This window comes from Bombina bombina, chromosome 6, assembly GCF_027579735.1.
Source record: "Bombina bombina isolate aBomBom1 chromosome 6, aBomBom1.pri, whole genome shotgun sequence".
Lineage (NCBI taxonomy): Eukaryota > Metazoa > Chordata > Amphibia > Anura > Bombinatoridae > Bombina > Bombina bombina.
Genome location: NC_069504.1, coordinates 989,155,266 through 989,221,998, shown reverse-complemented (window position 1 = coordinate 989,221,998; position 66,733 = coordinate 989,155,266). Strand labels below are relative to the sequence as shown.

Sequence of the window (66,733 nt, the reverse complement as noted above, 5' to 3'; positions counted from 1 at the left end):
AGGAACCACTGCCCACTAAATCTGGTTAAATATAATATAAAGGAATAATTTGGATAGGCATGGGGAACTGTATGAGAAATCTGCTCACTTAAAAGGACACTCAAGTCAAAATTCAACTTTTAAGATTCAGATAGAGAATGCAGTTTAAAATTACTTTCCAATTTACTTCCATTAACAAAATGTGGACAGTCTTTTTATATTTACACTTTTTGAGCCATCAACCATTACTGAGCATGTGCAAGAATTCACAGACTATACATATATGCATTTATTTAGTTATTGGCTAATGGCTGTCACATGATACAGGAAGAGTGGAAAAATAGATAACTTTAACATTTGTCAGATTAAGTGCTATTGCATTGTCTTTTTATCATGCATTTGTTGATTCTGCAAATCTACTGTATTTACTGGTCCCTTAAAGGGAAATTAAATGTCTTGCTTTTGTGTAAAAATTATGCTTGTCTCTCACTACCTAAAAAGGTTAAAAAGCTAATTTTATAACCTAGGTTTTAATCATAATGCTGCAGACTGTTTAAACCAACTATAGTGACCAGACCTATTTTTAATTAGATTGTCCCTTTTTTTCACAGAAATATTTAATGGGACATCAAAACAGCCTATGTCTGCTTTACATTGATAATTTATTTATTTATTTTTTATTGTCTACGGCTGCTTTTATTAACACAAATTTGAACTATAGTTCCTTGCATGCTGATCTGGGAGAGCATCCTGTGCAAGTGTAATAAAGTAGGTGATAACTGTGAGCAAGTGAATAACACATAGAGGGATATCTATAAAGTCGTCAAATGTGCTGCATTCGCCGGCATCAATACGCTCACCTAACATCGCCAGCCGCATATCTCAATACTCTCTCCTTAGTTATGAAAAAATCCGTCAAAAAGACTCGCACCAAGTACGGGGCGATGAGAATTGGACTGCTGTTAACTAGCAGTCATCGATCTCGCGTCTATTCAGCTTTTTCCAAACTTTATTTATACCCTGTCACTAAATGCTGCCACTATACTAAAATGTTTAACCCCTATCCCGCCACCTAAACATATTAACCCCTAAACCTCTTGCCTCCCACATTACAACCACTAACTAAACCTATTAACCCCTAAACCGTCAGCCCACCACATCACCAAAAAATAAATTAAGCTATTAACCCCTAAACCTAACAACGAAATAAATTTACAACAACCAAATAAATTTAAACTTACCTGTAGAATTAAAATAAACTATTTTAAACTATGAATTAATCTACCCTAACTATCATACTACAAATACATTAAACTACCAACTAAATTAACTAAATTTCATATTAAAAAACCCTAACCCTACTCAAATTATTTAAATATACTATTAAACCTTATTACAATTTACTAAATTACAGAGAAAACCCCCCACTAAGTTACAAAAAACCATACAAACACTAAATTACGAAAAATAAAAAAAACACATTATCAAAAATAAAAAAATTTACACCTAATCTAATAGACCTATCAAAATAAAAAAAGCCCCCCCTCCCCCCAAAATAAAAAAAACCCCTAGACTACAATAAACTACCAATGGCCCTGAAAAGGGCTTTTTGTGGGGCATTGCCCCAAAGAAATCAGCTCTTTTACCTGTAAAAAAAAAAAATACAAACACCCCCAACAGTAAAACCCACCACCCAACCCCCTAAATAAAAAAAAATGATCTAAAATAACGCCCTGAAAAGGGCATTTGTATGGGCATCTTTTACATGCCCAGACCCTAATCTAAAAATAAAACCCACCCAAAAAAACTTTAAATAAACCTAACACTAACCCCGACAATGCACTTACAGTTATTGAAGTCCCGCTTGAAGGATCCATCCAGCCGGCAAGAAGTCTTCATCCAGACGGCCTCTTCGATCTTCATCCAGTTGGTGAAGTCCTCATCCAGGCGGCAAGAAGTCTTCATCCATATGGCATCTTCTATCTTCATCCATCCGGTGTGGAGCGGGTCCATCCTGAAGACATCTGTCGCAGAGCATCCTCTTCATATGGTCGCCGGCGTAAACTGGAACTTCAATGCAAGTGACATCATCCAAGATGGCATCCCTTGCATTCCTATTGGCTGAAAGATTTCAATCAGCCAATAGGATTAGAGCTGCTAAAATCCTATTGGCTGTTCCAATCAGCCAATAGGATTTGAGCAGCTCTCATTCTATTGGTTGTTCCAATCAGCCAATAGGATGAAAGCTCAATCCTATTGGCTGATTAGGGTCTGGGCATGTAAAAGAGCTAAATGCCCTTTTAAGGGCAATACCCATACAAATGCCCTTGTCGGGGCAATGGGGAGCTTAGGTTATTTTAGATAGTTTTTTTTATTTGGGGGGGTTGGTTGGTTGGTTGGGTGGTGGGGTGGTGGGTTTTACTGTTGGGGGGTGTTTGTATTTTTTTTTTACAGGTAAAAGAGCTGATTCCTTTGGGGCAATGCCCCACAAAAGGCCCTTTTAAGGGCCATTGGTAGTTTATTGTAGGCTAGGGTTTTTTAATTGGGGGGCCTTTTTTATTTTGATAGGGCGATTAGGTGTAATTTAGTCATTTGTAATAAGGATTAATAGTATATTTAAATAATTTGAGTATTGTTAGGTTTTTATTTTTGTAATTTAGTTAATTTAATTGGTAGATTAATTTAATTGTAGTCTAATAGTTAGGGTAGGTTAATTAATATTTTAAAATAGTTTATTTTAATTCTTCAGGTAAGTCTAAATTTATTTGAAGATATGGATGTTGTAATTTTAATTTAAAGTTAGGGGGTTGTTAGGTTTAGGGGTTAATAGCTTAATTTAGTTTATGATGATGTGGGGGGCTGACGGTTTAGGGGTTAATAGGTTTAGTTAGTTGTGGTGATGTGGAAGGCCAGAGGTTTAGGGGTTAATATGTTTATTTAGTGACGGCGGTGGCAGGGAGTGGCCTAATAGGGGTTAATACTTTTATTTAGGTTGCGGCGATGTCGGGGGCGGCAGATTAGGGGTGTTTAGACTCTGGGTTTATGTTCGGGTGTTAGGTGTAAACGTAACTTGTGGCTAAGGAGGGCTTTGGGGTGGAGCTAGCGGTTGTGTGGAGTGCTTGCACAAGGCTCTACACTGAAGGGCAATATTGATCTCCCCAAGCTGCCCTGTTTCCTTGGCTGGTATATATAGTACCTGGCCTGGATCATTTACTGGCAGCCCTATACTGCAGAAAGACTAATTTGCAGAGTCATAACGCCTACGGGCGTTCTGCTATCTACCAAGCCCTATTACCTGCTTCATTTGCCTGCTAAAGAAAAGCTTTTGACCAGCTGCAGCCATGGATCGGCTGATGGACCTAACTGGAGTCGCTGACTGCATGGTGGTGGTGAGACTGGGGGAAGCAGAGGGATCTGAGCTCGGCAAACACCATACATAAGAGCTAAAGTACTTCCGGCAGCCGGACAAGATCGTGGCTTCAAGTCTTAAGCACCCAGTCCGTACAAACACTTGTCTCGGCAGCAGAGCTTTGAGGAAGGAGGGCGGAGAAAACCGAGACTCCCCACTTGTGGAGGCAAACTGCAAGTATCACGGAACTTGTCTGCTTCATTAAGGTACTTGGTAATGTATCCCTAAAATCATTGGTTGTGTTTTGCTGCACGGAGGAGCAGGGGGAGCAGTATATAAGCAGTACTTTTATATGGATTTAAGGTACTTCTACCCTGACAGCGTGGGAATTGTTTGGGGGGAACACAACAGGTTTATACTAAAGGGGTGACGTGCGCTCAAGTCTAAAAACCCTTACTATCTATGTATACTCCAAGAGTTGGGGTCCCCTATTATAGAACTGTTCTGGCAATAACAGGAGACTGTGTTGAAGGTAACAAGGCTCTGGATATCTGAATTGAGGATATAACTGCCTTAAACTGGGCCCCCTGAATGTAGCCTAGCCTGACCAGCCATTTGAAGCTTAAACCCTTACACTTGCTGTGGCATGGAGTGCTAGTGGAATTACATACTGTCTAATTACTAGCTTCTGCACTAACTCGGCTATTAATTTTTGCTAGATTAATTTTTGCTGGACTATGGACAAAAACAAAAAAAGCCTTCTTCTTACTATTGCTACTAACGATATTGCTTAGTTTACTCCCTTTGATATGTATAGCTGCATGGTTATTACTCCCTGTTTGATCTGACTGCTAGAAACTACTGCTGAGCGCTCGACAGAGGGTAGACTGAAAGGGGAGTTAATATCACTGGTCCCTTTCAGATCCCACCCTTGGTCTGAGGTAAAAAGGCTTCGCTGTGGGAAACAAATATCTGGATAGCCCCTGTGGCACTGGTCTATGTGACTAACTAAAAGATAACAATAGGCGGGGGTTAAAAGAATCAGGACTGGTTAGAGCTGCCCTTTCTTGTTATTTTGTTCATTACCTACGTTGATTAGGCGGTAGAAAACCTTGATACATACCATCTAATATTTTCAAATGTTCAGTACTATACGTGTCCTGTTTGCCTTACTTTTCCTCTCTGTATCACTGTCTTTTGGATATGGAAAACCAAGTGACATGATTTTAACTTTATTTGAATTTTACTAAGGATATTCTGTGCGCAGCACATGCTCACATAGGTAGCACTTCCCAGCACTTACACTCACAGTCACAGATATAAAGCATTTTCTGTGCTATAGTTTTCTTCACAATTCACATGGCAGGTTCATGTAGTCTATTTGACTTTCTCTAACACTTTCACATATAATAAATTGGTGGTTAGATCCACTATATTTTTTCTTTTTTGTTTCACTATTGACCCCCTATGGAAAGGTTCATTTCTCACTCAAAACCTAATTCACCCATCATGCCACCCAAACAGAGAAGAAATATAAGCCTAATGATAGTTTCCTAGAGGCACATAACAAAACAGGTATGGGTAACCAGGACAACACTTTGTTAATACAGCAGATTTCAGCACTCATAACCCCACAATTTGAGTCCTTAAGACAGGAAATGGTCACACTGACCAGTGATGTTAAACAGTTCTCAACACGGATGAACAAACTGGAAACAAGGGTTTCAGACCTTGAGGATAGATCACTAACTATGGATCAAGTGATTAATTCCCAAGAGAGTAAACTAAACTCAATGTATTTGAAATTGGAAGAATTAGAAGACAGGTCTCGGCGCAATAACCTTAGCGTTGTTGGGCTACCTGAGACAGGGGAGTTTCAGGATTTAGTAAGTTTTGCTTTCACTAGATTACCCCAGCTTGTCGGTAGTAATACTGACAACATAAGGATACCAGTAGAAAGAGCACACAGAATGGGAATAGTACGAAAGAATCCTGATGGAACAATTAAACCAAGAGTGGTAATTATTAGATTTTTGAATTTTCAGGACAAGTTCCATATACTGAGGCTTTACCTCAAAAATAACAATATTATGATTGGGGCCCATAAGGTCCTGTTATTTCAGGATTTTTCCATTGAGACCCAGAATGAACTTAGAGAAATTGCACCATTCTGCTCTAAACTGATTAGGGCTAATTTCAAAACAAGACTGGTTTACCCGGCTAAGATTATTGTGGCTAGGGACGGTGAAACCACTATCTTTAGCAGAGTCGAGGAAATACAGGCTTTTTACCAGAGTAATGGGGTTGAATAAGATTTTTATTTTAGAATGTTTATATATTAATTATTGCATCTAATGAGGAGGTCACTTTTGTTATTTTTATTAATAGGACTGTATAGTGAACATATGCCATTCAGTGTATAAAAGTGTTGATGTTCATTTGTTTTTATTTCTTGTAAGGACCAGGTTTCTTCAGCTTAATTGCAAAATAATACTGTTGAATTATTGCCCTAGCCATATTATGGCAACTTTATGCTTGCTGTTAGACGTATGTTGCACTCCTGGGGGGACAGTAATCCCTTTTTCCCTTTTTTTTTCTCTCCAATATGTCTCACGTTTGTTTTAGAAATTGAATGGTTAAATTAAATTTACTATCCTGGAATATAGGAGGGATCTCATCCCCCAGGCAAAGGAAGCTAATGATTAGGTATCTTGGGGCTAAAAACCCAGACATAGCCTTTATTCAAGAGACACACTTAAGCCCCTGCATGCCGCTAAACTCAAATGTAAGTGGGTGGGAGAGGTGGTGTTCACCCCTATGGTAAGGCAAAACGGGGTTTGGCTATACTGTTCCATAAGCAGCTGAAGTACCATATAGTTTCAGTAGATAATGATTTAAATGGGTGATACCACATTATTGAAGTAGATATAAATGGGAACACCTTTATATTTTGTAATATTTATGTGCCAAATACAGTCGAGACAGAGTTTTGGGAGAGTATTAGCTTGAAATTGTTTCCTTATATAGGGAAAGATATTGTGATGGTAGGCGACTTTCATATGGCTTTCTCGCATATACTAGATAGATCTAAAGTAAGAAATACCACTAGGAAAGTCGAGAAACAAGAATATTACGGAGGCTATGCCAGAAATTTGCATTTCAGGACATATGGCGGGCACAAAATCCAAATAGTAGAGAGTACATGTGTCTCTGGGGTGCATAAATCCTTCTATAGAATAGACTTTTTTTTGGTTACTAAACATATGATGAGGATGGGGATTAAGTCAAGTATTCAGGAAATAGTTGTATCTGACCACACCATCATCACACTAGAAATTGGCCTAAAAGACCACCTCTCGGCAAATAATGGCAGGTGGTTTTCCCACAGTATCTTGTCAATAATGCCCATTTCAAAGCATGGTTACAGAACAGATGGAGACAATTATATGAGGAGAATGCCGAATATCGGGACAAACCCGAGATTCTGGGATACTGCAAAGGCAGTATTTAGAGAGGAGTTCAAAGCATACTTGGTTAGGCTTAAGTCCATCAGGGGCAAGAGGGAAGAGCAACTCTCCAATACTCTTAGAAATAACTATAGAAAATATATTAATGACCCCTCTATGATTTTATGGAATAAATAGAAAGAAAGCAAAACAGCACACGATATACATTTTAAACAATATTCAATACTAGAAGAACAAAAGCAGAAAGCATTCTTTGCAGGGATACAAGGTACTTCGGCCAAATATTTGGCTAGAATTTCTAAAACTAGGCAGATGAAGCGTTTTATCACAACATTGAAGTATAAGAACAATAGAATCACTGAGGTTTCAGAGATTAGGGAGGCTTGTCTAGAGTTTTTCCAGGAAATCTATTCACCAAGTCAGATCTACGGTAACTGCAGTTTTGGCAGAAGATTAACCTGCCCCAAATAGAGAAGATTGACCTTCAGAGGATAAGTGAGCCTATTACGACAACAGAAATAGTGGATACTATAAAAAAACTTAAACTGGAAAAGTCCCCGGGGCCAGACTCACTACCAGCTGAATTTTATAAGCTACTTATTGATCTGATCCCCCCTAATCTATGCACATTATTTAACGACTATTTCATTAAAAAACAACCACAGTCAGCACTTTTTGCCGCATTTAACATAGTATTGATTCCCAAGAAGGGTAAAGACCCAGAGTTACCTACATCGTATAGACCGATATCCTTATTAAATCAGGATTATAAGATCCTTACTGCTATCATTGGGAATAGGTTGAAATCATGCCTGTAACATATTATACATATAGACCAATCAAGATTTATGACAGGCAGGAACCCAGTTAAAAATCTTCGTAAAGTACAGTTGGTATTAGATGTTTTTGGAATAAAATGAAGGGTAAAAAGTCTTATGTTAAACGGGACCTTGCCATTCTTACGGTGGATGCTGAAAAAGCATTTGATTCCATCATTTAGGACCACCTCTTTACATCTTTGGAAAGGTTCGGCTAAGCAGGAGTTCTGCAACATTTTATCTGACAGCTATACCGCGTACCATTTTCAGCGATCATAGTAAATGGAGGTACCACAGACAGGTTTCCCCTAAAAAGAGGTATGAGACAAGGTTGCCCATTGAGCCACTAGCGATCTACTTGAGACAAGAATTACAAGGTATCCATATTGGCAGGCAAAAGCTAGTTCTGTCTCTTTTCGCAGATGACTTACTTCTTTTTTTGAGTAACACTGCAGACTCTGTCCAACGGGTGATACGTCTTTTTAACTTTTTTAGCTCCTTTTCAGGGTATAAAATAAATTATGAGAAATCCATAACTTTTATGGATATGTAAACCTTCCAACCCTATTTTGCACGCTTTCCAGGAAAATGAACAGATTAGATATCTAGGGATTACCTTGACTTGTAGTCCAAAGTTGTGGTATGGTTTAAATGTTGTACATTGTATTAAAGGAATTGCAGATAAATTACAGACATGGGGTGATCTCCCATTATCAGTGACTGCTCGGATTATGTTAATTAAGGTGATCCTGTTCCCCAAACTTCTTTATTTTCTCCTCTTACCTTCCTCTCCTCTTGTATAAAAAAAATATTATTTTCCTTAATAGGATTTTTAACCAATTTATCTGGAAGGATAAGAAGCCATGTATATCTTTTTTTAAATTAACTCTATCCAGAACTTATGGTGGTATGGCTTGCCCAAATGTTAAATTCTACAATTATGCTGCCCTCTGTAAATTTTCCTTAGATTGGATCTCAGAAAAAGAGTGGGACACATTCTATGAAATGGAAACTAGCCTGATTTCGCCCTTTGCATTACAAGTAATTTTGCATTATCCTGCTGCCAAACTCCCTAGTAATATCGCCTAATTCTCTACATTTAAATACATTATGGCAAAAAATATGTGGCAAGATTAAACTAAATTCCTGCAAATCGGAGTTTCTTCCATTTATAGGTAATCCGGATTTTCCCACTGGAGTGGGTATTTCTGTCTATTCATTATGGGCTGAGAGGGGATTAAAGTATGTATCTCAATTGTGTGAAGACAAGTCCTCAATAATGAAGACTTTTCCGGATCTGTCGCAAGAATATAATCTCCCAACAGTCCATTTCTATGCCTATCTCTAGGCTAGACACTGGATAGGGGATCTAAGACATGAAACAGGGTTAGACTTGGACACTAGATAATTGGGGGCAGTGGTTAGGGACTATAGAGGGGGTGGGCACCATTTCTTTGATTTATAAGGCATTATTGAAATTTTCTGGAGAAAGTAATATTTTGGATATCAGGGCAAAGTGGAGCAGGGTAAGAGTTGACGTAGATAGAGAAACATTAATACATAGCATGGTACTAGTTGCTAAAGCAGTGGTGCTAAGTAGTCGCAAGGAATACCATTTGAAAATAATAAATATGGCCTACCTTTACCTTACCAAAGCGCCAAATAACAATGGCAGGGTCTAAATGGTATACAATGAGTTTAATTCAAGCACTTGCATTTGAATAAAAATATAACAATGTAACAGTTTAGATAATTTAATGTGACAATATAAAATGATGTGACATTTTGTAATTAAAACATGTTACAATTAAAACAATAATCGAGGATCCAAGATTTTACAATATTTAAAATACCAAACTATTGTAAAATCTTGGATCCTCGATTATTGTTTTAATTGTAACATGTTTTAATTACAAAATGTCACATAATTTTATATTGTCACATTAAATTATCTAAACTGTTACATTGTTATATTTTTATTCAAATGCAAGTGCTTGAATTAAACTCATTGTATACCATTTAGACCCTGCCATTGTTATTTGGCGCTTTGATAATATTTCTTCTGATTCTCCATACAATCTCTGACCGCTAGGGGTCATTTTATTAGAGCTAAGGGTCATCTTTGTAGTAGGCGTTCAGTGACATACTCTTTCTACCTTTACCTTACCCCAGATAGAATGGAGAAATGGGCACAGGACCAAGGAAACTGCCCTAGATGTGGTTTCAGAAGCGCAGATATTGCACACTGTTTTTGGTCATGCACAAAATTTTACCAATTCTGACAAAAAAAAATTACTTTTGGGGTAGCAAGATTTTGGGAACGCGACTTAAATTTGATTTGCAGCAGATACTTTTTCTATGTAAATACTCCCGGAGCTGCCCAACGTCAGATTTATTAATCTACTCATATTGATTGGGAGGAATTTAATATTAAAGAGTTGGAAGGGGGAGAAAGGACCTAAACTAACAGAGTGTCTGAGCACCGTTCAGTATCAGAGTGTTGTGGAACTATTTAATTTAAAAAATCCTAATCCCAAACAAATTGGCCGGTTCTTTAATAAATGGATGTACTATATTAACTCTCTATCTAAAAGAGCTCAACGTCAACTTACCCTCCCTTTTAAGACATCTAGCTGGGTCCAACAGCAGCTAGAACAAGGGTTACTCCCTAGTAAATGGTTTACAAGTGACTAGATAATCGATACTCCACCCCCCCCTTTTTTCTCTCTTCTCCCCGAGGAATGCAAAAAATTATGTTAATTAAGACGTTTTATACCATAGTGAAACAATAAGAATTATTTAGGTCATATGTAGTAAGACTTTTTTAAAGTAATATAAGGTGACTGCACGAATACAAGGTATTTAATGAGTTATTTGATGTTACCAATATTGAATGCAACATAGGAGTAATAACTACTGGAATGTTTACATTTTTATTTTTTCCTCCTCCCTTTTGAATAGAATTTTCTTAAAGGGACACTGAACCCAATTTTTTCTTAAGTGATTCAGATAGAGCATGTGATTTTAAGCAACTTTCCAATTTACTCCTATTATCAAATTTTCTTCATTCTCTTGGTATCTTTATTTGAAATGCAAAAATTTAAGTTTAGATGCCGGCCCATTTTTGGTTAATAACCTGGGTTGTTCTTTCTGATTGGTAGATAAATTTATCCACCAATAAAAAAAGTGCTGTCCAGAGTCTGGACCAAAAAAGAAATCTTAGATGCCTTCTTTTTCAAATAAAGATAGCAAGAGAATGAAGAAAAATTGATAATAGGAGTAAATTACAAAGTTGCTTAAAATTGCACGTTCTATCTGAATCACAAAAGAACACATTTGGGTTCAGTGTCCCTTTAAGTTTGAAGAGATTGTTATTGGACTGTGGACAGATAGAAATGAATATCTGCCACAGGTTTTTTAAGTATATTCTTTCATGCTATGTATGCTGTGTACAAAGAAATAAAATAATAAAATAAAAAACATAGAAATAGAAATAGCTTTTGCTGCTTTCAGAATCCCATTGATTTCTATGGCATCCGCAGCCTCCAGGGTGGCGGATTGAAAACCAGGTACGCTGGGCCGGAATAGCCGCGAGCATACCTGTTAACTATTTGGTAAATGGGAAAAAGTGTCAGAGCCTCTGTAATGATGTAAGCATCGATCTGCGTCGGCTTGAGACCGGCGGATCGTATGTTACGTCACAAATTTCAACATTTTCCGGTCTGTAGGCTTTGATAACTAGGTCGGATCAAGCTCCCAACAATTACACTGCAGAATTCCGGCATATTTGCGGTTGAGGCTTTGATAAATATTCCCCATAGCGAGTTGCTATAGTAGAGATAAAGTGAACTAAAAACTGACTAGTATCTCATTAGATGAAGCAGAGATTTTGCACTGGCAGTAGACTTATGCCTCCTGGCAGTGGAGACACATCGGGTACAATTTGACAGTATTTAATGATTATTTGCTGTATATACATATTCCTCAGCCTCTCAGTTGCTCATTTGAAAACAATAATTTGCAAGCACAGCAGCACACCAAAGTGTTCTGAACTGCAGCAGGTGCATCCATAGACCTAACTTTATTAAACTATTTCCACAAGGGGGGCAAATCTAGCCTGCAACAGGAGTGGACGCGTCTAGCTAGAGCTCTGGTGGATAACAACTGAAGAGAGTTTAAACCTGAAAACAGGCTTAAAGGGACAGTCTACATGGGGTACGCATACCATGGGTTGAGAAACCATGACGACTTTCTCCAAGACCTATTTAAAACAGTCCTGGATCCTACTATTGAAAAATAAGCATTACTATAGAGACCACGGAGCTTTGAGGGCAAGATTAGTGGATGAGGAGAAACCTAGGGTGTTGTTGCCCGCCAACATTATTACACTTTGAGAAAAATTTCTGAGAGCTCTAAGGAGGAAACCTTGACTGGCTGATTTTTCAGGCCTGCAAATCTTCCCAGATCTATCACCCCATACTCTAGAACGCCACAGAAATAACTTGTTATGCACCAAAATACTGCGAGACAAGGGTATAAAATACAGATGGGGGGCTCCTGCTGAGATTATTTATTAACAAAGAAGGACAGCAATTTGTAGCCACCTCCCCGCAACAAGCTAGGGAACTGTTGCAGAGTTGGGATCTTCTACCAAAGGCAGCAGAGTCTTCCTCATCAAGTACCACTTCTTCTTTATGGCTAAGTGCCACAGCTCCAGAGTGGCAACCCTTATCACAGTGACCTAAACAGAGTAAAAATAGACAATCCTCTCCATCTGATTCACCAACATTACCACCGAGAGACTGGACTTAATCTTTCCTACTATTTATTCTTAGTTTAACTACAGGTCCCTTTTTTGTCACTAGGCATGACCCTGAGATGTGCCTGTTCCTTTTTCTCCTCTTTTTAACAACAGGACATAGACCTGTCATCAATAGATCACCTGAAATCTCCTATATGATTACTGGAGAGAGGAAAGTATCGCCCAAGAGAGAAAATGTATATTTCTCATTGTGTCTTGTTTGTTATTTAGCAGTGTATATATATATTTTTGCTAATCCCAATATAGTTATCACTATTATACTCCTACACCACGTCTATTATATTGTTGATAACTCTAGTCTGGATTGTTTAGCTTAGCCCTGTCATACATACTGAAGTTCATATTAGAAAAAGTTCAAACGTTCTGTATTATATGATGTGAATATTGTGCAGATATATAACCAAATAAATATTCCTTATGGAGATTTATCTGTGCCTACACTTCCCCCCCACTACATTAATAGTTGTGCTCTTTGTTTAAAATACTAGACCACAATCATTTGGCTAGTGTTCTCAATACACTTCTTAAAGGGACAGTAAAGTAAAAATTCAACATTCATGATTCAGAGAGCATACAATTTTAAAAATTTACTTTTGTTATCAAATTTGCTTCATGCTTTTGTTATCTTTCATTGAAGAGTAAAACTAGGTAGGCTCATTTGCACGTGTCTTTAGTACTCTATGTAAGCAGTGTTTTGCAACATTTGTAGCTTTGTTATACAAAAAGACACGTGCACATTGCTGAGCTCATATAATCATACCTAGTTTTAAGCCTTAATAATAAAAAAGGTACCAAGAGAACGAAGCAAATTTGATAACAGAAGTAAAATTGGAAACTTGTTTAAAATTGCATGCTCTGAATCATGAAAGTTTAAATTTGACTTTACTGTCCTTTTAATTTGTTGTATATTAATACCTGATAACACCCAAGGCTTAAACTCACATAATAAGCGTAGTCTTAATTTGCCACCTATTAACTTACAAGGTCAATTTTGCAGGAGACCCATTGACAGGGGAGTTCCCAGTTCTTCTGAAATTCTGCAAATTCTCCTGTGAGGCAATCTAATTCACTAAAATAAATGAGAAGGGTTGCAATTCTGGTTCACAGGGCGATTAAAAGCTTTGACACAGAACTCAGCCGTATTTTTACAACCAAGACAGTTTCTGGAACAGTCTATGCTCCCAAAGACATTGATGAGGGGTTCGCAAATTATTATCCGTCCCTATATAATTTAGGAGATTCACCCGACACACATCAAACTGATTCTTCTACCTTCCAGAATTTTCAAGAGAGCTTAAAATCTGCCAACTCATAATGAAGAGAAGTTTGCATTTTTAGACGCTTTGGTCATCAAAGAAGGTGGCAGGTTGAGTGGATATATACAAAAAAAAAAAAGCAGCACTGACAGAAATAATTTGCTATTGGCCTCTAGTACCCATCCTCCCTCTTTGTGTCATAACAAAAAAGTAGAAGATGGGCTGTTTGTAGAGAGGATACAATAGAGGGTTAATTGATAAAGAAACAAAATTTACTCAGTATACCTAGAGAACAATTACTTATAACGAATAAACAGAAAACAATGGATAAGGATCAGAGAATGGTTTTTGTATCTAGATATGGATTTGATGACACAGAAAATGATATGAAAAGATTTCCAATGGCTGCGTATAAGAGAGGTACCAATATAAGAGATACTTTGGTTAAGGCTGATGTAGGTCCAGATAGAGTACAGCTAAACAGTATATTTCCAAAAAGAATATTGGTTGCTATCCATGTCTGGGGCGTTCCCATTGTAATAACATGATCAAGGGTTACATTGTTGTACACCCTCAAACAGATAACCTGAAATTTTATTTTTTTTCTACCCAACTTGGAATACCGAATATGCTATTTATTTATTAAAATGTCTGGTTTAATGTATATAGGAGAAACACAAAGTAAGTGAAAGAACAGATCATAAATAAAATATGAGGAACCCCCCCCCCCCATTAAATCACCTGTAACTTTAACATTGTGGTTTGTATGCATAAAATGTAGTTAGCTGAAATTCCAGATAATAGAACAGGTGTTGACTTTTAGACGTGGGGAGATAAGGAACATTACCTTAAAGAGAATTCTTCTGGATTTTTTTTTATGATGATGAGCTCAGTATTTTGTAGATATGCAGAGGATTGTTTGTTTTTGCTTCCTAATCATGTATAGGCTTACTGTGAAATGTTTGTATGTGCTAATGTATTGAAGGGGTTAAATGAACTCATGGGTGTGTGTCCCTATTGAGTAAATAGGGAAGAAATGAGAATTTGCATTGATGAATAAGGGTGTGAAACCCGAAATGTCGCTGACGTTTCTCAGTTTTTCAGATTGAAGTTGATGCGATCCTGAGGAATCCTCGAGGACGACATTTGTAGTCTGACCTTGTGGTCAAATTACCTACAGTTTTATAAAACTCTACCCACTATAAATGTATTTTGGGTGACTCCTGCACATCAAAACACAAGGACATGTGGGAAGCAGGATGGTGACGAGAGTATACACCTAAGCAGTGAATGCTATTCATATAGCCAAGTCTGCAAATACATTGCGTGACAATGTATGGACTATACTATAAACTTCTGACCAGGTAGCATTTAGTCCCAACCAAAGTAACTACACAAAATGTACTTGCTCTGAGTGAGTGCGGAGAACTGGGAGGTCCTCATCATATTTAGTGGTCCTGCCCTGTCCTTAATTCTTTTTGGACCAAGGCACAACAACTTTGTTCCAGCCTGGACCTTCCTGATGTCACTCCCAGGCACTCTTGCATTTAGGTATTAGAAAATGTCCTAAATCATAAACAGTATCTATTTGTATATATTTTGCTCTCGGTCAAACTACAGATAACAAGGAAAATGGAAGAATGTAAAATTCCCCCTAGATGGAAGGGTATTTTAGACTGCATTAACTATATGAAATCAATGGAGGAGCCGGTCTTTAGAGCTAGGCAGCAGATTAACATTTTCTGTTCAATATGGGAACCTTTGGAATCCCTAAATACTCTGCAGAGTACAAGTAGACAGTCAGCCTAAATAGTATGTACTTTTAACGATCTGAGGATTCAGAGGTTCTTGACCCCCTCTATCCGCTCTTCCTTTCTCTCCCTGTCCCACCCGATTTGATAAACACTGTATATACCCATTTTCATTCTGTTTTTTGTATTGTTACCTTCCTTGTCATAATTAGCCTTTTGTAAGCTGTTATTCAGTAGTGGAATCAGTGTTAGTCTGATGAGTGCCTATACGGCATTGTTTTTTTAAACACTTCATATTCTCTTTCAATGTTATTGTATTGACAGATTTTGAAAGCTGCATCATGCATTTCAGGATAGCAATTACAATACAGGGCAGCAACTGCATGGCTCTATTTTCCTGAATCTATTCTATATATTTTTGCAACTTTAAAATTGTGTTAAATGCAAAGCCCACACTTATTTGCTTGGTTTTAGCATACATGATAAACTAAACAGCCAGCATCACCACCTTGTGCAAACCAGTTCTGTCACTGGATGTGATAATGTGCTACAAGATGTCAGCTCCCAGTATAGCGAGGCAAAATTCAGCCCCTTAAAGCTGGGGTGTCACATATTTGAGCCGCGGGCCATTTTCCATACAAATTGAACTCACATGGGCCGCACGCTACCTATATATCTTGCCATTGCTAAACAAAGCAGTGGTGTTTGCAATAACTGCATACATTTCAAAAGAAAAATGTTATGCAACTCCTAATTAACTTACTCTGGCTTGATGAAACATGCTCCAACGCTTTTAAGACGCACACGCTCCATCCATGTTATTTTTTCTCCAGCATCTGTTTTGAGCACGCTCAGTTTAGCATACGCTTGCACATAGTATAACAATTTCTCTGCATTATAAATAGTGAATCACACTACTGTCAGCATAGCAATGCACTATTTATATAATGTTAGACATATTCCTCTTGGATATAATATCCAATATAAAGTATGATTTTAGAGAAAAGTATTGAAAAAGTATGAGCAAGTGTGTTCATTACTATGGCAGCACTGATTTCACACAAGTGCTGCATGTGCCAAATAAATTATGCACTTATCTGTGTTTGCCCTTTTCTTTAATAAAAATGCTACTAGTTCAAGACTGAGGGGTATTATCTCACTACCATAGTACAGCTGCTCACTACACATGTGAATCGCAGTTCAAAAACAATAAGGATATGCAGTCAGTGGAAAGCTGAATGGAGGTTGCATGTATGCACATCCCATTCCCTAACAGTAAGCGCACTTTGTAATATTCATATTTTTCATGGAGGAAGCGTGGGCCGCATGCAGACTGCCAGTTTGACACCCCTGCCTTAAAGTGTTGAATAACTAAACAGCTGTAGGCACAGGAGGAAATACAACACATGTTGAGTAGTGACCATTCTATTGTAGTTGTGCCAAACAGTTTAATGTCCCTTTAAAACATTTATGAAAATTAGATGCAATGTAATTTCAAAATATGTACCAAAAAATTTTACAAAATTCACATCTAATTGTAAAATTAGATTTAGAAATTTGGCTAAAGAGAGAATCCTGGAATGAGTAAAGTGGTCACAGATCTATTGTCGAAACATTTGTCTTCAGGTTTCATATTGTAAAATGTGGCTGGTAAATGGTCTTAAAATATGCAGTGCAATTACATGTAAAACTAGACTCAATGTAACTATAGAAAGTAAAATAGTTTTTATTTGCAATAAAGTAAAATGGTAAACAAAACAATTCTGTACCAGGTAGGGTTACCACCTTTTCTGTTAGACGACCATGCTAATTAGCATACATATACAGCATATATTAGGAACTAAAGCAATAGACAGGATTTAAATCATTAAATTATAACACTTAGATTAAATTTCACTATGATAGCATCTTTATTTCTATATTTAATCTTCATTTTCAACTGAACCTTAAAAATACCAGCTGTCAGTTAAATACTGGCAAGTAACACTAGTGTCAGGTGCTCATTATATTTACTCTGAGATGCTTCATTACTTTCTAAATGAGACAGCTCACTGACTCTGGCCCTTGCATGGGTGACCCTCATTGAAAGGGGCAATGTAAATAAAGCACATCTTAAATCCTAGAATATACCTAAGACCAGGTGGCAACATATATTGTTTTAATTTTCAAGATAAGCATTTTTCAGCTTGAGGAATTGTAAGCTGTATACTTATGATGAAATGTTTCCATCCCAATGATCAGCCTGTAGCAGTGCACTTATCACAAGCCATTGCAAATTCTAAAGCAGAGACACATGCAGCATATGCTACCAGGACTCAAAGGAATTCAGCATCTTCTATTCTTCAATAAGATAAGACACTGTAGGTCAGACAAAATACAAAGATTATGCCTCGAATAATGGAATTGGTATATACAAAAATTCATGTTTCTTTAATGGCCTGAAGTTTCAAACCTTTTTGTCAAATGCATATTGATGTTGGAAAGACAACCAAAGATTGCCCATTGATGCAAATATTTGAACATAACACCAGAATAAAGCCAGACATCTTCCAAATATTACCTTTTACATTTTTTTTAAACCTAAACATGGCATCTGAGATGGTTATGAAAAATGTGGGATGCATTATTCATGGAACTCTGTGCATGTCTATACACAGGACAGCTTTCCAGATTAGTCAAGACTGTTTTTATCAGATTTACTTGTGAAGGTAATGTTAATGGTCTAAACAAGCAGGTATAGTGGTCCAGAGCCAGGATGGCAATTGCCCTAGGGCTGCTCTTTGTGATGGAATCAGGGATAGTGCAGAAGGCTTTAACATAAAATGTCCATCTCTCCCATCAGCATGTGTACATAAACATGCACACATGTGTAGGGTTTGACTGTAGCTACAGTATTTGCACACAATGTCTGTACTCTGCCCCGATTACTTACAGTGCAATAAGTTGCCACCTGTGTTTCCAGGAAGACAGAGTTAAATATAACTTTAGGATGCCCTACATGTATATTGTTGAACCAAAGTTCCCCTACCATTTTAAAAATGAGTGGTTTGCTATACCTGGGCTGCTTAGTAATGTCTACCTCCTTGGGCAAAATATAAGTCTTCTTGTAGCAGTCTATATTGCATTACAATAGAATCCCAGGGTTTTTTCAGCAGTCCTGAACAGACGAGAAGGCAAATGGACAACTGCTTAAAACCATAAACTAGGTCTTACATTTAGCAATTTCTATAAACAAATTTAGGACTAATAAAGTCATGCTAAAAATATTTTTTTTTTTTTTTCGGGCCTTAGTCAGGAAGTGTTAGCTGGTGGGCACCTTTCAATTCTGGATGGAAAATGCTTCAAAGCAAGACAATAGAGAGAAATTGGAACACAATGTATTGCCTGTCCCTTCAATCCTGTAAAGAACCTCATTGAAGGATATTTAAACCTCTTCATTCAGACTGTTATCTAAAGAACTGTACCCTTAGGAAACCACCAAGTGGGGGAGGGCATGTCCAATATCCCTCCCCCATAAATATACTGGACAGCCTGGTTGAATACTGTACACATTAAGTCTGAGGCTATTTGAAATTTAAGACCATGAAACCCCAGTTTCTTCTTGATTCAGATAGTTCAAATAACTTTGATTTCCTATAATTTACTTTGTCTCTTTATAGCTTAGGCTCAGAAGCTGCTGATGGGTGGTTGCACATATACACCCCAGCTAGCTCACAGTAGTGCATTACACCTCCTTCAAAGAATGAAGCAAACTAATGAAGTCAATTGGAAAGTTGTTTAAAACTTGAAGAAAAAAAAACCAACTAATCATGAATAACTATTTTGTGTCCTTTAAACTATAGGGAAACACTCTTAAGTCCAAAAATAGTTACAAATCATATTTACATCATTCTGTGCAAACATGCAGATAACTTAAAAGATCTAGTTTCATGCCACATTAATTTTGTAATATTGTATTTGGCATTAAGCTGGATTTTTTTTAGAATATATTTTTAGGTATTGAGGGCATATTTACCCAAAATGTTACAGCTATGACACCAGTATATCATAAGTATGTGCGTTTATATGAAGATGTTGTATAGTCCGAGAAATGTGATGTGGTTGAGCACCATATACAGATTCTTTACTGATGCTACACAAGTGTTAGTTAAACCATCTTTTAGCCTTAATCCATACTAGCACAATGTTTAAACATATCTTGGGAGATAAAATAGTGGAGACATACTGACCATGTCAAGTGTAACCAGGTATACTAAGACAGAAAGCAGAATTACTGAAATTAAGATTCCAATACACTTCAGTTTCATCTTAACTGGACACATCTATATTCTTTATCCTATTATTGAGCTGAACCTTCAAACCCCCAGATGGCTGAGGGTGAATAGCCATCAATTGTTTAGCATTTACATGTATAATTGTTGTACTAGTATTTCATTTGTAATACAAATGAAACTGCCCAGATACAAGGGTGATAATGGTTAGGAATGTGTGCAGAGGCCTGAAATGAAATCCAGCAACACATGTTTTTGAAAAAGTTTAATTAAACTTTCACATTATACATGTGTGGGCTTCTTTTATGATAAATCCAAACACTCACAATGACAAGAACAGTCATAACCCCTCCAGCAGCAGCTGTTCCTTTAGCCCATAGTTTGTAAGTGGACTCAGAATCATGAGAACCTAGAGAAAAAAAAAAAAATTATATATATATATAAAAGATTTTCATATCAATGCAGATGCTTTACTATACATTTATCTCAACTTGATATGCCAGGGTGGCAGCATGTTTAAAAGTGGGTCAGGGAATAAAAGATTGGTAATATCAGGTTTTACTGCAAGTTGCATTGTCAGCTGTTCTATAATGGTGCACAAAAAAACCCACACCACAAGAAACCAAACCTATACTAGGTGTTAAATGCAATTTTATAGGTCATATGGTAAATGTTCAAAGGTTTAAAATATATTTACTGCTCATAATATGGACAAAGGCTGGATTAGGTTCTTTGATCAGTTTACCAAACTAGATGCATCAAAACTATTATATAGAGGAAGTTACCTTCAATGCTAAACTTCTCCATTTCAAAAGGGAATTCAACGGGTCCAGATGTCACAATGGTAGTCAGTTGCTCTTTAACTGATTTTTTGGCAGTTCTCTCTATATTAAAAAAAAAAAAAAACACAAGCAGGTTACCAAAAAGTTGTACAGACAAGACCCATTAACAGGAGATGAAAGGGCGGAGAACTGCCAAATACAAGACTAGAGAAAGCTTACTTTTCCTTGTAGCACAAGTTACTCTGCAGGAATCAAAAGCAGATGGGACACAGACTGAGGCACTGCAGTGAAAGTACACCTGGAGAAGTGTTACAGAAATAAAAGAGCAGATCTTAAGTTGAGTTTGTCAAGATTTAAGGCAATTAAATGTCAGAATCCAATATCTGAGGAATATTAACATGATTGAAATTCATATCAGCAACACATTTAAATGTTATCACTAACAGCAAGACCTTAGCAAAAGGTTGCAGAGATAAATTTCTGTGAAATGCTTATAGTAAGTGGTGTTGCAAGTGCTACTATTCAAAAAAGAAATGGGCATGACAATTTTAATTTTGTCCCTTTAACGACCAAGGACGTGCCTGGTACATCCTCAGGAGTTTCAAGCACTTAAAGCAATAGTGATCACTTTCAGGGTATTGCAGCGATATTAAATCATGCAATACCTTTTTTAAAAAAAAAAAAAAAAAAAACCGATGCAGAGAGCCACTCTGTGGCCCCCCTGCATCAGCCAGCAATGGTGCAGATAGTTGTGGCATGGGAGGGATAGCATGGAGGCAGCCCATAGCTGGAATAGTTCCAGTGAGCTGGTATTAGAGGTCTGGGAGTGAGTCTGCTACATTATAATTTTAATTGTAAGGGGAGAGGGAGGAATAAGTGTTGGGAAAGGGATCTTGGAGGGCGGGAGCTACATTAAAGTAATTTAAAAAACAAAACAAATTTTGAACAAACTAGGTGCCAGTACCCAAGATGGCAGCGTGTGCCACCCACCTTTTATTTTGTACTGGGATCAGGTGGTGGGAGGCTGCACTAAAGCTACCCTACAAGCTAACCAATTAACCCCTTGACTGCTGGGCATAATACACGTGTAGTGTGCAGCGGCATTTAGCAGCCTTCCATTTACCAAAAAGTAATGCCAAAGCCATGTCTATTTCTGACCAAAGGGGAACCCAGAGAAGCATTTCCAACGTCAGACGTGTTATGATGTAATTAGGGCTAATTTTGAAAATAAATGGTTCGGTAATAGCAAAGTGCTACTTGTATTTATTGCCTTATAACTTGAAAAAAAAAATAAAGTGTGAACATTGGGATTTCTAAACTCTGGCCAAAATTTAGAAACCATTTAGCATGGGTGTTTGATGATTGCAGATGTGCAACAGATTTTGGGGGTCAAAGTTAGAAAAAGTGTTTAATTTTTTATACTATAATTTTTTTTATAGTAAAGATGAAAATGGTATCTTTATAAAGTACATTTAATGGTGAGAAAGTGGGTACAGTGAATGAGTAAGTAAAATTACAGCTAAACACAAACACTGCAGAAATTTAAAAAAAAAAAGCCCTGGCCCTTAGCGGTAAGAATTTTTTAAATGGTCTGGTCACTAAGGGGTTAAAGTTTATTTAATGCCCTCAAGAATATACATAATCTTACCAATCCTCCAAGAGGCAGCTGGGTTCCTGAATCAACAAATGTGAAAGTGCTAATGGTAAAGCGTTGGTAATAGGCTGGAAAGGGTATGCTCTGGGAAGCACCAGTTGATATCAGTTCTGTTAAGTAATTATCTCCAAAAAATTCGCAACTGAAACAAAGAATGGTTTGCAATGAGAATTTAAGGATAAAACAAAAACTATACAATATCACCCTCATTTTTAGAAGTGAATATTTCAGTTTGCATTATGTTAAACTTGCACAAATAAGTTACCCCTGTGCTATAATGGGCCACTGTGGCTGCTGGCTGGCATCAGTAGATTGGGTGGCCCAGCAGTCATTTAGTACCAGCACCAGGTTAGGGTCTGTTCTTCTCAGAATCCTGACCTCCAGGTAGACTGGCTCTCTCAGTACCTTCACCACAGGATAGTCTACTTCAGCATAATATGCAGCATATGATGGGTCTAGAAAATGGTAAAGATTAGAGTATAGCCCCATAAAAGTTGGTCAGGCACATTTCCTTGCCCCATGTGGAAAAAAAACAAAAAAAAAAAAAAACACATTTATATTCTCTTGTGTTGGTGTCTAAGATTCCAGAAACAATGCTTTATAGTTAGACATGAGTTACCTTGAGCTATCCTCATCTCTAGTGACAGAGGGCCAATGGTGGAGACAGGAGAAGGTGGTGGCAGGGTGACAACCTCAACTTGAAGTGGGATAGAGCTGGTTCTGGAATAGCTGCATAGGACAGTCAGTCTAAAAAAAAAAATATAATTTTTTTTTTAAATGTAGTAATAAGCCTTCTGGAGTTCCTACCACAAACTACACAGTTGGAAACCACTTACGTCATTGTACTGTCCCTGGTGATTGATGCCCCTTGCCAGTTCCTTACATCTCTTGTTGCTTCAAACTGGTTTTCATAAACTATTTCAATATCAGTCTGGAAAGCAAGATAAGACATATGCAGAATTTAGTTACATTTACCCCTATTCTGAAAAATTTTTAAATACAAATTAGTATTGGATTTCATTTTTTTATTAAAGGGAGTAGGAGAGAGAATGCAACTTTTAAAAAAGGTAAAATACAAATTGAATATATTATACAGGCTGTTAATACTAAACATGAGTTTCATGCTTTGTATTTGTAGGAAATGAACGACTTCTGGTAAACAGACACAGGAACACAACACTATCATACTTTACCATTTGTGCCCTCCCACAAAACAATGGAAACTGAAACACAGCAAAGGAGTTGCTCTTTGTGACTCTCAGATCATTGCATGTAGCGGTGTCCACAGAGATTACATTAACAGAATCCAATATTAGTGGAGGAACGGCTGCATCTTTAGAAATGGCAACTACAACCTGATTATCAGCAGTGCACTGTGCAGTCACTAGAGGAGAAAAACAAAAAGCTTAACATGGTCCAGAAGTGCAAATAAAAATACACACAGGATGTAAAGTTAAAGGGACCTTCTAGTGACAATTTTTGCATGCTCTAAATTTAGTGAAATTTTTGATGATTGGCAGCTTCCAGACTGGACACAGGCAGTGAAACTGATTTCAAGCAGTTTGAGAGAGACAATCAGCAAAAGCAGTTCTGGCTCCCATGCATAATGTTTGCTATATTGTTAAAGGAAAATATAGAAATGGGCCCAGCACTCACCATCCAATTAAGGGTGCATGCTACAGGGGTTTCTGCACTAACCCCCAAAGGTAGACAATATTGTAGAAAAGAGCAGCAGCACCACACTTTATGAACTTTTAATGATGAAACATACAGGAAAGAAACGACGTTTCGGTCATCAACTGACCTTAATCATGCTCTTTTCTACTATATTGTTAAAGGGACATGAAACCCAATTTCCGTTTCATGACTAAGCATGTGATTTAAAACACCTTTCCAATTAACTTCACAACTTTTTTTCGTCTTTTGGAAAACCATCTTAAAGGTAGGCACAGGAGCAGCTGCAAATTTACCTCATATTGACTCAACCCAATGCATCAACTTGCCCCAGTAATGCACTACTGCTTCTACCACACAGGATACCAAGAGAACGAAGCAAATTAGAGAATTTTAAACTTTTCATATTTTTATATCTGAAAGAATATAAAAAGTTGGGTTTCATTTCCCTTTAATTTGCTGGTGTTAAACATAGCATTGTTAGATCATGCATTTTTGCATTAGAATGTCCCTTTAACTTCAAGCTAGCATGGTACTCACCTTTGTTGCCATAGTAACATTGCATATTGGCATCAGTTGGACTAAAGCAGCACCCAAGACCTTCACAGAGGTCTCTTGATACTGGAGGAGCAGCACAGGACACCCTGTCTCCTCTCTGGATGGCAGCACACACATCTGGGCTGGGAGCATCCATAGCTGCGAAGAATTCACACATTAGATGATCTCGCAATAAGATACAAATCAGCAAAGGATTAATAGCAAGTAACTGCTTGTTTATTTATAAAGCGCCAACAGATTCCGCAGCGCTTACCATGGGTGCAAGGATAATACAATTGAGAAACAATACGATTAGACAACATTTTACAAACAAATACAGGGGGAATTCCTATCTAGATGGGTAGCTTATGAGAACAAAAAGTGCCTGTATTATATGTACTGCTATTACTATTAACTTTATAGTATTGTTACCACTTAAAGTTCTCCCATGGAAAAAAAAAAAAAACAAATCTGACAGGGCATTTTTGTAATCTGCCCTGTCTGAGATCTTTGACCATGCTCTCTGAAGTCACCCTATCCATTTCAATAGTGGGCATCTAGGCACTGATGGTCCTCTTACCTCAGACTCCAGTCATCAGGTCCAAGCACAGATCACACTGGGTGCAGCTGCATATTGTGGGTAGTTGTGTAGATCAGTGGTTAATTTGCATAAATTTGGTCAGTTACAGTGGGGGCCCTTCCCTAATTTTAGCCTGGAGCCCTTATTGGTCGCAGTCTGCCCTTGGTGTAGAGTGGGGGCATGAGTGCAGCCAGAGTGCACAGTGGGGGCATCACAGGTCGCAGCCCACCAGCATGGCTGTTGCGGCCTGGTACTGGGCCATGGCCAGGCTGTAGTTGGCTCAATATTGTGGTTTAACTGTTACCAGAAAGGGCACCAATACTCAGTGGTGGATTGAGCATATGGGCTGGGGACTTTTGCCACATCCCCATCCTGCACTTCTAACATTAAGCTCTTGTGGCCAAGCTGGCCTTGACCCCTACACCTGCCTTGGATTATCAGGCAGATAGATATCAGTAGGATCAGCCCAGCCACTTAATGTTAAGTGTGAGTTTCTGCCTGTGGCCATAGCAGTGAGATGAGTGATATATTGTATATTTGCTGCAGATGGGCCTCAGACCACTCTTAAGGTGGATCACTGGGCCCTGTGCAAAGATGCCTGTGGTGTGCACCAAATCTAAACCCAGGTGCTCAGTAAGTGATTAGTGGGGCTAGCCATTACATTTGCAGCTCTGCCCTATCCTCTTGTAAAAATGGAGAGGATAAGGCAAATGTGCAGTTGCAAGCTGAGGAGTAGTATTAGCAAGCTCTAGATCTGAATTCTTAGTGAGAAGACAGGGCTCATGTGCTGCTGGGTCAGTGCTGGCATTTTTGCAGATCCCAGTTCACCACATGCAATTCCACACAGGTTGAAGCCGTCTCCCTTCAAAACCAAAATTGTCTGGACCTGGGGATGCACCAAGGTGAGGCTAAAGCAGATATTTTTTTAACACAACTCCTGTCTGGAGTGCTGTAAAGAGTCACCAATTGAGTGAGTACCACTTGCTCTATTGCATTAGTTAAAAAGCTTACTTGCCATTATCCTATTGTTTAGTGAGTGTATTGGCAGGCTGAGCATTAGCCCAACTTCCTGACTATTTAAATGCCTGTGCATATATTATAACAAATTGTTATACATAATATCGATGTGCGCAGGCATTTAAATAGCCAGGGAGTTGAGCTAATGGTCAGCATGCCAATACACTCAATATAATAGGATAATGGAAAGTAAGCTTTGTAGTTAAGTCCACACTTTTATATATTGTTGTTCCTGGTCAGGTTACATGCAGTCAGACCCAAGAGAGTATAAGTATTAGTGTAGTCTAAAATACATTTTCCTTCTGTGGGGCATGGCTTATTTCAAGGGGTGGGGTCTAGCACCCAACCATATTCAAAATTTACCAGCCACTACAGATGAAAAGCAAACATGGTAAAAATAGTAAAAACATATCCCAGTAGTAAACTTTTATAGTTAGGCACATAACACCGTTTGTATCACTGCACTTCCTAGAAAGTATATATGCTCTTTACTATTTAAATTATTATAAGATTGGATTTCACTATCATTTGCATATATATATTTTATACTGTAACTTAGGTTTTAAGATGCTGCAAAAAGCAATTTATTCCCATTTGATTGAGGAAATTTGTAAATGTAATATGTCTGAGACGTAAGTTCTGGAACCTAAAAAGCACTTTAATAATCTGCCATTAATAAATGAGTTCTGATCTACTCATCTTTACCCTTTATACAAAGACAGTGTCTAGATACTTTAAGAATAAACATTCCTACCTGCTAACACTGGGCATTTAAGTTCCTTTTTGTGATGATTAACTTTTCCATTAAGCAGAGTCTCTTTTAAACCAATAGTCATCACATATTCTCCATCCTGCAAACACAAATCACATAAATTGATTGACAATAGGATTCATATTTAATTTATAGATCCATTGGCCTCAATGTCAGTTTTGTTTGGAATAGTAAAGTCCAAATGACACTTTTCTAAATTTACTTTTATCATCAAATTTGCTTTTTTCCTCTTGTTATACTTAGTTGAAAGCTAATACTAGGTAGGCTCATATGCTAATTTCTAAGCCTCTAATTTGAATGCATTTGACAGCAACAGCTAGAGGGTGTCAGTTCATGTGCTTCATATAGATTAAAAGTCATTTAGGAGTCAGCACTAATTGCCGGAAATGCAAGTCTGTCAAAAGATTTGAGATAATGCGGCAGTCAGCAGAAGCTTAGATACAAGGTAATTAAAGGAGGTATAAATTATATATTTCTATAACAGTGTTGGTTATACAAAACTGGGGAATGGTAAAGGGATTATCTATCTTTTAAAACATTTGGTGTTTACTATCCCTTTAACAATAGACTGTAAAGGATCTCTTTACCTTTTCTCTCACGTAGCAGCCCTCATAAGCAGAGTTGATAATCATAGAGCCATCTGTTTTTTGGCCAACCCATGTCCCACAAGCAGAGCTATTGTGAATATAGTGAGACGTTCCTTTGATATCTACAGAAAGATTTAAGGTAACTAAATGCAGAATATTTACTGGTCAGTTAAAGGAACACTAGTCAAAATTAAATTTTCAGATAGAGCATGTAATTTAACACAAGTTTCACAATTTACTTCCACTAGCAAATATGCAGTCTTTACATTACAAGCTCCTATTGAGCATGTGCAAGAATGCACATAATATGCATTTCTGATTTGCAGATGGCTGTCACATGATACATGAGTGGAAAAAGGCAAATGGAATGTGTCTTAAAACCCCAAACCTACTCATTTGAAGTTAAAGTGGTATTGCATTGTCTCATGCATTTGTTGATTCTGCATATTTAGTGGTCCATTACAAAAGCATTAAACTTAAAACCAAATAAGTTCATATTGTGCCCTAGTGCCAGTTAATTTTCGTAGGGTATTAAAGAAATTGGTCATTAACCTCCAGGTTTAAAATATATTTAAGTTTTTTTCCCCCCCTATTGCCTCGGGCTGGCATTTTGTGGAACTCAAACCTGTCCACATGCTGCACAATTGAAAAAAAACTTTGGTATCTACTTTAACTCTGAGGGCATTTTACCAAGAGTTAAGAACTTTTGCAATGCACAAATAACTTACACTGCAACTGCTGGTGCTAAACCTCAAGCCAATAAATAAGACATCAAGGAGAGAGAGTTACCAATATGGACAAAACACTGAGCAAATATATTTGCTCATGTTTAAATCCATTATTAAAGTCTGCTCATTTAACTACATTAGATGACACTTAAGATTTAGTTAAAATTCTCATGGAACACATTTATCCCAAGGAAGGTTTCTAACAGTTTCATTAGTGTGTTTACAACCTATAAAGCTTGATTCATCATTAGATAAACATTCATGGGGTAAAGGAAATTAACCACACAGTTGTGCAGGGTAGCTAGTCTTAGTATGGCACCAAATAGAGCACGCCATTTTCAGCTATTGTGGTCCTATAAAATGAATTGACTAGACCAGTGTGCTGTGGCACACTAGTGTGCCGTGAGAGATCCTCAGGTGTGCCACGGCAGACTGACAACAGTGTGACATTTTTTAAACTTTGCTTGTTTTTTACTCCCAGTGCAGGGGTAGTTTGTAGGAGGCATGGCATAACAGCACAATACATACAGTATGTGTGTGTTTGTGCATATATATATATGCTGTATTAGGCTACAATGTGTGATTTTTTTTAAATTTTGGAATGGTGGTGTGCCACAGGATTTTTTAATGTAAAAAAGTGTGCCACGGCAAAAAAAAAAAAAAAAAAGTTAAAGATCACTGGACTAGACCATGAGGTGTTAAACAACTTTCCAATTGCTTCTATTGGTTTTCCTCTCGGTGTTTTTTGTTAAAGAGTAACTCTAGGTGTCTAGTCATCTGGCAGCAATATTAATTGAATGCTACATACATGTGTACAGTCTAAGCTTGCCTAGCTTTACTTTTGAAGAGGATGCCAAAAGAAAGAAAATTGTTAAAAAACCCACAGGTTTTGATTTCACTTTAAAATTACAGGACACAGGCAAAATAATGAGTTTATTGCATATATTATACATTTAATGGGGAATTTAAGTTGGTTGTCTTTACCAAAGGGGAAAAAATAATTTATTTTTAGAGCTCATACAAGGGAACAGTTATCACAAAACCATAAAAAAAAAAAAAACTTTTGTTAGAAAAAATCAATACTTTAACAGTGCTCCCAGTAATCTAAACCCATAATATACTGCAAGGCTACAGTTTGGTTCATTTAACAGATACATAATTACTACTTACCTAGAGCAGTTAAGTCAAGGGCAGCAGCCTCACCCCAGGAAGGAAGAGTAAACTGCAGGCTGGTCAAACCACAATGCAGCACAGAAGAGTCATCCCAAAATCCTGGCACTCCACAGACTAAGTATTGCAACCCACAGCTCACCAGTAAAATGGCAGCACCAAAGCCTTTAGCAAGCCCCATTCTGATAACAGATAACACTACTTCCCCCACCAAGCGAACAAACCTTTTATACCATGAGGATCAATTAAAGGGGAGGAGCTCTGTGATCACAGGTGTATGTTATTTAATCTATAGCACTAATTATTGTTCTTTTATCTCCTGGGTACTATGCTTTGCTAAGGCAGTCAATGGGTTAATGTTACAATGAATACAATGTATCATTGTTATTCATACCTGTTAACTAAGATATAACTAAAGTGGCATTTATATGCTCAACAACCTTTGTATTTAACCCTTTGCTACCAGTTTGGACTTGCTTTTCAGCCTCCCCAGAGATCCAAGGGGTTAAAAGATGACAATCCAACCTAAAGGCCAGGTGCCATAGTGGGACATTCCAGTGCTTTTTATATGACATAGCACAACTCTGCTATCATTTCTTATCTGCAACTTACTTGCTGCCTCTCTGCTTTTTGTGTGGATCCAGTGAGTTTGTCTGCATGAATATGTATTATTGTGACACTTGCCTTGCTAAATAATTGTCAATTTAAACATTGATTTCTTTAGAAGTATTTTAAAATGAATTGTATATTTTTCAGATTTTCATCAACCCTGCAAGAATAAAAATGGCAGTGTACCTCTTTATTTATATAATGTTGGACAACCTAAAAGGGACATGAAACCCCAAATTTTTCTTGCATGAATTAGATAGAACATACAATTTTAAACAACTTTCCAGTTTACTTCTGTTATCTAATGTGCTTCATTCTTTTGGTATCATTTGTTAAAGGAGCAGCATTGCACTACTGGTTACTAACCGAACACATGGGAGAGCCAATGACAATTGGTATATATATGCAGACACCAATCAGCAGCTACAACCTAGGTTATTTGCTGCTCCTGAGCTTACCTAGATAAACCATTCAGCAAAGGACAACAAGAGAAGGAAGCAAATTAAATAATAGAAGTAAATTGGTTGTTTAAAATTGAATTCTCTATCTGAATCATGAATGTCTAATTACTGTATGTCTTCACAGTTCCTTTAATTTAAAATAAGAAAGTTGAAATAATTTGGGGAATGGAAGTGGAAATTGAGAAAAGGGGGAAGAACTACAGTATAAAGGTAGAAACGCAAAAAAATGATGTAGAATGGTGAAAAATGACGTTTTTATTGTCAGTGTACAGGTGTCCATTGTTGTTCACCTGTTTATGAATATTCTGAGTCTTGTGTTTTCATTATCAGTGTAAACCCTTTATTCTGTACAATGTCTGAATCACAGCAACATAAAGGAGCAATAATGAAATACTCCAATGTTCTAGAGCAGTAATGGCTAACCTTGGTACCGCTGATGTTTTTCAGAACTACATTTCCCATGATGATCAACTAGACTGCAGCATGCCTAAGCATCATGGGAAATGTAGTTTCAAAACATCTGAGGTGCCATGGTATGCCATCACTCTGCTAGGGCATCCTATTATTGTACTATTTCTTGAACAGAACTAATTTCTACAAAGGTGTTAACAGTTAATTAAACACCTCTTTTATGTGTTTTGTCCCAGACTCCCTTGACAACCAAAAGGCAAAATCTGTAACCTGCAAATGCTGCAAATCAGACCGCTGGTTTAGGTAATTTTCAGCATTTTTAAAAACTTGATTTAACTCTTTGTTCATTCTAGGGAGTGGTGCAAAGAGTACTTTTTTTCCCCTTTAAATATATGATTAAAGTCAGCTTGGGGCAGCAATGCACTGCAGATCCTGAGCTGAACATGACCAATGATTGCCAGCTATTTACATATGCTGCCCATGATTAGCTCAGTGGCCATGTTCTGGTCTAGACCAGTAGTGCATTATTGCTCTATAGATACTATTAACTATGTGTTTAACCTCTTTGTGGGGGTTAAAACAGTTCTGTACATGCAATAGAGCCAGAAAAAATGCTCTAACACAGTAAAACATTCTATTATTGCTCCTTTATGATTGAATGTTCACTGTTATTTAATATTCAGAAGTGGTTCTAGACCATAATATTTGGGGTGGGGGTTATGCATGCTTGTTAAAGTGCTAATTCTTCACGGTGTTACTGGTGTTTGATCTAGTTTTCAATTAATTGTTCTAGACTTGCTTTTTAAACCATTTATTCATCTTCATTTACCTTACTTTGTCTTCTGGGTAGCATTGAATGTATAAAAAAAATGACTTCTATGCAAATTATTTTACCCTCCAATGACCCCTTTGCAGTACTCAGAGCTATATGAATTTGTACATCAAATATGTTTGTAATAATTAATTCTCCACTATTTAGGGAAACTGCCAAATCCCTTTATAATCTAGATCAATGTTAGGCAATTAATATCATTTAAAGTGCCACATATGCAGCCACCGGAACTGCCAAAGGCTACAACTATACTTTAATTATTAAATTGGTCACACATTACAAGAGCTTAACTCCACTGTGTAAGTAGTAATGAGTGGATAAGGTTTGGGAAAGAGCAATGCTTTTTGTGACTTAAAGGGACATTAAGATCAAAACATTAATGCAAATATATGAATTACATCTTTGACTAGAAACATATTTGCAATATACATGTGTTGGCAAAAATGTTTTTAGTAAAAGTTATCATTGTTTTAGTGTTTTTCTCTGCACGTGCATGTGAAGCAAAGCTAGATATTCTCAGTGCATCCACATCTAAATTACAGCAGCTGCTCAGAGTGCCAGTAGGGCTTGTATCATATCAGCTATCAACAAATTGAATAATTTCATGATGGTACAAGCACCTTAGGCTCTTAGAGAAATTGCTGTGTTTAAAATGCTGGTGCACGCTTCATACTTAAATACACTTTTGAAGCGGCTATAACTTTTATTAGAAGCATTTTGCTAATAAATGTATATTACAAGAATGTTTCGATTAACCCTTTGAGTGCTAAGCACTTTCCCACCTGGGTGCTAACATTTTTTTAATGTTTTTTTTATTTTTTAATTTTTTTAACAATTTTTTTTTAACTTTTTTTTTATTTTTTTTCAGACCCCAATACTTGCACTGTTGGAAAGGTTAGGTGATTACCTTTCCAATTGTGGGTCTTGGGGGTCTGTAGCTGCTTAGATGCCTGAGATACAGGCTTCTTAGCAGCATACCCCCTGCTCCTATACTTAACATTGTTAAGTATAAATAAAGTTGCGCGGTGACGTCATCACGTTATTGTGCGTGACGTCACCACTCAAAACGGGAAGCCCCGGTGATGCCTGTCACTCTGCAGGCACAAACTGTTTCCAATGTACTTCTAGTATCAAATTCTCATGTTATTCTTTGTTGAAGAGATATCTAGATAGGTAGCGTGCACATGTCTGCAGTGCTACATAACAGGAAATAGTGCTGCCATCTAGTGCTCATGCTAATGTCTAACATTTTTGTAAAAGTGCTGTTATATAGTGATGCAGATACGTGCACGCTCCTGAACATACCTGCCTGCTTTTCAACAAAGGATAACAAGAAAATGAAGAAATAAAAGTACTTTGGAAAGTGGTTTAAAATTGTATGCTCTATCTAAAAATGTTGTGTTTTGTGTCCCTTTAAAAGGGAATTCCCTTCATTTATAAATGTGCTTTAGAAGAAAGTAAGCTGGACAGAGAATTTAATTTATTATTATTATTATTATTATTATTATTATTATAAATAATAATATAATTTATTTATAGTGTTAACATGGAGTTTTTGCCATTAGGTATAAAATTGCCAAGTACCATATTTAAAAGACATTAACATGGAAGAGTTGGGCTGGAGGCAAATCTGTTAGCTTCTCTGAACAAATATGTTTTTATAAAAGATGCAAATCTTACTGAGCAAGCCAAGGAATTCCCATTAGTAGGTACAATTATAGAAAAATGTTGCAGGTGGGAGTCTTAGGAAGTTATGAGAGATGAGAATAAAGTAGGTAATGGGAAAAGTTGAGTGAGCGGGTAGGGGTGTATTTGCAGACAAGGGCATAGATATAAGAGGGAACAGTGTTATTGAGGGCTTTGTATTTAAGAGTTAACTTTGTCAACTATAATGTTAAAGCTAAGGGAAACCAATATAGGGACTGGCCTAACGGCACTGCAGATGAGGAACAATATGGAGGAAGAACAGTATAGCAGAAACATAATGGATTGCAGTAGGGATAGGCAGCAGCTAGCCAGACTAGAAAGGATAGAGTTGCAATAGCCAAGGTGGAAAAGGATGAGTGAGTGAACTGTAGTTGTCTTCTGCATAATGGGCTGAATTTATCAAGCACTTTGCCTCGCTACAACTGCAAGTTCTCACAAAAGAACCTGCAGTCAGTATTTATCAAGCAATGGTCATCAGACCGCTGCTTCCCTAACCTCTTATTCACCTCTCGTCCGACCGGGGAGATTGACAGCTCCTGCCTGCACGTGACTGGCTTTACGCGGGCATGGGGCGGTGTTGCACGCAAACGCAAAATAGTGCTCATGTGCAATGCTGAATAGCGCCAGCGGATTGCTGCCCGTCAGAGGCGAGCTGGGGCAGACAGGGGTGCATATGTACGAGCACAATGAGGGGACAAATTTCAAAATATTTTTAAAGTGCAAACAGCAGGAATTACCTATGGATTAAACACAAGGATTCAAAGAATGTTCTGAGCCAAATGTGACCACAGGGGAGCTGGCCTGAGGGACTGAGGTGATGACAGACTTTTTAACTGTAATAGAGATTTAGGAGTCAGCATATTAGAAGAAGGGGAAATAGAAGTAGCTCAGTTTTATATATTTGAGCTTTAGCTAATAAGAGGTCATATAGGATTAAATAGTAGATAGTGGTGACATGGGTGAGCATGCAAGAGGTTGTGTCCTTGGGCAAGTCTAGCTCTTTTATCCTCATTTTTGATACCTATAAAGTACGCTGAGAAGTTTGTCTCAAAATAGAATACAACCAATTCAAAGGTAGCACAAAAGGAAAGTATACAAGTAATGTAATTTATACTAAGCCAGAATGGAACACAAGTTAAACTTTATTAGTGTTCTCCTGTTAATAGGGTTGCCAAGTTTCCAGTATTCAAAGGAAAATAAAAACCCAAAACTTTTATTTCATGGTTCATGGGGATTTTTTTTTTTCCAATTAACTTCTATTATGTTTCCTGTCATGTACTGCTCCAGAAATGGGCACACTACCTATTTAGAGATAACAAAGAATAAGTACATTTGATAATAGAAGTAACTTGAAAAGTTTTTTTTTTAAATGGTGTTTTCTGTCTGAATCACAAAGAAATGAGGTTAATATGAGTGAGTAAATTATAATCACTTTCCTATGGCCTAGATTTGGAGTTTGGCGTTAGCCGTGAAAACCAGCGTTAGAGGCTCCTAACGCTGGTTTTAGGCTACCTCCGGTATTTGGAGTCACTCAAAATAGGGTCTAACGCTCACTTTTCAGCCGCGACTTTTCCATACCGCAGATCCCCTTACGTAAATTGCGTATCCTATCTTTTCAATGGGATCTTTCTAACTCCGGTATTTAGAGTCGTGTCTGAAGTGAGCGTTAGACATCTAATGACAAAACTCCAGCCGCAGGAAAAAAGTCAGTAGTTAAGAGCTTTCTGGGCTAACGCCGGTTTATAAAGCTCTTAACTACTGTGCTCTAAAGTACACTAACACCCATAAACTACCTATGTACCCCTAAACCGAGGTCCCCCAACATCGCCGCCACTCGATTAAATTTTTTTAACCCCTAATCTGCCGACCGCCACCTACGTTACCCTTATGTACCCCTAATCTGCTGCCCCTAACACTGCCGACCCCTATATTATATTTATTAACCCCTAACCTGCCCCCCACAACGTCGCCTCCACCTACCTACACTTATTAACCCCTAATCTGCCGACCGCAAAGCGCCGCCACCTACGTTATCCTTATGTACCCCTAATCTGCTGCCCCTAACACCGCCGACCCCTATATTATATTTATTAACCCCTAATCTGCCCCCCACAACGTCGCCTCCACCTGCCTACACTTATTAACCCCTAATCTGCCGACCGGACCTGAGCGCTACTATAATAAAGTTATTAACCCCTAATCCGCCTCACTATCCCTATAATAAATAGTATTAACCCCTAATCTGCCCTCCCTAACATCGCCGACACCTAACTTCAATTATTAACCCCTAATCTGCCGACTGGAGCTCACCGCTATTCTAATAAATGTATTAACCCCTAAAGCTAAGTCTAACCCTAACACTAACACCCCCCTAACTTAAATATAATTTACATCTAACGAAATTAATTATCTCTTATTAAATAAATTATTCCTATTTAAAGCTAAATACTTACCTGTAAAATAAATCCTAATATAGCTACAATATAAATTATAATTATATTATAGCTATTTTAGGATTAATATTTATTTGACAGGCAACTTTGTAATTATTTTAACCAGGTACAATAGCTATTAAATAGTTAAGAACTATTTAATAGCTACCTAGTTAAAATAATTACAAAATTACCTGTAAAATAAATCCTAACCTAAGTTACAATTAAACCTAACACTATACTATCATTAAATTAATTAAATACAATACCTACAATTACCTACAATTAAACCTAACACTACACTATCAATAAATAAATTAAATACAATTCCTACAAATAACTACAATGAAATAAACTAACTAAAGAACAAAAAATAAAAAAGAACTAAGTTACAAAAAATAAAAAAATATTTACAAACATAAGAAAAATATTACAACAATTTTAAACTAATTACACCTACTCTAAGCCCCCTAATAAAATAACAAAGACCCCCAAAATAAAAAATGCCCTACCCTATTCTAATTACTACAGTTCAAAGCTCTTTTACCTTACCAGCCCTGAACAGGGCCCTTTGCGGGGCATGCCCCAAGAAGTTCAGCTCTTTTGCCTGTAAAAAAAAAAAATACAATACCCCCCCCCCCCAAACATTACAACCCACCACCCACATACCCCTAATCTAACCCAAACCCCCCTTAAATAAACCTAACACTAAGCCCCTGAAGATCTTCCTACCTTATCTTCACCATACCAGGTTCACCGATCCGTCCTGAAGAGCTCCTCCGATGTCCTGATCCAAGCCCAAGCAGGGGGCTGAAGAGGTCCATGATCCGGCTGAAGTCTTCATCCAAGCGGGAGCTGAAGAGGTCCATGATCTGGATGTAGTCTTCATCCAAGCGGGAGCTGAAGAGGTCCATGATCCGGATGAAGTCTTCTATCAACGGCATCTTCAATCTTCTTTCTTCCGGATCCATCATCTTCCATCCGACGCGGAACATCCTCTTCTCCCGACGCCTACTAGCCGAATGACGGTTCCTTTAAGGGACGTCATCCAAGATGGCGTCCCTCGAATTCCGATTGGCTGATAGGATTCTATCAGCCAATCAGAATTAAGGTAGGAATATTCTGATTGGCTGATGGAATCAGCCAATCAGAATCAAGTTCAATCCAATTGGCTGATCCAATCAGCCAATCAGATTGAGCTTGCATTCTATTGGCTGATCGGAACAGCCAATAGAATGCGAGCGCAATCTGATTGGCTGATTGGATCAGCCAATCGGATTGAACTTGATTCTGATTGGCTGATTCCATCAGCCAATCAGAATATTCCTACCTTAATTCCGATTGGCTGATAGAATCCTATAAGATAAGTTAGATATGTCAGGGAGCTCAGTGATGACAGTTGTAGCCTACCCACTATTCACACTCCTCACAGTGTGTGAAAAAATCGTTAAACCAAGAAAAAAGGGGGTGTGGGTGGCGCCACTGAAGGCTAACTGTATAACAGATCAAATAAAATCAAATAAATAATATTAATAGTATAATATCAATGTTGTAAATTGATTGCGATCCAATGCATAAAAGAGGTAATAAAATGCCCCTTTGGGTCTATACACAAGGTAATAACTATCAGTATAGATAAATGGATAAGTCACGGGGCTGGGTTATAACAGCATATACTAGTAGGACTCCTATGTAGCTAAAACACACTCAGCTGAAAAATTGTGATACAAATAATGGGGTGTTGAATAAAACTAGTTTAATAAAGGTACATTTACTAATAAAACATTTTATCACAGGACATTCAGACACATATAGCTATAATAGCACCGGTGCTAACAAACTTTAAAAACCTTAATAGAACAATGTTAAATTCATATGAGACTAAAAGTTAATAACGATAATACTAGCTAAGAATAATAAATAAAGAGCTAAATGCATACAAAAAAGGCTCAAAAATAAACCCAAAAATGCAATAAAATGGACATAAGAAAACGTTGTCAAGGAACCTAATACAGCAGCATTTCTCAAAGTCTATTTGGATACCTCTGCTGCGTGAGCACTAGTAATGGTTCTATTTGATACTGTTCCGGACCAGGGTTATAATGTTGCAACATACAGTGAGTAAAGTGATTGTGTCACATGAGTCTTTAAATAACCCGGACTCTTTTTTGGATGTTTGTAACTTTGTAACGAATTTGTGGCTTTATAGCAAACTGGAATTAAGTCACAGAAATAATGCTGGATTTTGAATTGACGGTTTTCACTTACTTGAGAAACCACTTGACAAAGGCCTAGAGCCGATACGCGTGGATTGTACTGATTCCCTAAAACACCTGTGAGAGTGTTTGCAAGACAAGGAGAGGCTGATTGAAAGCCTCGCATGAACAGCTACTGAGCTCCCAGAACCGTACCATCAAGCCAGGATCAATAGCTTGAACCGACCAAGCAAGGAGGAAGGCTGATTGGTTGAACGGTAGGAGCGGGTTTTTTCAAAAAAAGTGCGCGCACTGAGTTCCTATACGACTACCGACGGAGCAGAAGGAATTCCCTTACGGCATCAGCAAATACTTAGAGCTGCCAGCTACATCGTCTAATTCATCTAAGTGAAAGTTCCAATTGTTAAGAAGTTAACCTGGTGGTTATTCAACCCCGAGACTGGTCTGTGGTTTCTCAAGTAAGTGAAAACCGTCAATTCAAAATCCAGCATTATTTCTGTGACTTAATTCCAGTTTGCTATAAAGCCACAAATTCGTTACAAAGTTACAAACATCCAAAAAAGAGTCCGGGTTATTTAAAGACTCATGTGACACAATCACTTTACTCACTGTATGTTGCAACATTATAACCCTGGTCCGGAACAGTATCAAATAGAACCATTACTAGTGCTCACGCAGCAGAGGTATCCAAATAGACTTTGAGAAATGCTGCTGTATTAGGTTCCTTGACAACGTTTTCTTATGTCCATTTTATTGCATTTTTGGGTTTATTTTTGAGCCTTTTTTGTATGCATTTAGCTCTTTATTTATTATTCTTAGCTAGTATTATCGTTATTAACTTTTAGTCTCATATGAATTTAACATTGTTCTATTAAGGTTTTTAAAGTTTGTTAGCACCGGTGCTATTATAGCTATATGTGTCTGAATGTCCTGTGATAAAATGTTTTATTAGTAAATGTACCTTTATTAAACTAGTTTTATTCAACACCCCATTATTTGTATCACAATTTTTCGGCTGAGTGTGTTTTAGCTACATAGGAGTCCTACTAGTATATGCTGTTATAACCCAGCCCCGTGACTTATCCATTTATCTATACTGATAGTTATTACCTTGTGTATAGACCCAAAGGGGCATTTTATTACCTCTTTTATGCATTGGATCGCAATCAATTTACAACATTGATATTATACTATTAATATTATTTATTTGATTTTATTTGATCTGTTATACAGTTAGCCTTCAGTGGCGCCACCCACACCCCCTTTTTTCTTGGATAGAATCCTATAAGCCAATCGGAATTTGAGGGACGCCATCTTGGATGACGTCCCTTAAAGGAACCGTCATTCGGCTAGTAGGCGTCGGGAGAAGAGGATGTTCCGCGTCGGAGGTCTGCAAGATGGATCCGGAAGAAAGAAGATTGAAGATGCCGTTGATAGAAGACTTCATCCGGATCATGGACCTCTTTAGCTCCCGCTTGGATGAAGACTTCAGCCGGATCATGGACCTCTTCAGCCCCCCGCTTGGGCTTGGATCAGGACATCGGAGGAGCTCTTCAGGACGGATCGGTGAACCTAGTATGGTGAAGATAAGGTAGGAAGATCTTCAGGGGCTTAGTGTTAGGTTTATTTAAGGGGGGTTTGGGTTAGATTAGGGGTATGTGGGTGGTGGGTTGTAATGTTGGGGGGGGGTATTGTATTTTTTTTTTTTTTTTACAGGCAAAAGAGCTGAACTTCTTGGGGCATGCCCCGCAAAGGGCCCTGTTCAGGGCTGGTAAGGTAAAAGAGCTTTAAACTGTAGTAATTTAGAATAGGGTAGGGCATTTTTTATTTTGGGGGTCTTTGTTATTTTATTAGGGGGCTTAGAGTAGGTGTAATTAGTTTAAAATTGTTGTAATATTTTTCTTATGTTTGTAAATATTTTTTTATTTTTTGTAACTTAGTTCTTTTTTATTTTTTGTACTTTAGTTAGTTTATTTCATTGTAGTTATTTGTAGGAATTGTATTTAATTTATTTATTGATAGTGTAGTGTTAGGTTTAATTGTAGGTAATTGTAGGTATTGTATTTAATTAATTTAATGATAGTATAGTGGTAGGTTTAATTGTAACTTAGGTTTGGATTTATTTTACAGGTAATTTTGTAATTATTTTAACTAGGTAGCTATTAAATAGTTCTTAACTATTTAATAGCTATTGTACCTGGTTAAAATAATTACAAAGTTGCCTGTCAAATAAATATTAATCCTAAAATAGCTATAATATAATTATAATTTATATTGTAGCTATATTAGGATTTATTTTACAGGTAAGTATTTAGCTTTAAATAGGAATAATTTATTTAATAAGAGATAATTAATTTCGTTAGATGTAAATTATATTTAACTTAGGGGGGTGTTAGTGTTAGGGTTAGACTTAGCTTTAGGGGTTAATACATTTATTAGAATAGCGGTGAGCTCCAGTCGGCAGATTAGGGGTTAATAATTGAAGTTAGGTGTCGGCGATGTTAGGGAGGGCAGATTAGGGGTTAATACTATTTATTATAGGGTTAGTGAGGCGGATTAGGGGTTAATAACTTTATTATAGTAGCGCTCAGGTCCGGTCGGCAGATTAGGTGTTAATAAGTGTAGGCAGGTGGAGGCGACATTGTGGGGGGCAGATTAGGGGTTAATAAATATAATATAGGGGTCGGTGATGTTAGGGCAGCAGATTAGGGGTACATAGGGATAATGTAAGTAGCGGCGGTTTACGGAGCGGCAGATTAGGGGTTAATAATAATATGCAGGGGTCAGCGATAGCGGGGACGGCAGATTAGGGGTTAATAAGTGTAAGGTTAGGGGTTTTTAGACTCGGGGTACATGTTAGGGTGTTAGGTGCAGACGTAGGAAGTGTTTCCGCATAGCAAACAATGGGGCTGCGTTAGGAGCTGAACGCGGCTTTTTTGCAGGTGTTAGGTTTTTTTTCAGCTCAAACAGCCCCATTGTTTCCTATGGGAGAATCGTGCACGAGCACGTTTTTGAGGCTGGCCGCTTGCGTAAGCAACTCTGGTATCGAGAGTTGAAGCTGCGTTAAAAATGCTCTACGCTCCTTTTTTTGGAGCCTAACGCAGCCTTTATGTGGACTCTCAATACCAGAGTTATTTTTATGGTGCGGCCAGAAAAAAGCCGGCGTTAGTTTTTCGGGTCGTTACCGACAAAACTCCAAATCTAGCCGTATGTTTGTTGCTTTTAGCCAAGCATTCAAAAAAAAAATGCTCAGTGTTTAACCTGATTTTAACTAATGGGCAATGGGAAGACACAATCACTGTTTTATACATATTACTAGAGGACATGGGGGTAAAATCACTGCTTTATGTGTTAGTGGCAGCCATGGGCATAAAATCACAGCTCATTTGTGAAAGATATACGGTAGATCGAGAATCTTAAGGCAGGCTTGGTGTAGATAAAAAGATGGAGCCTAAATGAGGGCAATTGGGACATCCTACGTTTCTAGATGCCCCGGTCGGCCACTGTTTATTCAGTATTTTTGTGGAGGACAGCTAGTAACTGCAATATTATATGTACATTACAAACATTGATGCAAAGATTGCTGCTGTATAGTGCTCAAGATATGTGGCTAAAACTGACCCTACCTATTCTCTCCTGTGATGGAACTAAATTTCAACAAAGGATACAAATAGAAAGGAAAATATTTAATTATAGAAATAAGTTGCACCCTCTTTCTGTATAATGAAAATGTGTTTTGACTCCCATGTCCTGTATTTTTCTTTTTAACCAAGAGCTGTGCCTTAATTTTTTATATATATAGCCTAGAAAGAAGTGACAAGTAAATGAATGTCATTATTGTGCATAGTCAGTGTCACTTATTTCTAAATAAATAACACTTCAACAGCAGCACGTGTGCATGAATAAAGAGGGCAGAGGATAGGTAAGTTTTTATTATTATTATACTTTATTTATGAAGCGCCAACATATTCCGCAGCGCTGTCCATGGATACAATTAATTTAAATAAAACAATATAAGACTTGTAAGAGACAGGACAAAATTTACAAACACATACAAGAGGGATTGAGGGCCCTACAATCTAGAAGGTTAGGAGGTTGAGAAACAGGAGGTGAGGACTGCAAGATTGGGAAAGATGTTAATACAGAGTTAGATGAGGGAAATGTTAGGTAAGTGAAGTTAGTTTATTATTGAGTTGGGTGGTAGGCTTCTCTGAACAGAAAAGTCTTCAGGGAACATTTAAAGGAAGACAGATTAGGGCAAAGCCTGAGAGCACGAGGGAGAGTGTTCCAGAGGGTAGGTGCTGCATGACAGAAGTCCTGCAGTCTAGCATGAAAGGGGGTGATAGTTGCGGATGCAAGGAGCAGGTCATTGTTGGATCTTAGTGGACGGGCTGGAGTATACTTGTGTATTAGAGAGGATAGGTAGAGGGGAGTGGCATTGGTGAGAGCTTTGTATGTAAGGGTGAGAATTTTGAATTTAATTCTGCTGTGAATGGGGAGCCAATGAAGGGACTCGCAGAGAGGTGCAGCAGATACAGATCGACGGGAAAGGTGGATCATCCTGGCAGAGGCATTTAGTATGGATTGAAGGGGGAAGAGGCGGGAAAGAGGAAGGCCAGCGAGTAGGTTATTGCAGTAGTCAAGTCGGGAGATAACAAGGGAGTGGATTATTTGTTTTGTGGTGTCAGCGCTCAGAAAAGGGCGAATTTTGGAAATATTGCGTAGATGGTTGTGGCAGGATGTAGAAAGTGATTGGATATGGGGGACGAAGGATAGATTTGAGTCATGTGTAACTCCGAGGCAGCGGACTTGGGGCGATGGGGAAATGGTGATGCCGTCAACAGGGATAGAGAATATCCATCCAGGAAGAAATACAGCATAGAGGTGATATTTGAAGCCATAACTGTTGATAAGTTTACCCAGTGAAGAATTATAGATGGAGAAGAGTAGAGGACCCTGAACAGATCCTTGAGATACTCCAACAGACAGAGGCATAGGAGAGGAGGAGTCGCCAGCAAATGACACAGAAAAAGACCTGTGAGAAAGATAGGAGTGAATCCAGGAAAAAGTAGTGTCACAGAGGCCTGTAGGAGGAGGGGTGGTCAACTGTGTCGAAGGCAGCTGAGAGGTCGAGTAAGATGAGTATAGAGTAGTGGCCAATATTTTTTGCAGAGAGAAGATCGTTTGTAACCTTGGTAAGGGCAGTCTCAGTTGAGTGTTTTGGGCGGAATCCGGATTGCAGTGGGTCAAGCAAGGAGTTGGCGGACAGGAAGTTGGTTAGGCGATTGTAAACTAGTTTTTCAAGGAGTTTTGATGTTAGTGGAAGAAGTGATATGGGGCGGTAGCTTTCAGGAGAATTAGGGTTGAGGGAGGGTTTTTTGAGTATGGGAGTGACTTTTGCGTGTTTGAAAGAAGATGGGAATGAGCCGGTAGAGAGAAATAGGTTGAAGATGTGAGTAAGAGCAGGAGTGAGGGTGGAAGATAGGGAGGGTATTAGATGGGAAGGGATAGGGTCGAGTGGGCAGGTAGTGAGGCATGAGGAAGATAGTAAGGAAGAAACTTCATTCTCAGTGGCTGGATGGAAGATAGAGAGGGTAGCAGAGCGAGTAATTGGGCCTGTCATTGGAATATTGCAGGTTGGTGTTGGGATGTTGCTTTGGATAATACGTGTTTTGTTTAAAAAGTAGTCTGCCAGGGCTTGAGCACTAAAGACAGACGGGGGTGGTGGAGCAGGTGGGTAGAGGAGAGAGTTAAAGGTGGAAAAGAGTCATTTAGGGTTTGAGGAAAGAGTAGATATGAGAGAAGAGTGGTAGGTTTGCTTGGCTAAGTTAAGGGCAGAAGTGTATGAACGAAGAATAAACTTATAGTGTATGAAATCAGGTTCAGAGTGAGTTTTCCTCCAGACACGCTCAGCAGTATGAGAGCATTTTTGCAAATAGCGTGTTTGCTGAGCATGCCAGGGCTGTAACTGACTGCGTGGTGTTTTGCGCAGCTGGGGAGGAGCAAGTGTGTCTAGTGCAGAGGAGAGAGTTTTGTTATAGTGGGCTGTAGCGAAATCAGGGCAGGTTATAGTGGAAGTGTAAGGGAGGAGATTTTGAATGATTTTTGAAAATTGGAGTGGGTCCACAGCATGTGTATTTCTGCAGGTGCGGGGGCGGGATGGAGAAGTGGGTTTAGCTTTTGCATTAATATTATAGGTGACCAGGTGATGGTCTGAAATGGGAAAAGGGCGACAGGTTGTGTCAGATATAGAGCAGAGGTAGGAAATACCAGGTCGATGGAGTGTCCATCACGGTGAGTCGGGAGTAAGGTGGATTGTGAGAGACCGAAGGAGGATGTGAGTGAAAGAAGTTTACAGGCAGCAGGGGCTGTCTCCAAGAATTAGGGTTGGTATATTTGAAGAGAGAAAGTGAGGAAACCAGGCGGCGAAGTTGTCAAAGAATTGGGAGGTTGGTCCAGGAGGGTGATAGATGACTGCCACTTTGACGGAGAGAGGGGAGAACAGGCAAACACAGTGGACTTCAAAGGAGGAGAAGGAGAGCGATGGGATTGGAGGTAGGTATTGATAAGTGCAGGAGGGGGAGAGCAGGATGCCAACACTGCCACCACGTTTCTCACCTGGCCTAGGGGTATGGCTAAAGTGAAGGCCACCATGTGTGAGAGCAGCAATGAAAACAGTGTCAGAAGGAGATAACCAGGTTTCTGTAATTGCTAAAAGGGTGAAAGCATTTGATATAAACAGGTCATGAATGGCTGTAAGTTTGTTGCAGACAGAGCAAGAGTTCCATAGTGCGCAGGTTAAAGGAGTGTGTGCCTGTGGGATGCATTGGATGGAAATGAGGTTATGTGTGTTGCTTTTATTAAAGTTTCTATAAGGAGTGCGTTATTGAGTAATGGTGGGAATGAGGGTGGGCCCAGGATTTGGAGAGATGTCGTCTGATGCTAATAGCATCAAGATGGAAAGTAAGAGTAGGTGAGAATGAGATTTATAGCAGTGGGGGTATTTCTGGGAGGTGGTGCAGTTTGTTGATATAGATTTTAAAATAGAAATTAGTTCATGAGAGCTAAGGTATGGAGACGAAAGGAGAGAGGGGTCTATAAAAACTGCGTGTGGAGAAGGGTAAGGTATGAGCATGTGAGCATGCTTGTGGAATAGACATGACTGTTAAAAGGAAAAGAAGTCCTGAAAACATAGCAGAATGCTAAGTGCCAAAGATTTTTTGAATGAAAATATTTAGCTGCTTGCCTCAAATCTTCCCTAAATCTTGTTCAATTCTTGTCTAATAGTAAGTACCATTAACTGCAGAAATCACTGCTTTTGGTTATATTGTTATTAAAGGGATACAATTAATAACCTATGTAGAATTGCCATAAAGGTTTAAATCACTATCGCCTAGATTAGAGTTTTGCGCTATAGAGGGTGCGAAACGAATGCAACAAAAGTTGCGCTATTTCATCCCCCATAGCGCTGCCATTACAAGTTTCTAAAAAAGCCTCCTTGTGCGTGCAATATGGTGGCGATAAGCTCCATACCGCACAAAATCCAAGGGCTGCTTTAACATGCTCGTGTACGCTTTCCCCAATAGACATCAATGAGGAGAGAGTGTTAGAAAAAGCCTAACACCTGAAGTGCGGAATGGAGATCGCCGTAATGCAACCCCATTGATGTCTATGGGGATAAAGTTAAGTTTAAACCTAACACCCTAACATAAACCCCAAGTCTAAACACCCCTAATCTGCCAACCCCAACGTTGCCGACACCAAAATAAAGTTATTAACCCCTAATCTGCCTCTCCCGACATCGCCACCTTTAATAAAAGTTATTAACCCCTATTCCGCCGCTCCCCGACAATGCCGTCACTATAATAAATGTATTAACCCCTAAATCTCTGGCCTCCCACATCACCGCCACTAAATAAACCTATTAACCCCTAAATCGCCAGCCCCCACATCGCAAAAAACTAAATTAAACTATTAACCCCTAAACCTAACAACCCCCCAACTTTATATTAAAATTACAATATCCCTATCTTAAAATAAATAAAATCTTAATTGTGAAATTAAAAAGCCTAAATTTAAATTATAAATTAACCTAACTATTATACTGAGATTAAAATAACTACCAATTAAAAACTAAATTTCACATTAAAAAAACTAACACTACTAAAAAAATGTAAGTCTAAAATTACAAAAAATAAAAAATACTAAATTACGAAAAATAACAAACACTAAATTACGAAAAAAATAGCAAACAAAATTATCAAAAATAAAAACAATTACACCTAATCTTTTACCTGGAAATACAAAGACCCCCCAACAGTAAAACCCACCACCCAACCAACCCCCAAAATAAAAAACCTAACTCTAACAAAAACCTAAGCTACCCATTGCCCTGAAAAGGGCATTTGTATGGGCATTGCCCTTAAAAGGGCTTTCAGCTCTTTTACATTGCCCTGAAAAGGGCATTCAGCTCTTTTATCTAAAGCCCAAACCCTAATCTAAAAAAATAAAAAATACCCAAAAAGATGTAAAAAAACCAACCTAACACTAAACCCCGAAGATCCTCTCACAGTTTCTGAAGTCCGGACATCCATCCTCATCCAGGCGGCGAGAAGTCTTCATCTAGGCAGCGTCTTCTATTTTCATCCCGGCGGCGAGGGTCCATCCTTGAAGACATCTGTTGCGGAGCGTCCTCTTCATACGGTCACCGCCATACACTGGATCTTCAATGCAAAGGAGCCTTTTCAAAATTTCTATGGGAGTTCCATAGCGCCGGTATTACGAGCTTGTCCTGGGAGGCCAAAAAGTGAGCGGTACACCCTATCCCGTCAAGATCCGTACCGCATTCTAAAGTCAGTAGTTATGAGTTTTACACTTCAACGCTGTAGCATAAAACTCATAACTAAAGTACAATAACACCCATAAACTACCTATTAACCCCTAAACCGAGGCCCTCCCACATCGCAAACACTAAATGTTGCCGCAACCTACCTACACTTATTAACCCCTAATCTGCCGCTCCGGACATCGCTGCCACTATAATAAACATATTAACCCCTAAACCACCACACTCCTGCCTCGTAAACATTAGTTAAATATTATTAACCCCTAATCTGCTGTCCCTAACATCGCCGCCACCTACCTACATTTATAAACCCCTAATCTGCCGCCCCCAACGTTGCCGCCACTATATTAAATTTATTAACTCCTAAATCTAAGTCTAACCCTAACCCTAACACCCCCTAACTTAAATATAATTAAAATAAATCTAAATATAACCTACTATCATTACCTAAATAATTCCTATTTAAAACTAAATACTTACCTATAAAATAAACCGTAAGATAGCTACAATATAACTAATAGTTATATTTTAGCTAGCTTAGGGTTTATTTTTATTTTACAGGCAAGTTTGTATTTATTTTAACTAGGTAGAATAGTTACTAAATAGTTATTAACTATTTAATAACTACCTAGCTAAAATAAATACAAATTAAAACCTAACCTGTCTTAGACTAACACCTAACCTAACCCTACAATTATATAAATTCCCTAAATAAAATACAATTAACTAAAATCAAAAAAATTTGCTAAATTACAAAAAACAAACACCAAATTACAGAAAATAAAAAACAAATTACAAGATCTTTAAACTAATTACACCTAATCTAATAGCCCTATCAAAATAAAAAAAGCCCACAGAAAATAAAAAAACCCTAGCCTAAACTAAACTAACAATAGCCCTTAAAAGGGCCTTTAGCGGGGAATTGCCCCAAAGAAATCAGCTCTTTTACCTGTAAAAAAAAATACAAACAAACCCCCAACAGTAAAACCCACCACCCACACAACCAACCCCCCAAATAAAACCCTAACTAAAAAGGCCTAGGCTCCCCATTGCCCTGAAAAGGGCATTTGGATGAGCATTGCCCTTAAAAGGGCATTTTGCTCTATTGCGGTCCAAAGCCCTAACCCAATACACCCTTAAAAAATCCTAACACTAACCCCTGAAGATCCACTTACTGGGAGAAGTCTTCAAGCGGCAAGATGTCCTCAATAAAGCCGGCAGAAGAGGTCCTCCAGACGGGCAGAAGTCTTCACCCAGGTGGCATCTTCTATCTGCATCCTTCCGACGCAGAGCAGCTCCATCTTCAAGACATCCGGCGTGGAGCATTCTCTTCAATCGTCGTCTTCTTCTGGAATGAAGGTATCTTTAAGTGACGTCATCCAAAATTGCGTCCCTTAGATTCCGATTGGCTGATAGAATTCTATCAGCCAATCGGAATTAAGGTTGAAAAAATCCTATTGGCTGATGCGATATCTGGAGCGGAAGATTAGCACTTAATAAGTATAATGCAGGTGTCGGTGATGTCGGGGGCGGCAGATTAGGGGTTAATAAGTGTAAGATTAGGAGTGTTTAGACTCGGGGTTCATGTTAGGGTGTTAGGTGTATAAATAAAATGTGTTTCCCCATAGGAATCAATGGGGCTGCGTTACGGAGCTTTAAGCTGCTTTATTGCAGGTGTTAGACTTTTTCTCAGCCGGCTCTCGCCTTTGATGTCTATGGGGAAATCGTTCACAAGCATGTACAACCAGCTCACCACTGGTATTGGAGTGCGGTATGGAGCACAATTTTGTTCTACGCTCACTTCTTGCCTTTTAACGCCGGGTTTAGAAAAACCTGTAATACCAACGCTGTAGGAAAGTGAGTGGTGACAATAATGTGCAAGTTAACACCACACCACTCATAATGCAAAGCTCATAATCTGGCCGATTGATTTTACTTTTCTTTGTGTTTTCCTTTGGCCTTTATGTTTATTATTATTATTAACATTTATTTATAAAGCGCCAACATTTTACACAGCAGTATATTGAGGTACATTACATTCACAATACTAGAGTTACAATGACAAGTTATACAAGGGCATGTTACATACATTTCACAAACGTCTTTAACCACTTTAACCCCTTTACACCATTGGGTTGTTCTATGCTGCCCTAACAGCGCTGGGATTTAACCTCATTAGGACAGCATGGAACGTCCTACCATATACAGCATTCTGGGGCTTCCCCTTTTGACGTATGCAAGGACTGTGGCTGTCCTTAGCAGCAAAGACAGTCCCCCATGGTCCAATCCCAGCCTTGCAATCACACTATCGCATCGACAATCGCGTGATTTCATTTTACTAAAAGTATTTACATCGGAACTTCATTCCCATGTGAACACCATAGAACCGCCACGAAGGGGTTAACAAACAATACAAAAAGTTTGTTTAGGATTAAATTGTTTATTTGCTGTCTGAGAGCTTGGTTGCAATCTTGCTCTATGAATATTTAAAACCTATTCCTTCAAATACATGTTTTAATTGTTCATCAGCATGTCTTCGTATATTTATACTTGGTAAATTCTTAAAAAAAAAGCTTAGTTAGAGAAACAACCTGTTTCTGTCTGGTATCCCAGAGCAAAACTGATGAAAAGAGACCAACAAGTTGTATTTGTTTATCTAGTGATGCAAATCTGGCGATAGAGACCAACAAGTTGTGTTTGTTTAGCCAGTGATTCAAAACTGGTGATAGGGACCAACAAGTTGTGTTTGTATTCCAGTAATGCAAAACTGCAGATAGAGACCAACAAGTTGTGTTTGTATTCCAGTGTGTCACGGATACCAGGCTGCAAGGGTTAAACCACCACCCATACTACCTAGCCCCCTTTTGTTTCTCAGTGGCTTTGGGTTTTCTAGAGCAACCACCATCTCCCATACCTTTGATTTGCTTAATTTTATGGTTTACACATCATCATAAAAGAGCTGGTCCCTGACGCCTATTCCCTCTCCGGCTGGCCGGGCCCCTGGAACTGCCGGCCGGCCACATCATCCCACATTCACGGTGTCCTTTACCCCAGGTCGCTCTAGCGGCCCCTTGTCCCAGAGCTCCGCTCTTTTGGGAATTGGTACCCCTTGGGGAGGGCAAGAGGTGGAGTGATTGCCGGAAGGGAGCAACCTTGGGAACTGGGGGTTCCAGGCCCCCCTCTACAATCCCCCACTCCCCATTGGCCTTCCCGGTGTATGTTTAATCACCAATAACTCCGGCCCCCAGCCATGGATAATGTCGCTTTTTGGACTGTAGCAGCTGGGGACTGAGGGCTTTCCAACTACACACTGGAAGTGGCGCTGCTCCACTGGGATCACCCTGGAACCACCATCACTATACCAATGGACACTATGGGATAATGGACTCTATGTAAGGAGCCAGCCTGTCTGGAGGGGTGGGATGGGCGGGAGATTAGGGGGACTGATAAGGATCTTATCTTGATGAGATTCTGTATAAAAACGATGTGTTTTCCCAATAAAGATGTACTTTGTGTTTTCACCTGAATGCTAATCTGTCTAGTTATTTGGGTGGGATTGCCTAAAATCACTTTCTCCACTACATAGCGGCAGGTTACAGGTACAGGAAGGATCCTTTGACAGAGCTACCCAGTTGGGGTAGCCAGAGTCCGTCACACAGTGATGCAAAACTGGCGATGGAGACCAACAATTTGTGTTTGTATTCCAGTGATGCAAAGCTGGTGATAAAGACCAACAAGTTGTGTTTGTTTATCCAGTGATGCAAAACCGGCGATAGAGACCAACAAGTTGTGTTTGTTTATCCAGTGATGCAAAACCGGCGATAGAGACCAACAAGTTGTGTTTGTTTATCCAGTGATGCAAAACTGGTGATAGAGACCAACATTTTGTGTTTGTATTCCAGTGATGCAAAACTGGCGATAGAGACCAACAAGTTGTGTTTGTATTCCAGTGATGCAAAACCAGTGATAGAGACCAACAAGTTGTGTTTGTATTCCAGTGATGCAAAACTGGTGATAGAGACCAACATTTTGTGTTTGTATTACAGTGATGCAAAACTGGTGATAGAGATCAACAAGTTGTGTTTGTATTCCAGTGATGCAAAACCGGTGATAGAGACCAACAAGTTGTGTTTGTTTATCCAGTGATGCAAAACTTGTAATAGAGACCAACAAGTTGTGTTTGTATTCCAGTGATGCAAAACAAGTGATAGAGACCAACAAGTTGTGTTTGTATTCCAGTGATGCAAAACTGGTAATAGAGACCAACAAATTGGGGCCTATTTATCAAGCTCCGTATGGAGCTTGAAGGCCCGTGTTTCTGGTGAGTCTTCAGACTCGAAAGAAACACCAGTTATGAAGCAGCTGTCTAAAGGCCGCTGCTCCATAACCTGTCCGCCTGCTTTGAGGAGACGGACGGACATTGCGCGAAATCAACCCAATCGAATACGATTGGGTTGATTGATAATCCCTGCTATCGGCCGATTGGCCACGAATCTGCCAGGAGCGGCGTTGCACCAGCAGTTCACAAGAGCTGCTGATGCAATGCTGAATGTGGAGAGCGTATTGTTCTCCGCATTCAGCGATGTCTGTCGGACATGATCCACTTTTTGGACTGTAGCAGCTGGGGACCGAGAGCTTTCCAATGACACCCTGGAAATGCCACCGCTCCCCCGGGATCACCCCGGAACCACCATCACAATACCACTGGACACTATGGGACAATGGACTCTATGGAAGGTGCCAGCCTGTCTGGAGGGACGGGAAGGATGGGAAGGGTGGGAGATTAGGGGGACTGATAAGGCTGTTATCTTGATGAGATTGTGTATAAAAACTTTCGGCTAGATTACGAGTTTTTGTCGGTAAGGCTTGCGGTGCTAACGCTCAGTTTATGCTCACCGCTCACCTATAAACAACGTGGTATTACAGGTTTTTATAAAACCGGCGTTAGCCACAGAAAAGTGAGCGGAGAGCAAAATTTAGCTCCACATCTCACCTCAATACCATCACTGCTTACGGTAGCGGTGAGCTGGCTAAACGTGCTTGTGCATGATTTCCCCATAGGGATCAATGGGGCAGATTCGGCTGAAAAAAAAATTAACACCTCCTATTGGGAAATACTTTTTATGTCTACACCTAACACCCTAACATAAACCCCGAGTCTAAACACCCCTAATCTTACACTTATTAACCCCTAATCTGCCGCCCCCGACATCGCTGACACCTGCATTATACACTGTGTGCAGAATTATTAGGCAAAAGAGTATTTTGACCACATCATCCTCTTTATGCATGTTATCTTACTCCAAGCTGTATAGGCTCGAAAGCCTACTACCAATTAAGCATATTAGGTGATGTGCATCGCTGTAATGAGAAGGGGTGTGGTCTAATGACATCAACACCTTATATCAGGTGTGCATAATTATTAGGCAACTTCCTTTCCTTTGGCAAAATGGGTCAAAAGAAGGACTTGACAGGCTCAGAAAAGTCAAAAATAGTGAGATATCTTGCAGAGGGATGCAGCACTCTTAAAATTGCAAAGCTTCTGAAGCGTGATCATCGAACAATCAAGCGTTTCATTCAAAATAGTCAACAGGGTCGCAAGAAGCGTGTGGAAAAACCAAGGCGCAAAATAACTGCCCATGAACTGAGAAAAGTCAAGCGTGCAGCTGCCAAGATGCCACTTGCCACCAGTTTGGCCATATTTCAGAGCTGCAACATCACTGGAGTGCCCAAAAGCACAAGGTGTGCAATACTCAGAGACATGGCCAAGGTAAGAAAGGCTGAAAGACGACCACCACTCAACAAGACACACAAGCTCAAACGTCAAGACTGGGCCAAGAAATATCTCAAGACTGATTTTTCTAAGGTTTTATGGACTGATGAAATGAGAGTGAGTCTTGATGGGCCAGATGGATGGGCCCGTGGCTGGATTGGTAAAGGGCAGAGAGCTCCAGTCCGACTCCCGCCAGCAAGGTGGAGGTGGAGTACTGGTTTGGGCTGGTATCATCAAAGATGAGCTTGTGGGGCCTTTTCGGGTTGAGGATGGAGTCAAGCTCAACTCCCAGTCCTACTGCCAGTTTCTGGAAGACACCTTCTTCAAGCAGTGGTACAGGAAGAAGCCTGCATCCTTCAAGAAAAACATGATTTTCATGCAGGACAATGCTCCATCACACGCGTCCAAGTACTCCACAGCGTGGTTGGCAAGAAAGGGTATAAAAGAAGAAAATCTAATGACATGGCCTCCTTGTTCACCTCATCTGAACCCCATTGAGAACCTGTGGTCCATCATCAAATGTGAGATTTACAAGGAGGGAAAACAGTACACCTCTCTGAACAGTGTCTGGGAGGCTGTGGTTGCTGCTGCACGCAATGTTGATGGTGAACAGATCAAAACACTGACAGAATCCATGGATGGCAGGCTTTTGAGTGTCCTTGCAAAGAAAGGTGGCTATATTGGTCACTGATTTGTTTTTGTTTTGTTTTTGAATGTCAGAAATGTATATTTGTGAATGTTGAGCTGTTATATTGGTTTCACTGGTAAAAATAAATAATTGAAATGGGTATATATTTGTTTTTTGTTAAGTTGCCTAATAATTATGCACAGTAATAGTCACCTGCACACACAGATATCCCCCTAAAATAACTATAACTAAAAACAAACTAAAAACTACTTCCAAAACTATTCAGCTTTGATATTAATGAGTTTTTTGGGTTCATTGAAAACATGGTTGTTGTTCAATAATAAAATTAATCCTCAAAAATACAACTTGCCTAATAATTCTGCACTCCCTGTATTATTAACCTCTAATCTGCCGCCCCCAACGTTGCCGCAACCTAACTACACTTATTAACCCCTAATCTGCCGCCCCCAACGTCGCCGCCACTATATTAAAGTTATTAACCCCTAAACCTAAGTCTAACACCGCCGCCACCTACATTATACTAATGAACCCCTAATCTGCTGCCCCCAACATCGCTGCCACCTACATTATATTTATTAACCCCTAATCTGCTGCCCCCAACGTCGCCACAACCTAACTACACTTATTAACCCCTAATCTGCCGCCCCCCAACGTCGCCGCCACTATAATAAAGTTATTAACCCATAAACCTAAGTCTAACCATAACCCTAACACCCAATAACTTAAATATAATTTAAATACATCTAAATAAAATTACTACAATTAACTAAATTATTCCTTTTTAAAACTAAACACTTACCTATAAAATAAACCCTAAGATAGCTACAATATAACTAATAGTTACATTGTATCTATCTTAGGTTTTATTTTTATTTTACAGGCAAATTTGTATTTAATTTTAACTAGGTAGAAAAGCGAGTAAATAGTTATTAACTATTTAATAAATACCTAGCTAAAATAAATACAAAAGTACCGGTAAAATAAAACCTTAGCTAAGTTACAATTACACCTAACACTACACTATAAATAAATTAATTATCTAAATTGAATTAAATTAATTACAATTAAATAAAAATAAATAAAATAAACTAAAGTACAAAAACAAACAAACACTAAATTACAGAAGATAATAAAATAATTACAATTTTTAAAGCTAATTACACCTAATCTAATCCCCCTAATAAAATAAAAATCCCACCAAAATAATAAAAATCCCTACCCTATACTAAATTACAAATAGCCCTTAAATGGGCTTTTTGCAGGGCATTGCCCCAAAGTAATCAGCTCTTTTACCTGTAAAAAACAAATACAATACCCCCCAACATTAAAACCCACCACCCACAAACCCAACCCTACTCTAAAACAAACCCAATCCCTCCTTAATAAAATCCTACACTAACCCCCTGAAGATCCCCCTACCTTGAGACGTCACTCTTCACCCAGCCGGGCCGAAGTCCTCCATGAAGCCAGGCAGAAGTCTTCATCAAAGCTGGGCAGAAGAGGTCCTCCAGATTGCCAGATGTCTTCATCCAGATGGCATCTTCTATCTTCATCCATGAGGAGCGGAGCGGGTCCATCTTCAAGACATCCGACGTGGAGCATCCTCTTCCAACGAAGTCCATCTGAAGAATGTAGGTTCCTTTAAATGATGTCATCCAAGATGGCATCCATTGAATTCCGATTGGCTGATAGAATTCTATCAGCCAATCGGAATTAAGGTACAAAAAATCCTATTGGCTGATGCAATCAGCCAATAGGATTGAAGTTCAATCCTATTGGCTGATCCAATCAGCCAATAGCATTGAGCTCGCATTCTATTGGCTGATTGGATCAGCCAGTAGAATGCGAGCTCAATCCTATTGGCTGATTGCATCAACCAATATGATTTTTTTCTACCTTAATTCCGATTGGCTGATAGAATTCTATCAGCCAATCGGAATTCAATGGACGCCATCTTGGATGACGTTATTTAAAGGAACCTTCATTCTTCAATTGGACTTCATTGGAAGAGGATGCTCCATGTTGGATGTCTTGAAGATGGACCAGCTCCACTCCGGATGGATGAAGATAGAAGATGCCGCCTGGATGAAGACTTCTGGCCATCTGGAGGACCTCTTCTGCCCGGCTTCGATGACGACTTCTGCCCATCTGGAGGACCACTTCTGCCCGGCTTCGTGGAGGACTTCGGCCTGGCTGGCTGAAGACGTCTCAAGGTAGGGTGATCTTCAAGGGGTTAGTGTTAGGTTTTATTAAGGGGGGATTGGGTGGGTTTTAGAGTAGGGTTGGGTGTGTTGGTGGTGGGTTTTAATGTTGGGGGGTATTGTATTTTGTTTTACAGGTAAAAGAGCTGATTACTTTAGGGCAATGCCCCGCAAAATGCCCTTTTAAGGGCTATTTGTAATTTAGTATAGGGTAGGGATTTTTATTATTTTGGGGGGCTTTTTTATTTTATTAGGGGGATTAAATTAGGTGTAATTAGTTGAATTTTTTAAACTATTTTATTATTTTCTGTAAGTTAGTGGGTTTTTTTGTACATTAGATAATTGATTTAAATTGTATTTAATTGTATTTAATTTAGGTAATTAATTTAATTATAGTGCACTGTTAGGTGTAATTGTAACTTAGGTTAGGATTTATTTTACAGGTAAATTTGTCTTTATTTTAACTAGGTAGCTATTAAATAGTTAATAACTATTTAATAACTATTTACCTAGTTAAAATTAATACAAAGTTGCGTGTAAAATAAAAATAAATCCTAAAATAGCTATAGTTTAATATATTCCTTCAATAATGTAACTATTAGTTATATTGTAGCTAGCTTAGGGTTTATTTTATAGGTAAATATTTAGTTTTAAATAGGAATAATGTAGTTAATTATAGTAATTTTATTTATATTTATTTAAATTATATTTAAGTTAGGGGGTTAAGGTTAGGGTTAGACTTAAGTTTAGGGGTTAATACATTTAATATAGTAGCAGCGACGTTGAGGTCGGCTGATTAGGGGTTAATAAATGTAGGTAGGTGTCGGCGATGTTAGGGACGGCAGATTAGGGGGTTAATAAAATTTAACTAGTGTTTGCGAGGCGGGAGAGCGGCAGTTTAGTGGTTAATACATTTATTAAGGTGGCGGCGATGTCCGGTTGGCAGATTAGGGGTTAATAATTGTAGGTAGGTGGCGGCGACATTGGGGGGGCAGATTAGGGGTTAATAAATATAATGTAGGTGGCGGCGATGTCTGGTCGGCAGATTAGGGGTTAAAATTTTTAGTTTAGTGTTTGCAATGTGGGGGGGCCTCGGTTTAGGGGTTAATAGGTAGTTTATGAGTGTTAGTGTACTTTTAGCACTTTAGTTAAGAGCTCTATGTTCCGGCGTTAGCCCATGAAACTCTTAACTACTGACTTTCAAATGCGGTAGGAGTCTTGACAGGAGAGGGTCTACCGCTCACTTCTTCCAAGACTCGTAATACCAGCGTTAGGCAAATCCCATTAAAAAGATAGGATATGCAATTGACCTAAGGGGATTTGCAGTATGCTCGAGTCGCGGAAAAAAAGTGAGCGGTACACCTGTACCTGCCAGAATCATAATACCAGCGAGCGTTAAAAAAGTAGCTTTGGGACCTCTCAACGCTGCTTTTTAAAGCTAACGCAAGACTCGTAATCTAGGCGTTTGTGTTTTCCCAATAAAGATGTACTTCGTGTTTTCACCTGAATGCTAATCTGTCTAGTTATTTGGTTGGGATTTCCTAAACTCACTTTCTCCACTACATAACGGCAGGTTCCAGGTACAGGAAGGATCCTTTGGCAGAGCTACCCAGTCGGGGTAGCCGGAGTCCGTCACACAGTGATGCAAAACTGGCGATAGAGTCCAACAAGTTGTGTTTGTATTCCAGTGATGCAAAGCTGGCGATAGAGACCAACAAGTTGTGCTTGTTTATCCAGTGATGCAAAACCGGCGATAGAGACCAACAAGTTGTGTTTGTTTATCCAGTGATGCAAAACCGGCGATAGAGACCAACAAGTTGTGTTTGTTTATCCAGTGATGCAAAACTGGTGATAGAGACCAACAAGTTGTGTTTGTATTCCAGTGATGCAAAACCAGTGATAAAGACCAACAAGTTGTGTTTTTATTCCAGTGATGCAAAACTGGTGATAGAGACCAACAAGTTGTGTTTGTATTCCAGTGATGCAAAACTGGTGATAGAGACCAACAAGTTGTGTTTGTTTATCTAGTGATGCAAAACTGGTGATAGAGACCATCAAGTTGTGTTTGTATTCCAGTGATGCAAAACTAGTGATAGAGACCAACAAGTTGTGTTAGTATTCCAGTGATGAAAAATTGATAATAGAGACCAACAAGTTGTGTTTGTTTATCCAGCGATGCAAAATCGGCGATAGAGATCACCAAATTGGGGCCTATTTATCAAGCTCCATATGGAGCTTGAAGGCCCGCGTTTCTGGTGAGTCTTCAGACTTGAAAGAAACACCAGTTATGAAGCAGCTGTCTAAAGACCGCTGCTCCATAACCTGTCCGCCTGCTTTGAGGAAACTGACAGAAATTGCGTGAAATCAACCCAATCGAATACAAATGGGTCGATTGACAACCCCTGCTAGCAGCCGATTGGCCACGAATCTGCCGGGGCGGCGTTGCACCAGCAGTTCACAAGAGCTGCTGATGCAATGCTGAATGCGGAGAGCGTATTGTTCTCCGCATTCAGCGATGTCTGTCGGACATGATCCACTTTTTGGACTGTGGCAGCTGGGGACTGAGAGCTTTCCAATGACACCCTGGAAATGCCACCGCTCCCCCGGGATCACCCCGGAACCACCATCACTATACCACTGGATACTATGGGACAATGGACTCTATGGAAGGCGCCAGCCTGTCTGGAGGGGAGGGAAGGATGGGAAGGGTGGTAGATTAGGGGGACTGATAAGGCTTAATGAGATTGTGTATAAAAACTTTGTGTTTTCCCAATAAAGATGTACTCGTGCTTTCACCTGAATGCTAATCTGTCTAGTTATTTGGGTGGGATTGCCTAAACTCACTTTCTCCACTACATATATCGGCGTTAGGAAAATCCCATTGAAAAGATAGGATACGCAATTGACCTAAGGGGATTTGCAGTATGCTCGAGTCGCAGAAAAAAAGTGAGCAGTACACCTGTACCTGCCAGACTCATAATACCAGCGAGCACTAAAAAGTAGCTTTGGGACCTCTCAATGCTGCTTTTTAAGGCTAACACAAGACTCGTAATCTAGGCGTTTGTGTTTTCCCAATAAAGATGTACTTCGGGTTTTCACCTGAATGCTAATCTGTCTAGTTATTTGGGTGGATTGCCTAAACTCACTTTCTCCACTACATAGCGGCAGGTTCCAGGTACAGGAAGGATCCTTTGGCGGAGCTACCCAGTCGGGGTAGCCGGAGTCCATCACACAGTGATGTAAATCTGGTGATAGAGTCCAACAAGTTGTGTTTGTATTCCAGTGATGCAAAGCTGGCGATAGAGACCAACAAGTTGTGTTTGTTTATCCAGTGATGCAAAACCAGCGATAGAGACCAACAAGTTGTGTTTGTTTATCCAGTGATGCAAAACCGGCAATAGAGACCAACAAGTTGTGTTTGTTTATCCAGTGATGCAAAACTGGTGATAGAGACCAACAAGTTGTGTTTGTATTCCAGTGATGCAAAACCGGCGATAAAGACCAACAAGTTGTGTTAGTATTCTAGTGATGCAAAACTGGTGATAGAAACCAACATTTTGTGTTTGTATTCCAGTGATGCAAAACTGGTGATAGAGACCATCAAGTTGTGTTTGTATTCCAGTGATGCAAAACTGGTGATAGAGACCAACAAGTTTTGTTTGTATTCCATTGATGCAAAACTGGCGATAGAGACCAACAAGTTGTGTTTGTTTATCTAGTGATGCAAAACTGGTGATAGAGACCATCAAGTTGTGTTTGTATTCCAGTGATGCAAAACTGGTAATAGAGACCAACAAGTTGTGTTTGTTTATCCAGCGATGCAAAACCGGCGATAGAGACCAACAAATTGGGGCCTATTTATCAAGCTCCGTATGGAGCTTGAAGGCCCGTGTTTCTGGCAAGTCTTCAGACTTGAAAGAAACACCAGTTATGAAGCAGCTGCTCCATAACCTGTCCACCTGCTTTGAGGAAACGGGCAGACATTGCATGAAATCAACCCAATCGAATACGATTGGGTTGATTGACAACCCCTGCTAGCGGCCGATTGGCGTGGCACCAGCAGTTCACAAGAGCTGCTGATGCAATGCTGAATGCGGAGAGCATATTGTTTTCCGCATTCAGCGATGTCTGTCGGACATGATCCGCTTTTTGGACTGTAGCAGCTGGGGACTGAGAGCTTTCCAACGACACCCTGGAAATGCCACCGCTCCCCCAGGATCACCCCGGAACCACCATCACTATACCACTGGATACTATGGGACAATGGACTCTATGGAAGGCGCCAGACTGTCTGGAGGAAAAGGAAGGATGGGAAGGGTGGTAGCTTAGGGGACTGATAAGGCTCTTATCTTGATGACATTGTGTATAAAAACTTTGTGTTTTCCCAATAAAGATGTACTTCGTGTTTTCACCTGAATGCTAATCTGTCTAGTTATTTGGGTGGGATTTCCTAAACTCACTTTCTCCACTACATAGCGGCAGGTTCCAGGTACAGGAAGGATACTTTGGCGGAGCTACCCAGTCGGGGTAGCCGGAGTCCATCACACAGTGATTCAAAACTGGCGATAAAGTCCAACAAGTTTTGTTTGTATTCCAGTGATGCAAAGCTGGCGATAGAGACCAACAAGATGTGTTTGTATTCCAGTGATGCAAACTATAGATAGAGACCAACAATGTAAGGTTATATCCCCTTCTGTAATTATTCCTGTATGTTTCCTAGGAATTTGTGATCACAGCTGTAGATCTAAATAGTAGTTTGTACCATGAAGCAATCTTCTATTGAAAATGAGAAATCAATAGATAACTTGCTCAGTGGAGTTGATGCGTTGGAAGTAATAAATTGTAACTTATATGGAATTACAATTTGAGGGAATAAGTAAAATTGCTGTAAATGGTTTTCAAAGCAATTCTAAATTGTATTAGTACAGATCCTCTAATCAAGTCAGACAGTTAGTGTATAAAAAAGGTAAGTAGCGTATGTGAGAAATGCACACTGACAGTAATTGGAGAAACAGTACTTTGAATCTCATATATACGAGTGGTTTCTTGAGACAGTCACTTACTGCTGAATCCGGTAGCTATAGCTCCACTTTACCTTGCCCTGCAATAAGCAGCGTAACTTGTGTCCTGCAACAAATTACAAGCAGAGAGAAACAATGTTGCCTTGCGCTCTGCAGAGCGGGGAATGAGGGCGTAGCTGATCGGCAGCGGAGAGTGACAGGTGACGTCACACGCTGAACTTGTAGCGTTGCTGCGGTTAAGTTTGAATAAGAAGTAAGCGATTAAGGTATTTAATCTTTCGGATGTTTCACTGTCAATAAACCTTGGTTAGGTTGTTAGAAACAGTTTGGGTTGAAGAACTTGTTAGATGAGAGGAATATGCAGGATTGATATGGTTCCGGTTTTGAGCTAATGACTCCTGGGAATCACGGCAGCAAGAGCTGCAGTATATTTGTAATCCAAATGGTAGGCTTAGAAGTAGGAGGGAATGAAAGGAAGTCCAGTATAGAATATACTAAGAGTTAACAGCTCAGGAGTTGCTTCTTCTCTAGTGCTAGAAACAATATTACTAAGCACTAGGAACAGGGCGTAGCTAACATTTATAGGGCAGGAATAGGTATGACACTTCAGTGGGAGGCAACAGGTAGATTCCTGACATCATCCCCCCCCGAAGAGAGAAAACGAAAGTCAAGGAGCAGGACGATCCGGATGACGACGATGGAAGAGTGAAACCTTATCTGGAGCATGAACATTCGAAGAAGGTTCCCAAGATTCGTCATCAGAAGGATAACCCTTCCAGCTAATAAGGTACTGGAGTTGTCTGTTATGGACTCTGGAGTCTTTGATTGAAGCCACCTCATACTCATCAGATGAAGGAATGGATGATGCGGGAGGAAGAATGGCATCCCGAGATCTCATCTGTTTATAAGGTTTAAGCAGAGATATATGGAAGGTTGGATGAATTTTGAAATAGGTTGGTAGTTCCAAAGTAACTGCGTTTGGATTGACAATCCGTCGTATCTGGAAAGGTCCAATGAACAATCCTCCTAACTTTTTACTAGGAATCTTGAGTTTCAAATTTCTGGTTGAAAACCAAACATAGTCACCAATCTTGTGTGATGGAGCTGGTCTTCTTCGTAGGTTGTAATAATGCGTTTGTTTCTCTTGAGCGGTAGCAATGTTGTTTTTCAACATCTCGAAATTTTTACGAATGTTAGATGCAAAGTCGTTTGCAGTGGGACAAACAGAAGATGTAGTTCCGGAAATTCCAGTTGTTGGATAAGATGTTGGGTGATAGCCATAGTTGGCAAAGAAAGGTGAACACTTTGTGGATGAGTTCTGTGAATTATTGAACGCAAATTCCGCCATCGACAAATAGGACATCCAATCTTCCTGTTGATATGAACAGAAACAACGAAGATATTGTTCCAACCATTGATTTGCTCTCTCCACCTGTCCGTTGGTTTGTGGATGAAAAGATGTGGAGAATCGATGGTCAATTTGTAGTAAGGTTGTTAAAGATCTCCAAAAACGAGAAGTGAATTGAGTTCCCCTATCCAACGTTAAAATTTTGGGGAACCCATGAACACAAACTATGTTATCAAGGAACAGTTTAGCAGTCTCTGATGCAGTTGGTAACTTATTGAAAGGTATAAAGTGTGCCATTTTAGTGAAGAGGTCAATTACGACCATGATTGTGTTCATACCCAAGGATCTAGGAAGATCTACAATGAATTCCATTGAGACGTGAGACCAAGGATGAGAAGGAATGGGTAGGGACATAAGAAAGCCTACTGGTGATGATTTGGTACTTTTGGATGTTGCACAAATTTTACAACTGGAGACATGTTCTTTGATAGATTTAGACATGGAAGGCCACCAATAAGATTGTGAGATAGATTCCAAGGTTCTTCTTTCTCCTGGATGTCCAGCAAGAGGGGATTCATGATGAAGATCCAATACTAGCGGCCTAATTCTTTCTGGAACATACACTTTTCCCATGTGGAGCAAAAATCCATCATAACTGGGTTGTAATTCATAATTAGATAACTCTTTATGTGTGGTATATGAATCCATGATGGATTTACTTAGGTATGAAGTTAATCCAATGAACCTTTCGGCAGGAATTAGTGTGGTGGGTTCTGAACGGTACTCCGGAGGTTGATCTTTCCTGGACAGGGCGTCTGCCTTACCGTTCCTAGAAGATGGTCTATAGACAATATGGAAATTGAATCTAGTGAAGAAAAGGCACCAACGCACATGTCTTGCTGTTTTGAAGGAAGGCGAGATTCCGGTGATCAGTGTATATAATAATGGGGAGTTTAGTTCCCTCTAGTAGATGTCTCCAATTCTCCAAAGCTTTTTTGATTGCCAGAAGTTCTTTTTCACCTATCGGGTAATTAACTTCAGAAGGACTAAGGACTTTTGAGAAAAAGGCGACGGGATGCATAAGTTCTGTGAGACCAGACTTCTGAGATAAAATCGCGAAATCTGATGCGTCTACTTCAAGAATATATTGATGTTCAGAATTAGGGAAACGGAGAATTGGTGCTGAGGTAACCTTTTCCTTTAGAAGATCAAAGGCTTCTGCAGCTTCTTAGGACCACTGGAATCTCATTAGTGTACTTGTTAGTTGGGTTAAGGGTTTCGCAATCTTAGAAAAATCTTTTACAAACTTGCGATAATAATTTGTAAAGCCAAGGAATCTTTGAAGCTCTTTCTGTGACTTTGGTTCCTTCCAATCTCTAACTGTTTGCACTTTGTCCTCCTGCATGCTGATACCATTAGGCGAGATGTTATATCCTAAGAAAGTTATTGAATTTGTGTGAAATTGACATTTTTCCAGTTTGGCATACAATTTATGAGTTCTTAGGCGTGATAGAACTTGCCTTACATGTTTCACATGGGTTTCCAGTGAATCAGAGTAGATGAGGATGTCGTCGATGTAAATAACCAAACAGACATCCAGAAGGTCTCGGAAAACATCGTTGATAAAGTGTTGAAAAGTACCTGGGGTGTTACAGAGCCCAAACGGCATGACCTGGTACTCAAAGAGACCATACCTGGTCCTAAAAGCTGTCAGCCATTCGTCTCCCTCACGTATTCTTACAAGATTGTATGCACCTCTTAGGTCTAACTTAGTGAAGATAGTTGCGTGTTGTAAACGTTCTATGAGTTCTGGGATCAACGGAAGCGGGTAACGGTTCTTTATAGTACGTTGGTTAAGTTCTCTGTAATCAATGATGGGACGAAGAGACCCGTCTTTATTTTTCACGAAAAACATTCCAGCTCCTGCTGAAAAAGTCAAAGGTCGAATAAACCCTTTTCGAATATTTTCCTCGAGATAGGTTTTCAGATGTTCAAGTTCAGGAGTGGATAAAGGGTAGAGTCGTCCAAAAGGAATTGATGAACCAGGTTTGATGTCAATAGGACAATCATAGATACGATGTGGTGGCAGAGTTTCAGCCTCCACCTTACTGAAAACGTCACCATACTCGGAATAGACTTCAGGAAGTGAAGGTACATCTGATGGAAGTGAGAGCATGGAGTGTTTAGCATAACAGTTTTGTTGACAGTAAGATTAATTGAGATTTACCTGTAAGGAATTCCAATCGATTTCTGGTTGATGTTTCTTACACCAGGAAACACCTAAAATTAAAGGAAAGAGTGGTGAAGGCAACACATCAAATTCAATTAACTCAGACTGACCATGTAAGGTAGTCAGTAGGAGAGGTATGGTTTGATGAGGGATTGGACCACTTGCTATAGAAGTCCCATCAATAACACAAATGGCAACAGGGGAATGCTTAATCACACAGGGTATTTTATTAACTTTTACAGTGGTTATATCAATGAAATTTCCATAGGTGCCAGTGTCAACGATGGCTTCAGTTTGGAGAGTTCGAAGGTCCCACTGTAAAGACATAGAAATTTTACAGTAAGTGTGAGATACTGTATGTGTTGGTAGTGCCGTTAAAGAATAGAACTTACTTTTCTTGGACTTTTGGAGAAGTGGACAGTCCGTGATGGTATGTGAAGAGTTTGCACAGCACATGCAAAGCATGTTCAATCTCCGGCGTGTCCTCTCTTGAAGTGTCAAAGGAGCTCTTGCTAAGCCTACCTCCATAGGCTCTGGAACTGTTCTCGGGAGAGTATTGGAAGATGATGGAGCATGTATCGGTTTGGAAACATAATCAGAGTGACCTCTCTCAGATCTTCTCTCTCTTAGTCTTCTGTCAATCTGAATGACTAAAGACATTAAAGATTCTAGTGTTTTGGGTAGATCAACACGAGCCAGCTCGTCTTTTATGTTATCGGCTAGCCCAAGTCTAAACTGATTACGTAGAGCAATGGGATTCCATTGGGAATCACGGGCATATTGCTTAAATTCGGTAATATAATCTTCCACTACACGTTTTCCTTGTCTGAGATTGTGCATGGAAGTCTCAGCTGATAATTGAGCATCAGAATCAAGATATAGCTCATCCATTTGGGTGAAGAAGGCGTCAAGTGAGCCTAGAATGGATTGATTAGTTTCAAATGTGGCGTCAGCCCACACTCGGGGTTCACCCCTGAGGAAAGAAATCACAGTGAGTACTTTCACTCTCTCTGTGCAATATGTTCTCGGTTTAAGTCGAATAAAAGTTGGCAAGCAGTCTTGAATTGTCGATAATGTTTTCTGTTTCCAGAAAATGGTTCTGGGAGTGAAACTGTAGGTTCTGGGGTCGGATCAGGCTTCTGTGTGAGAGAGTCTCTTATGACCCTTCTAAGGGACTGGTTTTCAATCTCCAGTTCTTTTAACGCAATCCCATCTCATCCACACGTTGTGAAAGGGAATAAACAAACTGAGGGAGATCTACTGGATCAGTCGTCATGTTTGGGCTTAGTATTTCTGTAAGGTTATATCCCCTTCTGTAATTATTCCTGTATGTTACCTAGGAATTTGTGATCACAGCTGTAGATCTAAATAGTAGTTTGTACCATGAAGCAATCTTCTATTGAAAATGAGAAATCAATAGATAACTTGCTCAGTGGAGTTGATGCGTTGGAAGTAATAAATTGTAACTTATATGGAATTACAATTTGAGGGAATAAGTAAAATTGCTGTAAATGGTTTTCAAAGCAATTCTAAATTGTATTAGTACAGATCTTCTAATCAAGTCAGACAGTTAGTGTATAAAAAAGGTAAGTAGCGTATGTGAGAAATGCACACTGACAGTAATTGGAGAAACAGTACATTGAATCTCATATATACGAGTGGTTTCTTGAGACAGTCACTTACTGCTGAACCCGGTATCTATAGCTCCACTTTACCTTGCCCTGCAATAAGCAGCGTAACTTGTGTCCTGCAACAAATTACAAGCAGAGAGAAACAATGTTGCCTTGCGCTCTGCAGAGCGGGGAATGAGGGCATAGCTGATCGGCAGCGGAGAGTGACAGGTGACGTCACACGCTGAACTTGTAGCGTTGCTGTGGTTAAGTTTGAATAAGAAGTAAGCGATTACGGTATTTAATCTTTTGGATGTTTCACTGTCAATAAACCTTGGTTAGGTTGTTAGAAACAGTTTGGGTTGAAGAACTTGTTAGATGAGAGGAATATGCAGGATTTATATGGTTCCGGTTTTGAGCTAATGACTCCTGGGAATCACAGCAGCAAGAGCTGCAGTGTATTTGTAATCTAAATGGTAGGCTTAGAAGTAGGAGGGAATGAAAGGAAGTCCAGTATAGAATATACTAAGAGTTAACAGCTCAGGAGTTGCTTCTTCTCTAGTGCTAGAAACAATATTACTAAGCACTAGGAACAGGGCGTAGCTAACATTTATAGGGCAGGAATAGGTATGACACTTCAGTGGGAGGCAACAGGTAGATTCCTGACAAACAAGTTGTGTTTGTATTCCAGTGATGCAAAACCGGCGATAAAGACCAACAAGTTGTGTTTGTATTCCAGTGATGCAAAACTGGTGATAGAGACCAACAAGTTGTGTTTGTATTCCAGTGATGCAAAACTGGTGATAGAGACCAACAAGTTGTGTTTGTATTCCAGTGATGCAAAACTGGCGATAGAGCCCAACAAGTTGTGTTTGTTTATCTAGTGTATTCCAGTGATGCAAAACTGGCGATAGAGACCAACAAGTTGTGTTTGTATTCCAGTGATGCAAAACTAGGAGATAAACTCAGTCTAGCTGCTGTTATTTACTGAGAATATAATTCAAAATGGGGATTCACAATAAGGTGTGGAATATAAACAGCTTGGTATGGTTCTAGAACATAGTACTATGACCACATCGGTCATAAATGTTAACTGATGACATTATCAGTCTATTTTTAGGGGGGGTTTTTTTGTTTGTTTTTTAATCAGCTTTATTTTGAATATTTAGAAAAA

The 66,733-nt window shown here is 39.1% G+C and overlaps 1 protein-coding gene across 1 annotated transcript; it reads right to left on the bottom strand.

The window, feature by feature from the left end:
• Positions 1-19,963: 19,963 nt before the first annotated feature.
• Positions 19,964-29,395, bottom strand: LOC128664842 (zona pellucida sperm-binding protein 4). Its single transcript, XM_053719644.1, has 12 exons — positions 29,215-29,395; positions 27,317-27,438; positions 26,712-26,808; positions 24,364-24,519; positions 23,343-23,533; positions 22,986-23,080; positions 22,769-22,896; positions 22,415-22,604; positions 22,144-22,291; positions 20,715-20,793; positions 20,499-20,597; positions 19,964-20,122 (listed from the first exon to the last, which is right to left on the bottom strand). Exons 1-12 carry the CDS (start codon positions 29,393-29,395, stop codon positions 19,983-19,985), a joined length of 1,626 nt encoding a protein of 541 aa, XP_053575619.1. The 3' UTR covers positions 19,964-19,982.
• Positions 29,396-66,733: the final 37,338 nt, after the last annotated feature.

What these genes read in the sequence shown, in the direction of transcription:
- LOC128664842 (XM_053719644.1), bottom strand. Translation starts at nt 29,395, where the DNA reads ATGGGGCTTGCTAAAGGCTTTGGTGCTGCCATTTTACTGGTGAGCTGT. An exon ending in AGAGATGAGGATAGCTCAAG is followed by an intron (nt 22,605 to 22,768) that starts GTAACTCATGTC and finishes ACCATTTTCTAG; the next exon opens with ACCCATCATATGCTGCATAT. An exon ending in AACTTGTGCTACAAGGAAAA is followed by an intron (nt 20,598 to 20,714) that starts GTAAGCTTTCTC and finishes TTTTTAATATAG; the next exon opens with AGAGAACTGCCAAAAAATCA.